The following is a 72,089-nucleotide window of genomic DNA, read 5'->3' on the forward strand; positions in this document are numbered from 1 at the left end:
TTCAAGGGGCTGAGATAAAGGTTCCATTGTAATACTGACCGCGGCCAAATGACACAATGGGATCTTTATCTCACTTTCACGAGATCGAGAACATGAGATTCTTACCAACGGGAGAGCAGAGCAAAGCGAAGCATGATTCCCCATCGTTTCCCAGCTTAGACACTCTGTCCCCGGCTGTTTGTGTCCCTCACTGCATTACAGTTTAAAGATGTAAATTTCTCCCAGTCTTAGCCTGTAAGTCCATTTTCTTGCCATAAGATTTAAGATCAGACAGAATTGTAGAGCATTTTCTAATTCAGTCAGCCTCAATTTGGAAGGTGTTTTTTCTACGGTTCTTAAAAAGAGCAGGCTTCCAAATTGTTAAGGTTGAGTTCCAAGAATTATTCACAAACCTTAAATTATAAAGACAAAATGGGCTTACTACAAGGAATTTTAGCAATTAGCTGCTTTGTTTCACCCACAAAATAAAGAGACTCTTGAAGACGTGATAAGGCGCTATATCAAATGCAAGGATTATTATTATTATAACCAATGACTCAAAATCCTTTGAAGGTGTTGCAGGCATCTGTCAATATTGGTTTCACAGATGGGTTTCTCCTCTGTGCCAATGATGATGAAAGCTTTTAAATGACTTACCTCACAGAGATAAGAAGAAAATCTGCAGAAAGTGAAATGGGTCATAAACACATGAAATATGGGAAAGCCACAACAGAACTTGCCAGGGAAAGGCTAAGTCCAGGTTTTGAGTAGCAGTTCACTTTACGAAGCTTAAAAGCTTAAAAGATAGCTGTGGTGAGAGGATGGTGGGCTGCGTATTCTGGATGGAGATCAAACAGGATGAAGGGAACTTCCTTCTTCTTCCTCACCGATCTTGTGATCTTTGTGATCCTGTGAAGAGTCACATCTGAAAAGCTAACCTAATGTTCTCTTTCAGATGCTGATTAACCCTTTGTTCCTAATCCCCTTAATGGTTTGTAGAGACACCAAGAACACTTCACAGAGGTGATTTATTATTCTGTTACAATAGCCCAGCAAACAAAAGCGGTGGCTGTAATCCTGTCCAGCTTCAGTATTTCTTTAATCTAGTTTTCAATGACAATGCCCTTCAATAAGTGATGGCGCTGCTGAAAACTTAATAAAGCAATGTTGGTGGGGACTGAACTCGTGTTCGCCTGGTTAGTCGGCAAAACTTTAGAGCCTCGCGTGCTGTCTGCCATTTGGTCACAGTTTTTGGAAACACTATCTTGTAAACCAAAACCAGACATTCAATTACTGTTCTGGACCCACTGTGGAAAATAATCTCCTCTGATCAATGCTTTGGATTCTTATGGGACTGCGCAAGCACATTTTGTTTGAAACTGTTTATAAATGTGTTAAGCAAATATTACTCCACTTTGAGTTGAGATTCCAATATAATAATAGTCCTTGCATTTCATATTGCGCCTTATCACTTCATTGAGATGACTAAAAGAACTTCACAGAATATACTGTAAAGTGAATTGACTATGTATTTTATATAGGCAAAACAGGGCAGCCAATTGCCCACAGCAGTGTCCCACAAACAGTCATGGATTGAGTGACCAAATTATTAACATTATTTATTTATTTTGAATGAATTATTACTCCCGGAAAAGTGATTTGCCAATCAACTCACAACCAGGTTCCTACCTACTACTAGCTAAACAGAGATGTATGGAGTAAGGAAACATGCTCAATGTTTTGCCCTGCCCGGGAATCAAAACCCAGGTCCTCTCGCTTGCGAGGTGAGTGCTCTAACCATTAAGCTCCAGAACTCTATTGCACACAGCAAGGTTCCTAGATCAGCAATGGAGTGAATGACCTATTTTAACTGAGGGATTGTTGGCCAGGATACCAGGGAGAAACCTCCCCGTCTCTGTTTAACTAGGTCCACAAGATCTTTAACATCCAGCTAAACAGGGCAGATGGGAACTCGGGCCTGTAGCTCACCCTATAACTCCGGTCTTTAGATCAGGCTGGTAGTTCAGCCTCAGTGGCAGCTGCTTAGCTTGCACTTGCTGTTGCTTTGAAAGACAAAGTGAAGGGCTGTCCGAAGAGGAGAAAGAGGGAGGAAGGAAGTACGGAACCATCTGTAGAGACGACCACACAGCACTGAGTTCAGTTCCCAGCACTGCGTCTTACCATCAGGCCTGCTGTCAGAGACAGAGCTCACAGTAAATAAATAGGGCACACGTAGCACAGAACCAAGAAAACAGAAAAAACAAGTGTTAAAATCTGCTGATTAGTGATGGAAACAAACCAGCAAATATTATCATTCTTCATGGCTGGGCAATTTTCAGTTTCTGAAAGCCATGATACAATGACGCAGGAATGACTAAGCAATTTTCAAGGTATTTGAGTGTAAAGGAACTGAATGGGTTGATTAGCCATGGGGCAGACACTCCGATTAAAGGACTTTGGAGCTGTAGTGAGCAGCAGGAAATATTTTGTTCAGAGATTTGTGCCAGCGATGCAGTTTGCTTTGTTTACTCTGTGTTGAAAGGGGAGCCAACACGGCTCGTATTTTGAGATAGTCCACATTTCGCAACGTATGTCTGTCGGGAGCCAGACTGGTTCTCTGTTTTCAAGAAGCAATAAGTTGCTGAAGATGCAAAGCAATATAGTGGGCAAAGTATGTCTGTCATGCATCAGTCTTGATGGTGAGAGTTATCAGGCTTTGTTAGAAAGGGGCAAAGGTTCTCACCTTAATCTTCATTTTCATCTTCAAATTCTTCCATAGTCTCATCCCCACAATACCTCTGAGACCCTCTTACACCCCACCAAGTCCTGCCCTTTCATTTCCCCCTTTTGTTTGTGTCTTCCAAATACTAACCTGCAATTTATGGCCACTTTATGTTAACTGGCACCCAGGATTCTGAGAGGCTTCACATACGAGCGAGAAAGGCTCCTCAACCTTTTCTCTGGATATTTGGACTTTCCTTTATTTATAACCCAAGTGAAGGGATATGGCCCAAAGTTAAAGAGATAGGAGAGAAAGGATGCATTAAATCAAGAAGTGGTTGACACCAAAGCCTTTAAGAGGCGCAGGGAGGAGGGATGGTTATTCATGTGGCTTATTGTGTGTGGAGTCCTGTAATAATAATAATAATAATCCTTGCATTTGATATAGCGCTTTTCACGTCGGGAGGACGTCCCAAAGCACTTCACAGAACACACTGTAAAGTGAATTGACTGTATATTTGTGGGCGAACGCGGCAGCCAATTGCGCACAGCAATGTCCCACAAACAGTCGTAGATTGAAAATGACCAATTTATTATTGTTTTTTGTTTTTTGGAGGGATTATTATTAGGCTCTGTGTGGAGTAAGGAAACTTGCCCAAGGTTTCGCCCTCTGCCTGGAAATGAACTCAGGTCTCTCGCTTGCAAAGCGAGTGCTCTAACCACTGAGCTACAGGACTCCACAGTCCTGTAGTGTAGTTAGAGCACTCACCTCACAAGCGAGAGGACCTGGGTTTGAGTCCTGGCAGGGCGAAACATTAGGCAAGTTTCCTTACTCCACACTCCTTTGTTGGCAGTAAATAGGAACCCGGTTGTTCATTGATTGGTGGATCGTAATAATCCCTTCAAAAAAATATGGTCACTCAATCCACGACCGTTTGTGGGACCGTTTACGCAATTGGTGTGTTTCGTCCACTAAATTCACAGTCAATTCACTTTACAATATATTCTGTGAAGAATTTTGAGATGTCTCAACGATGTGATAAGGCACTATATCAAATGCAGGATTATTATATTATTATTTTAGCAATATGGTGATCGGCAAATGTTGCGATAAAACGAAAGCACAAAATGGATGTGGTGACAGACAGTCCTGAGTACCTGTTGCTATGGTTTTCTCTGTTTATTGCTCAGGTGGGAAGTTGACAGGTTTCTCAGCTTGGTGTTTGCTCTCTCTGCACCACTCCTGCAGTTCAGCTCACCAGATGAGGCAAGTGTTTACACAGCTCCCTCTAAAGGACAATGTGACTAAGTTCACCATCAAATTGAACTGGGGCTGCTTTCACTAAGGCAATAACTTATTGACGTCAAACTGGGTGGTGGAAACGTTTGTTACAAAGCATTTAATCCAGAATCTTGCTTTCAGCTTTGGGCACCTCACTGATGTCGCTATGGTCACTGTGTGCTTCTGGACAGTGGCTTATGGTCACTTGAAAGCAACAGTGCTTTTCTCTGAGAAACCTGTCCCCAATCCTTCTCTCATTAGAGTCTAAATCCTGGGTTACTTGCATTGACAGGAAGTAAGGATTTTATTTAGAGTAGGGCTTAGGGCTGTCTGGCATTGCATGCTTGTGGGGGAAAATCCTCATGGTGGCCAGCATTGCCAAAGGTGATTGCATAACATTCAACAGAAGTTTTACCTACGGCTGCGTAGTCACAGCATGTCTGCATTGGCTTATTGCTTGTGCCATCTTCACCAGCTAACGGCAATTCATCTAATTCCAATCCCCTGCTCCCTGCCCCATTCCCGTTTATACTGTTCCTCATCAATCCATTTGTTTCAGTGATCTCAGCCTTGATAAGCTGCCTCACCAGGTGTTGGGCAACACTGCCACCTTTATTTTGAGCGTTCCAACCTTCAGACCCCAAATCCTACCTTGTTGTATTTAATGTAATTTATTTTAATTTTAATGTATCCCCACACCCAGTTTTGCAGGCTATCAAGCCTTTTTTGTCTTCAAAATGTTAAGTTTTAACCAGAATTTTCGGTTTCGGCGGATTTCTGGGCAATCATAAAATTGAAGACCACCACAACAACTTGCATTTACATAGCGCCCCTCACTCAGGGCAGTGCTCCAGAGTGCTTAACAATGGCGGAGCACTACACCAAACCTGGGGGAGGGGGGGAAGTGGCCTTAAGCACAGTTGAAGATGTATGCCTCAAGACAAGCCTTGAGTGGGACGAGGTGGGGAGCGAGGGAGTCGGGGGGACTCTGGGATGGACTTTCTGTTCTATGCTTCTCTGTCATGATTTTCCAGGGCACTGAACCTACTGGAGCAGTGGTGGCCAATCATTTTGGTCAGCCAACAAAATAAACGTTTTGGTTGAATATTTCTTGATTTGTGCCATAAATCAAGGAATATTCAATCAAGGAAAACTTGGAAACACTACCGATCAAACACGAGCTTACCTAGAGCAGTGCCAAATATTCCGGGGGGATGGGGAGGGGGACAAGCGGGAGAGGGGAGGGGGGGAGTGGCGCCTCTTGACGGCTTTGCGGACCGGAAGTGGGCCACAGGCCAGGGTTTGACTGTCACTCTCCTAGATCCATTACTGAATCTAATTAAAGAAAGGATGGCTCCAGGGCTGTTTGAAGGCTAATGACTTGCAGGCCAGGTAAACACTCCTCTGTTTCTAGGTGCAGGTCAGTCTCCTGACTTTGGTCTGTGTTATATCAATTCTAATGCAGGTCACCTTGATTCTGGGTCATTGGGTCAATTGCTACCAAAACGCATTGTTGGAGTCCAAGATGATCTACTGGTCACACTGAATGCAATAACATCAGCAGAGATAACGACAACTTCCTGTTATGCAGCATTTCAGGAGAACGTCTCAAAGCAATTCGCAATGTGAGGGGGAAGGGAGCTCACTGTGGGGGGAGCTGAAAATCGCCTGATCAGGCTCTCTCCTCATTTTTATAATTAATAATAATAATCTACACAGCTGCCTGGTCTGGAAGAAAGATACTAGAGTGGGGAAAAAGCGCATCATTGCTTAATTAATGTGACACCGGCATTAATGAAGGAATTTAAATTTGAGATCATAGCTACATAATCCTGCGCATTTCAAATGAGTTACATTTGGTAGGTCACTAAAGAATGCAATTTGAAGAAGTATAATTTTCAGATCCATCCTTTTCATTAAGTCTACAGCGTGCATTGTTCTGTCTCTATTGCTCACCAATCTGCAGAACACTGTGCTTTTAAGGCTTTGCTGCTTCCCTAACCTTGAGTGTCCTTCCACCAGCTGTGGCAATCCTGAATCAAGCCACACGGCTCCCTGTTACAGGCTGATTGACGTGTGGTCGGATGGCACTCGAGGCAGGTGGCACTTGTGTCTGGCAGCGCACACAGGGGTGTAAGGAGCAAAGGGAGCTTGTAGCCTCACCTCATCAAAGCCAGCCTGAAAAGCAATTGGATGGCAAAGAGGCATCGTTGGGAACACTGATATCTTTTAATAAGACATTACTGTGCGCATCCTTATTCACTAACAATAATAATAATAATCCTTGCATTTGATATACCACCTTATCACATCTTCAAGACATCTCAAAGCTCTTCACAGAATATACTGTAACGTGATTTGACTGCATATTTTGTGGGCGAAACACAGCAGCCAATTGCACACAATAGTGTCCCACAAACAGTCATAGATTGAGTGACTAAATTATTATTTATTTCTTTTTTGCAGGGATTATTAGCCTCAGAAAGTGATCTGTTAATCGACTAACAGCCAGGTTCCTATTTACTGCTAGGTAAACAGAGGCATGTGGAGTAAGGAAACCTGCCTAAGGTTTTGCCCTGCCCGGAATCAGGTCCTTTCGCTTATGAGGCGAGCACTCTAACCACTATGCTACAGGACTCCACAATATCAGATGTATATAGTAAAAACCCTGATAAACTCGTCAATCTGAGGGAAAGGGCTCAATGATGAGTTATGCAGAGCGGCGAGTTAGGCATATGTATTAAAAAATGTAGCCGGGATATTGACAGCGTGATGACTTAAGTGATAGTAATGAGCTAAGCCAGGGTCGAGTTATCAGGAGTTTCCTGTAGTTGTAGAGTTCTGTAGCTCAGTGGTTAGAGCGCTCGCCTTGCAAGAAAGAGACCTGGGTTCAATTCCCGTCACAGCAAAATGTTGGGCAATTTTCCTTACCTAGCTTACTTAACTTTACTAACCTATGCCTGTGTTTAACTAGCAGTAAGTAGGAACCTGGTTGTTAGTCGATTGACAGAGTGTTTTTCGGGGGTAATAATAACTTACAAAATAATGATAAATAATAAATTGATCACTCAATCCACCACTGTTAGTGGGACATGTGTGTAATTGGTTGCCACGTTTTGCCCACAAAATATACAGGCAATTCGCTTTACAGTATATTCTGTGAAGCGCTTTGAGATGTCTCGAAAACATGATAAGGTGCAATATCAAATGCAAGGATTATTATTATTGAAAGCAATGGATTTACGAAGCAAGCCAGTACATCTCTTCACTGGAACAGAGAAGGTTAGCAGAGGATCTAACAGAAGCCTGGAAGAGTTCAAGAAATTAAATAGTGAAAGATTATTGCTGCTGATTGCTAAATCAGCGATTAAGGGGCATAAACTCAGGAGGGTCGCTGGATGTTAACAGAAACACTTTCACATAGAGGAACGTTAGGACTTGGAAGATCTGAAATTCCACCTCGCCTCAGCCCACGAAACACGAGATGACAGGATTGAAGTTAGGGACATAGTGACTGAAGGCATGGCCACCAATGATGGCACGGAGGGGCTGGGGGACATTGAGCAAAGTCTAGTATCTGTGTGTGATGAGGTGCAGTTGTTTATTTTAGATGACAAGTGACCCATGACTGATGGGGAATGATTCCTTTGAGTGGATATCAGGAGAACCAATGTGAAAGTTGGCATTTGCCGTCTGCTGCTCAACCTAGACTGATGACATTCGTTCAAGCACTTGCAGTTTATTATTTTATTCCTTGTCAGGTTCAGGACATTAACTTGCAGTGGTCTTTGTGTGATCGGAACACTTGGATAATACAGAACCATTTGGATGCGGGGGAAGGGTGGAAAGGCATTCACATTAACCCTTTGAGTATTTAAACTGCAAGATCTTTTCATCTTTCAAAGTATATCAGTCGTTCCCCTTACACAGCAAGTGTAAGAGGATTCCTTTAAAAGGCACAGGCTGTACCTGCTCCCTCGCTGTGTTGGTGTTTCATGGTAAGTTTGCTTTTGGTTGCATGATTTCACTGTGTCATAGTTATTCACACTTACATGATGTTTTGTGGTTTAATCGTGTACAATATTGTGCCAAGCAACACGAGTTGAGACATCCCCACCCCCACCACCCCGACACACTGGTCTCAATGGAAAATTATGAGATTTTAACTGGTTAAACTCCCAGCAGTGACCACAACACAGACTCAAAGCCTTGTCACTTGCCAACCTAGGCCTAAGACTCTCTTAGGTAAGTGGGATATGCCAGTCCCTCCAGGACTGAATGCTCATTCTATTCCTGCACAGGAATCCCCATGTGTAGATTGGATAATAATAATAAATAATAATCCTTGCATTTGATAAAGCACTTTTCACGTCTTCTAGACATCTCAAAGCACTTCACAGAATATACTGTAAAGTGAATTGATTGTATATTTGTGGGTGAAATTTGTGGGATGAGTGGGATCAGTTAGGTTTGGATATTCTTAAGCACGGTGTTGGGTTTCTGCACGTTTCAGACACCCAGCAGACCAAAGCAATATTAATGACATTCAATCTTATAGTCTTCTTCTTAAGCGGTCGTGTGAACCCTAATTTAAAATATTTTGACAATTAATTGTCGTCTTAAAATGGCTCAACCAACTGTCTTTAAGTGTGTTACATGGAAGTTACACAGGGAAATTGTCTGTCTGTGATTTCTCCAACAAAAGAAAAGGGTCTCATTGTCAATCAGTAAAATCATGGTAATTGAAACGTTGGACTGACTGACAGTAGAGCTGGGATGTGTTACAATGTGTACCTGTCTCTTGGCGGTGCAAATAAAATGGGTTTGAGGAGAGCTGACCCAGGAGGAGAGCACTGAACGTCACGATCTAACAAGCGTTCTTTAACAGGAGTAACATCCTCCAGGCCTGTTCACTGCATCTCATACAAGGTTTTATAGCTGACCTTCACCTGCTTCCTGCAGCCTTGGGTTTAACACAGCAAAAGGAAAAGGAATATAAGGTCTGCTCTACAGTGTCTGAAAGACAGCACCTTCCAATACAGCACTGGAGTATCAGCCTGGGTTACAACTCTAAGCACTGACGAGTGGGCCTGATCCCACAAGCTTCTGATCCAAGGGCAAGAGTGCTACTCTACCAACTGCGGCATATTGACATCAGAAAATGGGGTTCTGCCTTTATTATAATAACCCTTGCATTTGATATAGCACTTTTCATTTTTCGAGATGTCTCAAAGCGCTTCACAGAATATACTGTAAAGTGAATTGACTGTACAGTTTGTGGGCGAAACGCGACAGCCAATTGCGCACAGCAGTGTCCCACAAACGGTCGTGAATTGAGTGACCAATTTAAAAAAGTAAATTTAAGGAATTATTACCCCCGGAAAAGCAATCCATAACTGCGTTCCTACTTACTGCTAGGCAAGTAGAGGCGTGTGGAGTAAGGAAACTTGCACAATGTTTTGCCGTGCCAGGAATTGAACCCAGGTCTCTCATTTGTGAGGCGAACGCTCTAACCACTGAGCTACAGGACTCCACTCTTCAAATATACCATATGCTGATCCAAAGCAGCCATCAAACACTGCCCAAATACTTGCATGTAGTCCCATGGCATAGTGGTTGGTGCACTCTCCTTGCAAGCGAGATGACCTGGGTTTGATTCCTGGGCGGGCCGAAACCTTAGGCAAATTTCCTTACTTCACATGGCTGCGTTTATCTAGCAATATGTTTACTTAGGTTGTTAGTCGATTAGCAGATCGCTTTCTGGGGGTAATAATCCCTTCCCCCAAAAATAATAATAATTTGGTCACTAAATCCATGACTGATTATGGGACACTGCTGTGTGCATTTGGTTGCTGCGTTTCATCCACAAAATATACAGTCAATTCACTTTAGAATATATTCTGTGAAGCGCTTTGAGACATCTCAATGACTGATAAGGCGCTATATCAAATGCAATGATTATTATTATTGTCAAATGATGCCTCGCTCGTGGTTTAAGGGTTGAAAGGTTTTGTTTCAATACAAAAATGTCTTCTGACTGCATTAAGTGCCGCCAAAGCAAATTGATTGCAGAGGAGGTGCTGAAAGATTGCCAAAGATTTGCCAAAGGATTCTGAAACAAGAGGCTAATCTGGAAGCCACCTCCCTGAGTGACCCCCGCATGCACAGGAGGTGTAGTGTGCAGCTTGTTTTCACAGCTGTACAGATCTAAGAGTGAACAGTGATACTCAATGTTGTAATCCAGCTAACGCTGTGAGCCAACAGTACAATCAGAAAACTACGGCCTCCCTCATGCCCAGAAACAGCAGTAGGTTCACCCTGTCCGCAAAGTCAAGTTGTAGAGTTTAATGTCGTAAATTCCTGATAACTTGTCACCCCAAGGGGGAAAGGGCTCAGTAACAAGTTATCTGGAGTGGCCAGTGAGGCAAATGTATAAATATATAAATAAACACACCTGGAATATTGACAGCGTGATGATTTAAGTGGCACTGACAAGTTAAGCCAGGGTTGAGTTATCAGGGGTTTATTGTATATCGATCAATATTATCATAATATTATAATAATATTAGCTGAGCCACTGAAGAACACTGCAGAACCTTACGTGTTGCCTAGGAACTAGGAACAAAGGAATATACTAATGGGGAGGAAAACAATAATGCTAAAATTAAAAATTTTAAAAAGTGCCATTTGTACACACAGTGGCAGAAACTCAATGGAAATGAATCACATTTGGCTCATTTGGGGATAGTTGTGAGCTCCCAGGTGGTCGATTGAAACCTACCAGGATCGATCAATGATCAAAAGGGATTTGCATGTTTATCAAAGGAAAAGTTAATCCTTACCGTGATGACATTTACCTTGTCGTTTCCTCAGCTTTTAACCACATTCCCTAGCTTTTCATAGACTCCTACAGAACAGAAGTGCCTGTACCGACTCTTTGAAAGAGATACCCTCTTCTGGGCCATTGCTGTGTGCAATTGTGCTGCCGCGTTTGCCTGCAAATATTAATAATAGTATAATCTTGCATTTGATATAGTACCCTATCACGCCATTGAGACATCTGAAAGCACTTCACAGAATATATTATAAAGTGAATTGATTGCGTAATTGCACACAGTAGTGTCCCGCAATCAATTGTGGATTGAGTGACCAAATTATTATATTTTAACAAATACACAGTCACTCCATTTCACAGCAAATTCTGTAAAGTGCTGTGAGATGTTCTGCTGACATGAAAGGCACTGTATCAAGTGCAAGGATTATTATTAATCATTTATTTATTTCCCTTTATTATTTTAAAAGAAAACAGACCACATTAGGTCCCCTCTCCACAAAAAAAAAGTAATCTTTCCAAAGAAAACTGACTAAACATCCTTGCCTCATCTCATAGCACTTAATCCAGATCCTGGAATGAACTTTGAGCCCTTCATTGAACCCTTTCCTCTGTCCTTCTCTATGAATACCAAATCTGGACTCCTGTGGTTTAGCAACGCTATACACCCTCGTGAGATTATCTCTTCTTCGAATTTATACACAGTTCTTCAAGTTTGATTTGTTATTCCCACTCCTGGCTAATAAACATTCCCACCTCTCTCCTCACCAAAATCTTGCTGTTAGATCTTTATCCCGATTTATTCATAGATTCATAGAATGTTATGGCACAGAAGGAGGCCATTCGGCCCATCGAGTCTGTGCCGGCTCTTTGACAGAGCAAATCACTTTCACTAACCCCAATCCAATCACCAGCTTTCTTCCCATAACTCTACAAACCCGTCTTCCCCAGATACCTATCCAGTTCTCTCTTAAAAGCTGTTATCGAATCGGACTTCACTACCCTTTCAGGCAGATCATTCCAAATTCAAACAACTCGCTGAGTGAAAACATTTCTTCTAACCTCTCTGCTTCTTTTGGTAGATATCTTAAGGCTGTGACCACGGGTCACAGACACACCTACCAGCGGAAACAGCTTCTCCCTATCTCGCCTGTCGAAACCTTTCATGATGTTGAAGACCTCTATCAGGTCCCCGCGTAACTTTCTCTGCTCTAATGGGAAAAGTCCTAACTTCTCCAGCCTGTCCTCATAGCTAAGGTTCCCCATTCCTGGTATCATTCTCGTGAATCTCCTCTGCACCCTTTCCAGTGCCTTTATGTCCTTCCTGAAGTAAGGTGCCCAGAACTGGACACAGTACTCCAGCTGAGGCCTAACCAGTGTTTTGTATAGATTAACCATAACCACCCTACTCTTATTTATTTATACATTCTATTTATACGTTCAAAGGAGTGAGCACCGGGATTTACTGGGAATCAACGCCTAACAAAATACTTCACCATCCAGCAGCTAATCTTGAAAATGTAGAGCACACATTACCCCCAAACTGGAGGCTCAGAATAAACCGTAAAGTGGATTGACTGTGCATTTTGTGGGCAAAATGCGGCAGCCAATTGTGTACAGCAATGTCCCACTAAAGTCATGGGTTGAGTGACAAAATTAATATATTTTAACAAATACACAGTCACTTCACAGTAAATCCTTCAATTCACTCTATGTATTTATAAAACAACTGTAACCTTCAGATATCTTTTTGGTTACACATAAACAAAGCTGCCTTTTCCTGGACAGCACTCAATGATGTCTCAAAGCACTTCACAGGATTTATTGTAAAGTGGAGTGACTGCGTATTTTGTAGGCGAAACACAGCAGCACAGCAATGTCACACAAACAGCCATGAAGTGAGTGATCAATTTTATTTGGTGGATTGTTGGCGAAGACACCGTGAGAGAGAAACTCCCTCTCTTTTCAAATAGCACCATGGGATCTTTAACATCCACCTGAACAGGCAGACAGGACCTCGGTTCAACGTCTCATCTGAAGGTTGGCACCTTTGACAATGCAACGCACCCCCAGCACTGCATTGGAGTGTCAGATTAAATTGTGTGATTCCTGTTAAGCGCTCTGAGACACTACCTTGAGTGGAGAGTGCTATATAAGTGCAAGTTGTTATTGTTTCCAAGTCCTGAAGTGGGACTTGAACCAACTCACAACGTTCTGACTCAGAGATCAATATGTAGTTATTAACTACAACAAATCCAGGTCTTCACACAGAGGCAGCGGCAAACCTCTCACTTTGACAGACAGTGAGAGATGGCGACACAGAGACAGGAGATGAGGATTTCTCTGTTATTCCGTCCACACTTTAGTGTTTGATCTTTAAGAGTTATGTAAGTGTGGCGTCCTGTACCACAGTGGTTAGAGCACCCAACTTGCAAGCTCATCTCAACAACCATGGTCAACAAATGAGGTAAATGCAGCATCAAACTAAAAGAAAAGACTGACAAGAGGTGCAAAAAGGGAATATGACAAAAACTTGGAAGGGATATCAAGGGCAACAGTAAAGTTTTATAAATATATTAAGATCTGTTAAAAAACGTACGGGTTACTAGGCTTTATAAATAGGGGCATAGAATACAAAATTCAGGAAGTTATGATGAACCTTTATAAAACACTAGTTTTGCCTCAGCGAGAGACTGTGTTCAGGTCTGGGTACCACACTTTAGGAAGGATGTCAAGGCATTGGAGAGGGTGCAAAGGAGATTTTCCAGGATGATACCAGGAATGAGGGACTTCAGTTATCAGGAGAGGGTAGAGAAGCTCGGATTGTTCTCCTTGGAGCAGAGAAGGTTAAGAGGAGACTCAAGAGAAGTTTTCAAAATTATGAGGAGATTTGATAGGGTGAACAAGGAGAAACTATTTCCACTGGCGGGTGGGTCGGTAGCCCGAGGACACAGATTTAAGATAGTTGTTAAAAGAAACAGAGGGGAGGTGAGGAGAAATGTTTTCACACAGTGAGTTGTTGGGATCTGGAATGCACTGCTTGAAAGGGTGGTGGAAGCCGATTTGATAACAGCTTTTAAGAGAGAAGTAGATCATTATTTGGGGAGGACAAGTTTGCAGGACTATTGGGAGAGAGCAGGGGAGTGGGATTGATTTGGATAGCTCTGTTCAAAGAGCCGGCACAGACTTGATGGCGCTTAACAGGAATCACACAATTTGATCTGACACTCTACTTGATGGCAGACTCCTTCTGTGCTGCGTAATTCTATGATTCTAAGAGAAAGAGAGTGGGAAAGGGAAATGTGGGCCCATTAAAGATTGTAAGGTGATACTATAATGGACAATAAAGAAATGTTAGGCTTGTTGAACAAATACTTTGCTTCCATTTTCACAGTAGGGAAAGAGGACAAAATACCAGCAGTGCAAGGGAACCTAAAAATAAGCCAAAGAGAAGTACTAAGTGGATTTAACATAAATAGAAAACATGGTAATGTTGAAAATAAGGGGACTAAAGATGGACAAATCTCCAGGACCTGATAGATTCCACCCCAGGGTATTAAAAGAAGTGTGGGAGGAAATTGCACCTGTGGTAGTCATAATTTACCTAAGCTCTCTATATTCAGGAAATGTGCCCATGGATTGGAGAATTGCAAATGGACCACATTATTTAAGAAGTGAGGGAGGGAGAAACCAGGTAACTACTGACCTGTCAGCTTAACTTCAGTTGTGGGGAAGTTACTGGAACCTCTTAGCAGGGACAGAGTGACTGAGCTCTTGGACAAATATGAGCTAATCAAAGAGAGTCAGTGTGGATTTGTGAAGGGTAGCTCATGTCTGACAAATCAAATTTTTTGAGGAAGTCACTAACATGGCAGATAAGAGAGTGTCTATGGATGTTGTCTACATGGAGTTCCAGAAGGCATTTGATAAGGTTCCACGGACAAGGTTATTAGCAAAAATAAAAGCACATGAAATCTGAGGTAACCTTGCAATGTGGCTCAGTAATTGGTTGGGAGGAGCAGGAAACAGAGTAGGAGTGGGGGAACGTTCTCTGATTGGCAGGATGTGACAAGTGGTTTCCCCAGGGGTCTGTACTGGGGCCTCAGCTTTTCACCATATATATATATGCATGACTTGGATGAAGGAATAGAGAGTTTTATATCTAAATTTGCAGATGACACAAAGTTAGGGGGCACAATAAATTGTGTAGATGGAAGGGACTTAGATTAAGTGAATGGGCAAAACTTTGGCAGATGGAATTCAACGTGGGGATGTGTGAGGTCATTCATTATGGATCCAAAAATAGCAAAACAGAATATTTTCTAATGGGAAGAAACTAAGAACTGTGGAGGAGCAAAGGGATTTGGGTATCCACATACACAAATCACTAAAAACAAGTTCACGGTTGCAAAAAGTTATCAAAAAAGGCTAATGGGATGTTGGCCTTCATCTCAAGGAAGGGCTGGAAAATAAAGGAGAAGAAATGATGCTTCAACTATATAGAGCCTTGATCAGACCCCATCTGGACTACTGCGATCTGTTTTGGGCACCGCACCTCACAAAGGATATATTGGCTTTGGAGGGGGTACAAAGCAGATTCACCAAAATCATACCAGGGCTAAAAGGGTTAAATTATGAGGACAGATTGCAGAAACTTGGTCTCGATTCCCTAGAGTTCAGAAGGTTGAGGGGTGATCTGATTGAGGTTTTTAAAATAATGAAGGGATTTGATAGGATAGATACAGAGAACTATTTCCTCTGGTGGGGGTGGGACAGGCAGGGGGGAAAGCACAGTAATCTTAAAATTAGAGCTAGGCCATTTAAGAGTGAAATTAGGAGGCAGTTTTTTACCCAAAGGATAGTGGAAATCTGGAATTCTCTCCCCTAAAAGGCTGTGGATCTATTCACATTTTCAAGATGGAGGCACTTTTGCCCACAAACGCTTTCAGGAGTTGTATGCCAAAACCAGTTTCATCTTTTTTTGCTCCTTGGAACCGCACTCGTTTCAAGATCGTTACTCTAACTCTCAGCTGCCTGGTGATACTTTTTGAGAAAGACATGCGTGTGTTAATTTCAGGACTAAAGCACCTGCCCTTTCTTGTTCTTGCTTCAATTAAAAAGAAAAAGTCACACACACTCATTAATTTCCAAACAATAACTCCTTTTTAAACAACTAATTAACTTTTATGGCCCCTCTGTAAGTAAAAAACTGATTGGATTTGATCATCTGCCTGACTCTTTGTCTTCTAGTTCCTGAGCCTCTTCAGTACGTGTCTGGCGAGGCACCGGTTATTAGAGTTGCCGCGGCAACCGTGACGGACAGTGCGGAATATTAATGCAATATGTGGCTGGAATAAACCCCACGGCTTACTCACAAAAAGTGTGTCGCATATAAATGGGCATTTAATGTGAGATGTAATTCAGTCTTAAGAGAAAACTTTTACTTGGGCTGGATCTCATCGCTTCAATTGTTTGATTATCATTAACTGGATTCAAATGAAATGGTCCACATTAAATATCATGAGCTACGTGTTTGTAAAAATGTGGGCTCAGATCTCTTTTCTCTGTATGGGGTTTTTAACCAGGATATTCCTCCCTCCCCTGTCCCCCAACCCCGTGAGAGAATGTGTCACTTCCACAACTGTTTGTGAGACATGTTTGTGTGCAAAATGGCTGCTACAGTTGCCAACAAGTACACAGTCACTACCCTTTCTGTAAACCCGATAAAGCCCTTTGAGACACCCAACAATCCACCAGATTAAATTGGTCACTTGCTTGTTGGCTGTTCGTGTGACGTTGCTGTGTCAAATTGGCTGCCCCGTTTGCCTATGAATGCACACACTTTGCAATTGATTGTGTGATGCGCTTTGAGACTTTTCATCAACAATATAAGGTGATGTATCAAATCCAAGGATTATCATTAATATTGCAGGAGGACCAAAAAGTCGTAAAGCCATTATAATGTCTAATAAGTCTTAAAGAAATTATGATTTTTTAAAAGATAATAACAACACGATTACATTTGAATAGCGCCTTTCATGTCAAGAGGACGTCCCAAGGCGCTGGGCAGAGTACAGCATTTCAGACCCGAGCTGGAGTCAGGGAGGGAGAAGGGAGGGGAAGGGAAGGGGGGTGGCCGATGGCCTGGTCGAAGAGGAGGGTTTTGAGGCGGGACTTGAAGGAGGCTAAGGAGGGGGCAAAGCGGAGTGACTGGGGGATGGAGTTCCAGAGGTTGGGGGCAGAGTGGCTGAAGAATCATCTGCCTGTCTCTTTGTCTTCTAGTTCCTGAGCCAATGGTGAGGCGGGTGGGTCGGGGGATGTGGAGCAGGCCGGAGACGGCTGAGCGGAGGGAATGGGCGGGTTGGTAACTGGTTAGGAGGTCACAGAGGTAGGGTGGGGCGAGGCCATGGAAGGCTTTGTAGGTTAGAACCAGGATCTTGAACTGGATCCTCTGAAGGATAAGGAGCCAGTGGAGTCGGGCGAGAGTGGGGGAGATGGGGTCACGGAGTTTGGTGCGGGAGAGGACACGGGCTGCAGAGTTCTGGATTATCTGCAGCCTGCGGAGGGAGGAGTTGGGAAAGCCGACCAGCAGGGAGTTTGCATAGTCGAGCCTGGAGGTGATGAAGGCATGAACAAGAGTTTCAGTGGCCTGAGGGATGAGGTAGTATTATTATATTATTATTATAACAATAATATTATATTATAGTAACAATAATAGGGTAGATATCATGATTTATTGGTCACCCTGTATTATTATTAATATTATTCTGCTGGCTGATTTGTTGCTCAGGTTTAATACTGTAACATGTGCTAACATAAGCTTCACCTTTAAAGGACAGTACTAGCCTGTGCTGCTGCTATACTGACTTGCTTCTGGTTGCAGTGTTGTCTGATTTTCATCTCGCCTGAAGGTGCTGACTTATAGAGGTAGAATTCCACTGGCTGCCCTAAAGTAACTCTCCTAAGTGGCTATCCTTCATATGTCATTCCAGACTGCAAATATCAGCAGGTTGTTTGAGCAACGAGGACATTGCTATGCACCACAGCAGAGTCTAATCCTCTGTGTTTATACACACTTATCAGCAAATCATTCGATGCAGAAAGGATCTTGACTCATTTACTCCTCACCAGCCCAGAAGGGGTTATTGTAACTCCTTTACCATTACCTTAGTAGATGGGTTAAGTCAGCACAAACAAAATCAAACCTATGCCTTTCCTACTCTTGCTTCAACTCCACACAAAGTGGTGACTTTACTAACCCTGCCAACGTACACTCTACTAAGCAAATTTTTAAATGTACATTTTGCGCTGTCCAATTTTACAGTCTCCTTGACTATAAAATTGGATAATATGAATGAATAATCCTTCCATTTCATATCACCTCCCCATCGCATAGTCGAAACATCTCAAAGTGCTTCATATGATTTTACCATAAAGTGCAATGACTGTATTTTGTAGGTGAGCTCAGCAGACATTTGCACAAAATCGACTAACAACCAGGTTCCTACTAACTGCTAGATAAACAGAGGCATGTGGAGTAATGAAACTTGCCTAAGGTTTCGCCCTGCCCGGGAATGAAACCCTAGTCCTCTTGTTTTCAATTTGAGTGCTCTAACCATAAGGCTACAGGACTCAAAATAAATTTGGCTTAGCCATTGGGGGAAGCTTGATCTCACTCGCCTTTCAGGCCTGTTGATTTTGTATGCCAGGAAAGATTAATGTAAAAGTACTGCAAATCCTTCAGCTTTAGAGAATTTTGTTTCTAAATAGGGTAAAACCATCATGGAATTGCTCTAAGTAACAATAATCTTTAACACAGAACTAATAACATAGAAAGTTGTCTTAACAAAACTCTGCTTTTGCTTTTCATTTAAAGCTTTTCACACAAGATGTAAAACACAAAATGTGAGACATTGTAATACCTGACCCCTTTTATTCTACTGTGTGCAGCTCAGTGGTTAGAGCACTCGCTTTGCAAGTGAGAGACCTGAGTTCAATTCCAGGCAGAGGGCGAAACCTTGGGCAAGTTTCCTTACTCCACACAGAGCCTAATAATAATCCCTCCAAAACAAAAAACAATAATAAATTGGTCATTTTCGATTTACGACTGTTTGTGGGACATTGCTGTGCGCAATTGGCTGCCGCGTTCGCCCACAAATATACAGTCAATTCACTTTACAGTGTGTTCTGTGAAGCGCTTTGGGACGTCCTCCCGACGTGAAAAGCGCTATATCAAATGCAAGGATTATTATTATTATTATGATTTACAGGTAAACAGCAGACAATTTGCACACAGCAAAGTCCCAGAAACAGCTATGAAGTGAATTACTTTTTTTTAACTGGGGGGATTGTCGGCCAGAATTCTGTGGTAGAAACTCCCTAGTCTTTTTGAATAATAGGCATTTCCCCTAGTACTGCATTGCAGCATCAGTCTAGATTATACGACCTCAAAATCCTAAAGTAAAGCTTGAACCCATAACCTTCTGACTGAGATGTAGGAGTTTTACCAACTGAGCCAGGCTGGCCTAATACTAGGAACATAAGGATGAGTCCTTCTAGATTGATGACACACAATGTTTATTTAGATGATTTATTTGGATGAGGTCCTGGACTGTGTTCCATAACTCAGCCAGGGCTATCAGAATAGGGGGGTAGAGACCTGGAGAAGGAATAATGAAAACTATAAACTCAGTCAAGTATTGAGTAAAACAGTACAGACAGCTTTGTATGCTTTGTGTGTAGGAGAGTGCATTGTTAGTTAGCAACGTAGTAGTATCAAATCACAATATCATCCCGAATAACACATTAAGCAGCAGAAACACACAGTCGATAAACAATGTTCAGATCCTTTATTACAACCTTTCCTCGTTCCCCACAACTTAATTAAATCGCTTAAATCAAGGAATAGTACTGGCGCTGTTTACCTCGTTCCATTTTGTGCTTTACAACATATTCAGACTGATAAAGTATTTGAGACAGTGATTAACTGTTCTACCAGATTGCTGGCTTGATCTGCTACAACTGCATTTTATTTTGTGAACTACTGGAACTCTCTCCAAAACTCTCTTTGTCTTGCGCTTTCTCTCCCTGACTTCCAAACCCTCTTAATAACAATCCTTACAATTGACAAAGTTGTTAGTGCAATGTCTATTGTTCCAATAAATGGAGTCCTGTAGCAAAGTGATTAGAGCACTCAACAACAACAACAATTTGCAATTATATAGCGCCCTCCACACAGGATAACGTCTCGGAGTTCTTAACAGTGGCAGAGCCTGACTCCGAACCAGGGAGAGGGGGGAGGTGGCCAGAAGCACGGCCGAAGAGGAAAGTTTTCAGGCGGAACTTAAAAGAGGGGAGAGAGGGGACAAGGCGGAGGGATTGAGGGAGAGTATTCCAGAGTTTTGGGATATAGCAGCTGAAAGCGAGTCCTCTGATGGTGCTCTCACACACAAGATGACCTGGGTTTGATTCCAGAACAGGGCAATACCTTAGGCAAGTTTCCTTACTCCACACGCCTTTGTTTATCTAGCAATAAGTAGGAACCCGGTTGTTCGTCAATCGGCGGATCACTTTTCGGGGATACTAATCCCTTAAAAAAAGTCACTCAATCCACGACTGCTGTGCACAATTGGCTGCCGCAATTCCGCCACAAAATATAGTCAATTCACTTTACAGCATATTCTGTGAATTGCTTTGAGACATCTCGAAGAGGTGAGAAGGTGCTATATCAAATGCAAGTATTATTATTATAAATGGTAACAATAACATTTTATGTCAGGACACCTCAAAATGATTCACATTTTTTCTGTAACGTGAAGGGACTGTGTGTTTTATAGGTGATGTCACACAAAGAGCCATGAAGAAAATGATTAATTTTATCTGGTCAAAAGTTGGTTCAGACTCTGATCCACGATCAGAACCATAAACCTGTAATATCTGTTCAGAAAAATGAAACTGGAGTTGTGACTCAGGCACTCAGTTGGGGGACAGAAGGTTGTTGTTTTGAGATGTCCACCCAATGTGAAAAGGGTTGTATCGAATGTAAGAATTATTTTTATTATCTGCTCACGATCTCTCTCTCTCTCTCTCTCAACAGCACAGCTGGAAATAATAGCTCACCGTGCAGGAAATCACAGCCTAAGGGCTAACAACAACAACAACAAGATTCCATTCTAAGGCACCAATGCACTGCACAACAAGCCACTCATGTGCCTCAGCGTGAATCAGCAGTTTCAGGCAGGGCAACAGAGAGAATCAGGGAGAATTGTTTTTAACGAAAGAGACAAAGGCCCTGTGTTCACACACAGCCTCCAATAATGCACATAACGCACCATTTGAGTGATGCAGTCTTAATTGACCACTGTAGCTGTGATATTAGCATTTCAGTCTGTCAGGCTCGAACATAGTGTTCATAGCAGGTACTGCCTCATCCAGACGTCCATTCAATAATGGATGGGTTTGTAAAGCTGTTGCAATAAGCAGCTAGTAACTGGCTCTTTAATCCCACGCCTAGAGGTTGTCTGGACACCGAAGTGTGGCCTGCCAACTATTCGATTGGTAAATACACACTTCATAAAAACCTGAGAACTTGCTGGTCGCTGACTTCAGGTGCTCATTCACTAATGTTGCTTTTTTTTTTGCAACACTCGCTGGCCAGCACTGGAGATTGGGTATTTCTTTACTCAGTGTGAATAGAGGCAATCTACTGTCCGCGTCACTCTTTCTATCAGATTTTCTTGACCTGTTATGGGGCGCATTGGTTATTGAGCTACTTGTGCCACTCATTTTGTATGATACTTTGTATGTATCTCTGTGACTCTCTGGAACGTGAGGGGCGCTACATAAATGCAAGTTGTTGTTGTATGGCTCAGTTGGTGACCTGCATATAGGCTTGGAATTTGACCGTTTCGGTCTATGGGTTTAGCTCATCTCAGTCTGTGGAAATAGCCACTATGCACCGAAGCTTTGGAACTCCCTGTCGCCATCCTGCTCATTCTTTGCCCATCTTCAGACCGCACCTGAAGAAATTCTTCTTCAACTACGCCTATGGCCACTTCCCCTTTCTCCCCGTCTCAGTGTCAAACGATACCATTCTAAAATGCTCTGAAACGGTACCCCAAGTTACCTTGCTGTGTAATGTTGTATTAGGGATGCTACAATTGATTCGAGTTCCCTGGGTAAACTTCACCTTCAAAGCCCTCTGTGGCCTTGCTCTCCCCTACCTCTGCAAACTTCTAACCTCCTGCCAAACCTACCCGCTCCCTCTGCTCAGTGGGCTCCGGCCTGCTTCATGTCCGCCACCTCGCCTGCCCCACTATTGGCGGGCAGGTCTTCAGCCATTCTGCCCCCGGCCTCTGGAACTCCATCCCAGTCCCTCCATCTCGCCCCTCCCTTGCCTCCTTCAAGACTTGTCTCAAGACCCTCCTCTTTGACCGTGCCTTCAGTCATCCTCCTTCCCCCCGTTCTCCAAACTCCCCAATCCCGACCCCCAGCTCGGGTCCAAGACACTGATTGTCCAGAACCTTGGGACGTCCTCCTGATGGGAAAGGCACTATACAAATGTAATTTTGCTGTTCTTGGGTAAGGAGGCAATTAAAAAAATTGCACCTGTGCACATATTGTCTGAATTGTCACCCACAAATACACAGTCACTACACTATACATTGTAACAATTAAAAAACAGATACTTTGAATACGTTTTGTGTCATTGGGGACTGGGATTCTTCCAACTCAGCTCAACAACAACAAATTACATTTGTATAGCTCCTTTCATGTCAGGAGGATCCATTAACTATGTAAGCAAAAGCCCAAGGCACACTTTGGGGTCCCCAAGCATTGACTCTACGCTTATAATTTTCAGAATTAGGTAAGTAGGATCCCTCTGGGCAAAGTTTCCATGTGTAGGTGGCATAAATATATAGAACGCTCTGTCTGATTTGGATAGTCTCAAACAAGGCAATGGCAAGTGCCAGACACCCGGTAAACCACAAAAAAAATCTTAAGTCGTATTATGTGCATGATCATAGTTGTATTTATTTTTCAACACTTTAGCATTTGTTTCAGTTGCTTTCCCAGGTATGTGGTTCGAGCAAATGAAACAAGATCACAGATGGTTCAATGCGGTGATAACTAAAGTGAATCTGCTGCCACCAAGTGGACACGTTAGTGAATGTTTGGGCTGATTCAGGGAGCCTGACTCTCGGGCCTCTTATAAATGCAATCAGAAGCAACTATGCCAACTCCGCTCACAGCACAGTACATCAAATGTGTTTTATTGATTCAGTGGGACTCTTAACATCGCAGAGGGAAACTGAAACCTTTCAGAAAATGATCACAGGCGCCACATCAGTGAACGTTTTAGACAAGCAACGTCCCAACTCAGCAATTAAATGAAACCAATCTCCACAGGAGCCGACAGGCTATTCAAACTCCCCCCCACTTTCCTCCTCCCACCTCCTTACTTTGGTGATAATCTTTTTGAACAGGATGAAACTGATTATTTCGAGAAGAAAAAAGAGCAAGAAAAATTGTTGCTGGTTTGCAATTGAAACCAGAACAGCATGAATTCTATTCAAGAGGCAAACAAAGCTAAATGCAATTGGTGCTGCATTATATTGTACGCCTGGGGTTCTGGGTGCAGTTAACCCAGTTCACTGTCCTTTAGCTGTTTTCTTGTCACATCAAAAAGTCAATTGTCTGAAAACCACACTGACCTCTTTTCCTTGGGGGTGGGGGGGGTGATAAGCTTTTGTGTTTTGACCTGCATTCGCTGCCAAACCAACTAAACTTAATCATAATAAATTCTTACAAAGAAACATGCTGTACTGTTCCAACACAAATCTAATAATAATCCTTTCATTTGATATAGCGCCTTATCACGTCTTCCAGACCTCTCAAAGTGCTTCACAGAATATAGTGTAAATTGAATTGACTGTATATTTTGTGGACGAAACAAGGCAGCCAATTGTGCACAGCAGCGTCTCACAAACAGTCATTGATTGAGTGACAAAATTGTTATTTTTTTTAAGAAATTATTACCCCCAGAGAGGCAATCTGCCAATCAACTAACAACTAGATTCCTGCTTAATGCAAGTTGTACAGAGGTGTGCAGAGTAAGGAAACCTGCCCAACATTTCGTTTCCCCCTGCCCAGGAATCGAACCCAGGTCCTCTTGCTTGCGAGGTGAGCGCGCTAACCACTAAGCTACAGTACACCCAAGGGTTAATCATCAGAGTTCTGACAACCTTCATTTTTTTGTTAAGCTTCTTGAATTCGAACAGGTTATCCATTTTGGGAGGCACGGAGGAGGTATCCAGAATGAAAAGTTTCAGATGTCCTCCTCCTCCTCCCCTTGCAGGTACTTGAGAGGCAATGAAGATCATCGGATCATCATCTCCAAGCGTTGGATTACTAGGAATCGGCGGATAGTGATCAGGCCTAGGAATGAAAGGTAATTTGGGGTGGCGGAATTGCTAGCTATCCTCTCATTATTTCACAATGCAATTCAATGTTATTATTGTTGTTTAATAGGATCAAATGTCTCTCTCGCCATATTGCCAAATAGCAATTTCTGAAATGCTAAAATCCTTTTTGATTTTTTTAAAATCTGCCTTGAAATGCTCTAATTTTGGGTGACCCAAATTTGATATTCACGAGAGTGAGAAGAGACAAGATTAAGGTTTGAACAAAAATGCGTGCAGTAGGCAAAAATGTGTACATTGTTCCAAAATATAAACCAAAGTACGTTTTCAAAATTAAATTAGCTATTTGGTTAGTTAACAAGTAGTAAAACTGAGTCATAATCAATCTTCGATGAGTGGTCTCAAAATCTGTCCAAAATCAGTTTAGAAGTTTTTAACTTCCAATACAGTGTAGAATTTTAAAGACCACTACAAACTCGCATTGATTTAGGGCCTTCACACAGGATAGCATTGCAGTGCTCCCTTTAGCGGGTGGTGACTCCCATATCGAGTGCAAACACTGGATACATAAAACCTCTCAAAAAGGAATTGTTGTGATTTTGCCTCATGAGAAAGGCTGAAGTGGAGGGCAAAATGACCCTCTGGGCAACAAAATTCAGCACCAATCTTTGAAGGCGACTGAAGAGGATGACAATAGAATAATCGTTGCATTTGGTGCAGCGCCTTTCACATCAGGGGGTCATCTCAAAGCGCTTCACGGTATTGACCGTCTCCTCAGCCCTCAGCCTTGTCTGCTCCCTCTGCTCCAGGACTCGTGCACTTCCCCCACAATTGGTGTTCAGAGGGCATTCAGCATCTGCTCCACACTCTGGAGCTATCCCGCAGTCCCTCGGGGTCACCCCCTCTGCTGCATCGTTCCAAGTCCCGTCTGAAGACCTTCCTCTTTGATCGGATGTGAGGGGCGCAATCCGAGTGTCACTTGTTGTTGTTGGTTTACCCGCTGTGTCCGAGGGCACTAATATAAATACAAGTTGTTGGTTCAGAAACATAACCTTTTACAGCTCAGCCCAATCAGCCCATTTTGGTATATTTTCCTCTTAACGTGTTTCCTTCGGCAAATACATGTCCAGAAATGTCTCCCTTTTAAAGAAGGGCTGTGTTTCCCGGGAGGAGGGGCGGAACCTCCCGGCGCCGCCCCAGTGCCGCTCCGCCCCACTCGGGCACGGACTGCACCGGGGCTGACAGGTCGGAGGGCGCGTGCGCACTCTGGGAGTTGTAGTCGGATCCGGGCGCGACAGCGACCCAGAAACTACAACTCCCAGAGGCCCGCGCGCTCGCTTCCGGTTTTGTCTCCCTTGTTGCTACGCCGTCAACGGAAGGTTCGTCGAGGATCAGAAGCTTTTATCGTTTTATATATAACTTACACACACATTTATATATATAAACCCGGGCTTTCTTGTTTCTCCCAACCGCCATGGCCAAGAGCCTGCCGCCCGGAGACCCCAAGCTGGTCGCCATGATCGTGGATCATCTGAAGAGCCGCGGCCTGTTCGACGAGTTCCGCAGAGACTGTCTGGCTGATGTGGACACCAAGGTGACCGGGGCCTACACCCCCATCTCCCCCCACCCCACCCCCACCCGCTCCATAATTATTATGTTCAATTTTCATCAATGAACGGTGCAAATTCTTTTAATACAGCAGAGAACAGAGACGTCACTCAATCCTCTCTGTAACCCGGTACGAGCAACACGCACAACATTTTCCCATGTGGTTATTAAAATATAAAGGATAAAATCTCTTGTTACTTATTGTATGTAATAGTGTCGATGTCTGTGTGTGTGTTTAATTTCAGGGCCACTGCACATGTACACATGCTCGGCTGACGATTAGCTCTGTCGTATCTGAGGCCAGATATCGAGTTTAGTACCTGGTATCAGCTATGTGGAGAGAAGATACTTCATGGCTGTTAATGAATCACTACAAAGTAATCAAATCAAGAGGGTTTCATAAAGTAAACTTGAGTGCAGAGCTCAAACAAGTTGTATGTCAGCTGACCTTTACGTGCTATATTAAAATGCAAGGATGATTATTATTACCAGTGGATTACCATCTGCAATTCGTTGTATTGTTTGTATTCCTAAACTTCTACTTAATGTGCTGCACATAATTCATTCCTTCCACTGTAACTGGTCTGAATTCAAGTGAATTTGAGGAGTGCAGATAATGCTCAAGTTTGGTTTAAAACAATACAGGGCCATCCCCTCCCTCAAGAATGTTTTTGCAATTGACAGGGACCTCTTACCCACTTCTACACTGGGAACATGTGCAATTTATCATAGAAAGTGTTCCCCACTGCATTCTGAAGCTATTGACTGCTGCTGAGTTACAGTTTCATAGGGTCCAGGGATCTCATTCTTCATGTGTGAGCCTGAACAACAACAGTTAAGGCTGTCAAGCATGTAACCAATACTACCCTCCCCAAACATTAACACATCAGCAGGGGCACTAGATCAGTGGCTCTCCCTCCCAAGCCTAAAGCCAATTGGAGCACCTCTGCTCTTATTGGTGCGACCAGTTCACCTGTATATACCAGGGATCAAACCTGTCACTTGAGACTGCTGACTCGGGGTATGAAGTCCAGTGCTTAGTATATTATAACTCAAGTTGCTGCACTGGCTGTCATTAGCTTTTATCCTTCACTCCCCAATCCAACACCAAGCACCTCCACTCGACTGGCACCGGCCTCCTGCTTGACCCTCGTGCCCTCTGCTTCACCATTGGAGGCTGCACATTCAGCCACTAAGCCCCGAAATTCTGGAACAATCCGCTTTGCCCCCTCTCCCCCTTTTCAAGTCTTGCCTGAAAATCTTCCTTTTCGACCATGCTTACAGTCACCTCCCCCCACCCCCTGGCTCGGAGTCAGGCTGCGCCACTGTTAAGCCCTCTGAGACGCTACCCTGCGTGAAGGGAGCTATATAAGTGTAAGTTGTTGTCTGTGCAGCACAATTGTTTACACTGCTTGGGTATTAGAAGGTCATGGATGTTAATGGTTTTGATTTGTCTTTAAACTGTGCAGCCGGCCTACCAGAATCTGAGACAACGAGTGGATAATTTTGTGTCCAACCATTTGGCCAATCACGAGTGGAATCCAAGCCTGAATAAAAACCAGCTGCGGAATGGTCTCCGGCACCGGGTGTATCAGTAAGTGAATATCCGCCACCATCCGTACCTCATAACCAAAACAGCCGAAACCCTCTTCCACGCATTTGTCACTTCCCAGCTGGACTATTCCAATGCCCTCCTCGCTGGTCCCCAGCTCCACCATATGCGAAGTACAATTAATTAAAAATTCCACTGCCCGGATATGCACCTGCATAAAACTCCGTATCCCCATCACACCAATCCTTGCCAGGCTCCACTGGCTCCCCATTACCGAATGGATCAATTTCAAGATCCTCTCATCATTTCCAAATCCCTTCATGCCCTTGCACCTCCCTATCTATCTGACTTGCTTATCTCCCACTCCACCGCCCTGCTGCCTTCACTCGGCTGGCTCCAGCCTCCTGTTTGTCCCTCGTCCTCTCCGCTCCACCATTGGTGGAGCCTTTGGTTATGAGGTACGCCTTCAGTTCCAAAACTCTGGAACACCCTCCCTCAGTCCCTCAGCCTTGCCACCTCCCTCCTCACTCTTTTTGACCGTGCTGATGGTCACCTCCCACTCTCCCTGGTTTGGAGTCAGACCCTGCCACTGTCAAGTGCTCCAGCACTCTACCCTGGGTGAAGGGTAAAGATGTTGTTGTTATAATCGTTGGTTGCAGTTATCATAGAATCCCACAGCTCAGAAAGAGGCCATTCGGCCCATCGTGCCTGTGAAAGAGATATCCAATTAGTCCCACTCACCTGCTCTTACCTCATAGCCCTGCAAATGTTTCCTTTTCAAGTACATCTCAAATTCCCTTTTGGAAACTACTATCAAATCTGCTTCCACCACCCTTTCAGATAGTGCATTCCAGCTTGTAACCCCTCACTAGGTAAAACAATTTCTCAAGTTCTTTTGCCAATTGTGGAAACCTGTAGATTAGTGATTAGAGCACTCGCCTCACAAGTGAGAGAACCTGAGTTTGATTCCCAGGCAGGGCGACACTGTAGGCAAGTTTCCATACTCCACACATCTCTGTTTACGTAGCAGTAAGTAGGAACCCGGTTCCTAAATCACTGGGCACATTGAGGTCTATCTAATATGTGGCGATACCTTAATGAGGTAAAGTAGAGACTCCTTCAGGCAACCAGAAGTATGTCAGTCACACAGTGCACTTCTGAAAGGCAATCACGAGTAGATTTTCTGCACATCCATATGATGTAAATCCAGTTTCCTTATTAGGGAATTGCTACATATTAAATAGTTTCCAACCTTCTCTTCAACTGTGCCTTCAGCTCCCCTCTCGACTCTCTACCCCCTACTCGCTCCCTCCCTTCCCTCCCCTCACCCTGACCATTTCCCCCCTGTTCGGGTCCCGACCCAACTGTCCAGCGCCTTGGAACGTTTTCCCGACGTGAAAGGCACTCTATAAATGCAATCTTGTTGTTGTTGTTAAGAAGACCCCGCACTAGATTTAACTGTTGAAACCGCTTCAGATAGTTTAGAACTAAGCCACAGCATGTTTTAGTGTACCACCTTTTGACCTTTAAAGCAGTAATCCTTCCAAAAAAAAACACAATACGCAGAATTCTAAACATGAACCTTTCCAATATCTTTCTCAAAGCATTGAGAAAGATATTGGAAAGGTTCATGTTTAGAATTCTGAAAGCCTTGAGAAAGATTGCTCAATTTTAAACCAATTCATATGTCATACAGACATGTCCACTTGCTTAAACTAAGAAGTCAGCAGCCTGGATGCTGATCTGAGGCAGATAAGGTAGCACCCTGCAATGTTGTACGTTTTTGGTAATTAAAGGGTTGAAGCTTAAATGCTTATTTTTGCATAGAAAATCAAAATAGAACTCTAATTTTAAAGCTATAAATGGATGGGTTTTAAATTATAAGAATATTATGTATATACATGTATACTTACAGTCCAAGATTATAACATCTAAGGTTATATTTCTGTGGATATATTTGTGTATATTTATCATTGAGACTGGGAGCATTCATAAGATTGGAAGCCACTATTTCAGCTTGGAGCCTGACCTGAAGAAAAGGAATTCTCCACTTTTCTTTAAACCCACTGAGCAAATATTTTGGAAATTGTGTGACTGAGTAGAAAGAAGTAAATAAATATCCCATGTAGCGATTTTGCCATAATAATAATATAATTTTAACTACAGAGCTTGACAAGCAAACTGTGTCCAGAAATTATATAAAATGCAGACTCTAGGAATACAACTTTTAATGTACCTGAATGAATTGAGTCATTGACTTGAGTTCCTATTTTAAACACACTAATGGGAGCTCCTTTGATGGTTCAGTGCGTTGCCTGGTGAGGTATCAACTATTCCAACCAGGAAGAACTTGCCTTCCTTCTGTTTCTCTGCTGATTTAAGCTAATTTTTGAGTGTTGGGTTCAGGTCGAACATAGCTCCTACTCATGATCACCATGACGTGGTCTTTGTTGCAGAATGTACTTGTGTGCGGACAGTGGCTGAAAACAAAATCAGACTCGACTGTGAATATGAGTTTGTGTTATAGGCTGAAGTTCTAGTGCAGTCCTAGGGGTATGTCAGAGGTATGATCCTTCAGATGATTTATAGATTTATAATGATAATAATCCTTGGCTTTGATATAGCACCTTATCACGTCATCAAGATATCCGAAAGTGCTTCACAGAGTATACTGTAAAGTGAATTGACTGCATATTTTGTGGGCAAAACATAGACTTACTTGTACATATGTTGAGCATAACATAGATAAAGATTTCTACATTTACTGTGCAGCACAGAAACGGGCTATTCAGCCCAACCAATCCGTGACGGTGTTTATATTCCACATGAAGCATAAACCAAGATCCCATCTGGCTCTTCAGGTGCCTGGTAAAAATCCTGTGAAACTGCTGGCCAACAACCCTCAGGGTTAATGAGTCATTCACCATATGTGCTTCTTTGTGGGACCTTGCAGATGCAAATTGCTGCTCATTTGCCGACAGTCAGCCTTCTTGACAGTAATTACCTAGGAAGCAGATCACAATGTTTCAGTGGCAAGCTAAATAACTGGTGTGTTTCTAGATCCGGCATGCTGGAATCGGGTGTAGACAGAATAATCTCTCAGGTCGTGGATCCGAAACTACATCACATATTCAAACCGCAGATCGAGAAAGCAGTTCATGAATTTGTGGCCTCGGAAATGAAGGAGGAAACTGTGTCAAATCCACTCCCAGAACCTGAGAAGGCGGAGCCGTCTGTTCCAGCTTCAGGTACTCCATGAGGTCTTGTATCATATTTTTATTTTTCTACTCATCGGTCTTGTTTTGTTTTGGTAAATAAGGAACACTTTCCCTTTCACACAAGATAATATTTGACTTTCTTAGAATTTTACAGCACAGACATGCGCAATTGGCTGCGCGTTCGCCCACAAATATACTGTCAATTCACTTTACAGTATATTCTGTGAAGCGCTTTGGGACGTCTAGAAGCCGTAAAAAGCGCTATATCAAATGCAAGGATTATTATTATTATAGCCATTCAGTCCACGATGGGTGGATCTAAAGATTATGGGGTAAACTTGCAACATTTCCATAAAATATACAGTCAATTCACTTTACAATACATTCTGTGAAGCACTTTTAACACGTCTCTGAAATGTTATATCGAATATATATTATATCAAATTCAAGGATTATTATTATTATTCATAACAGAGATTCGATGTATTTATCACATCAAATACATATTAAATATTGCAAATTTCACACCTTTGTTCAATTATGAGCAGTAGAGTTATCTTTTCCCTTCCTGCTTATCCTGTCACTTTACATGCTATAGAGGGAGCTCAAGGATCCCTGGCCACTGTATTATGCAATTGGTTAGTACGCTAATTGAAAGTGGTTCTAGTCAGCATATTGCAACAAAGGCACCCCGGGATTAAATTCTAACCTTCAGCCACGCAAGCTTTGCATGTTTTATTTTATTGCATCAATTGTTTAATATCTATGTGTCGGGAAACGCATTGTTGTAAAAATGATAAAGGTGGTTTTCATGCCAGGAAGCAAAAAGGTTATAACCTGGGCCAATAGAAAAGTGCGGACATTTTTGCAAAAAATTGCGAGCGCTTTGCGGCCCATGCAGGAAATTGCGGAGGTCTTTCTTATATTTTGTGGGTAGTTGGTTGGTGCTATTGAGATACGTTTTACTGCCACATTTTTTTACTTTTGATAAAAAACTAAACATAAGGAAATAACACATATTAGATTGTTGCAAAAAAAATATTAATTGCTTCTTTTATCAAAAACTGGATGGCCATTTTTTTGGGGGGGTTGGGGGCACCAGCAAGGCTACAAGTGCTCACTACCTCCTGCCTCTCAGGGCTGGCTCCGCACACCGACATAGGGACCCAGAGGGAGACAGACACACACACTTAAGAGACCCAGAGAGACACACAAACACTCACAGACACAACAACTAACTACACTTGTATAACGTCCTCCACGTCGGAAAGTCACTGGTTTTGGACCCGAGCTGGGAGTTGGGGTCAGAAGAGGAGAGTAGTGGGAGTGGGGATGGGAGGGTGGTCAAAAGCATGATCAAAGAGGAAGGTCTTCAGACAGGAATTGAAGGAGAGAGAGGGGTGGGGGGGGACACGGGGAGGGGCGCACTGCTTCTCTCACACACTCAATTAATGTCTGACTCCACTTCTCACACCCTCTCACACTCTTCCCTCTCACACTCCACCTCCCCTTCTCTCCCACACACACTCTTTCTATCCCCTCTCAAACTCTCTCTCAATCATGCTCTCTCAATCTCTCTCTGTTTCTTTCTCTTCCCCTTTCCCTCACATTCACTCCTTTCCCCGTCACGCTTTCTTGCACACTCACTCAAACACTCTCTCACGCAGTTTCTCTCTCACTCCCCCTCTCTTACCTTTCTGTCACAAGCGTACTCTCTACTCTCTCTTCCCTCCTCTCTCCCGTTCATCTCTCTCTCTTCCTTCCTCTCCCTCCTCTCTCTCCACCCTCTCTCTCTTCCCCCTCTCTACCCCCCCCACTCTCTACCCCCCCCTCTCTCCCCCCTCTTTCTCCCCCTCCTCTCTCTCCCCCCCACTCTCCCCTGCTCTCCCCCTCTTGCTTCTCCCCTTCCCCTCTCCCCTCTCTCTCCTCCCCTCTCCCCTCTCTCTCCTCCCCTCTCTCCATCCCCTCTCTTTCCCCCTCTCAATCCCTCTCGCCCAGTCAGCCGCGTGGGTCATTATCTGCATCGGCAGAAGTTGGCGGTAAGGTTGCAGTTGGTAAGAGACGCACTTGCCTTCCTGACAGACTGCAGTAATCAGCCGGTATTATTTCCATTCTCCGCACTGCATCCTCCCAACCACTGGCTCCTGCCGCTGCCCTGGGAAGATGTTCACCAGGGAGGGAAGGAGCGGAAGTTGGAATTGATCTTGGGCCAGATACAATTACCTACCGGGCCGGATGCCGCCCATGGGCCGCCTGTTGGACCACAATGTTAGATTATTGAACAGTATGAATTTTTTACAAGTAGCAACCTTGAACTCCACAACCACAACTATAATTTTGGGGTGTGGATGGGAGATGAGGAGTGGGGTTATTTCTCAGGGTAGAACACCTGTGACTTCAGTTGGTGTGATCCCCTCTCCTTCAAGGAAGTCCACTCTTAGATAGACTCAACCAGTCAGTCACCCGAAATAGTAGTTATTTACATTAAATCCACCTGTTACTCCTTAGTCCATCTGCTTAATTCATCCAATTGGTGTTAAATACTGTGCTGGTCCCTTATTTGTCATTTAACCTCACAGTTTGGTCCCATCAGCTCATTTTTATAACATTACCAGAAATCTTCCCTTCCAATTCCTATATAAATTATTATACTGTTAAGAGTATATATTTTATTTTGTATTTTTGGGGAATGCAGAATAGGAACTTGACTACTGCAAGACCTGTCTCAAGACACTCCTCTACGACTGCGCCTTTGGTCACTCTCCTACCCCTACTCTCCCTGCTCTCCTGATACCTTGACTGTCCAACACCTTGGGGCGTCTTCCCGATGTGAAAGGGGCTGTACAAGTGTAATTATAGTGTATTCATTTTGCTTCTGTTACAGGAAATACGTCAAGCGCCCAGGTAGCACCAGCATAAGCAGCAGCTCCTTCCTACCTTCATCAGTGTTTCGGCAAGTCACAAGCAGCTTGTGAATCAAAAAGCAATGAGCCATGTTATAGAAGAACAAGGCTTATCTGGAACAATTGCATGGAGAGCTGACTGCTGTTCACAGTAGCACTACTGCATGATCATATTAAATGGAAGGCATGACAGCAGATAAGACTGAAAAGTATTGGAAGAAATTGTAATCAGTTTATCTGAATTATGCACAGAATTAAGCGTGGGACTTTTGGAAATACAATCTGAGCAGAGACTGCGTGCGGTGCCTTGGGCAATGTTTCAAACTTTGTTTCAGAGGCAAGAACCTGTAAATGAGGACAAAATGGTTATAACTGGACATATTGTTTCTTCATAAATGTATAAACTGAAGGGATGGAATCTGAGCTTTTTTTTCATGTTCTTTTTTAAAATTGAACAATTTTACACAAAAGATAATTCCTTCCTAATGAGCATTGTTTTATTGCACTGTTTAATCTTTTAAGGAACGATCGTAGCTTTTTTTTCTTATTGCAGCCAAATAAATCCATTAAAAATAAATTGTTCAGTCATTCAGAGATTCCTGTAAATTCGAACGAGTCCTATTCCACGCACCTACTGTCATCTTTAAAGCAACCTTCATTTAAATTGTGCATAACACTAGTTTCTCAGACCACGTCCATCAGTAATTCAGTTCAGTTGAGTGCAGAAAAGGTTAAATGATACATTTTGCATGAAGTCTTTACATTCAAAGATTCCATTTGTACTCACGAGCAGGGCGAATTATGTTATTCCCTAATGGCCCAAAACTGGAGTCTTGCATTTTATTGTTTTAACTGTGGACAGTTTGGCAACCTTTTAAATTTCTTCCTTTGCCTCACGATTTTGCCTCAGTGACTTGAGAAATGCGCAAATTTACATCAATTTAAGGGTGCAATCAAGTCTTAAGTATTGCATGGTTCCCTTTAGAAAACTGAATGAAATTTAGAATCTAGACTTTTGGTTGTACTCAGAAGTAAGGTACTTATGGTTACCTCCCCCCAGTTCAGAGTCAGGCTCCGCCACTGTTAAGTGCTCTGAGACACTACCCTGCATGGAGGGCGCTATATAAGCGCAAGTTGTTGTTGTCCTCACTATTTTGATGGGTTTGCACCAATTTGTATCCTCCAAAATGGGGGAAACAGCCTTGACCCCCGTGTGGGATTTGTTTCGCTGGTTTGTCCCCTGAGGACTATCAAAGTGTCTTATTCTTAAATTGCTGTGGTTGATAATCCATATTTAATCCCAGGGATAATCCTGAGTTTGTTAGATGTCTCAAAGGCTAATCACATTGACGACTTGTTCATCACTTTACCTAGTTTCGAAAGTTGAAGGTAGTTTTGATTTTGAAACTGTTTTCGCTTGCTAATATAATGCCAAATGATTCCTGGATCTTGTTCTATCCCCTATTCGTATAATATAAAGCCATTTATTGTAATTTACTGGAAGATTAAATCTATCCAGTGCTTAGCTGTTGTTGCATTATAAAAGCTACTAAATGATCGCTTACGTAAAAGCTGGCAGAATGAGAGCAAGGCGCACATTGCTTCCCATAGCTCGGTCCTGGGAAAACCTATTTCTCGTGAGAAAAGTGAGGGTTCTCTGCTGTTTAAATTCGATGGAAACGACTCATTGTTGATTTAAACAGTCCTGTGGGAATGCGGTTTCAGGGATTAGTGTTCAAAGTTCGGTTTTAGTTTGGGGGATTCTAGTAATTTCAATATAATTCAGATGATCTGAAGCCAAACCTTGGATCATGAGAAACCAGTAAAAACTTCAGCCTTGACCTTTAATAGAGTCCTGTAACATATTGGTTAGAACACTCGCTTCACAAGCAAGAGGATCCAGGTTTGATTCCCGGGCAGGGCGAAATATTAGACAAGTTTCTCCACACGGAAGTAAGTAGGAACCTGGTCGTTAGTCAATTGGCGAGTCGCTTTCTGGGGGTAACAATTGCTTTTTGGGGGTAACAATTGGTTTCTTGGAGTAACAATTGCTTTAAAATAATAATTTGGTCAATCAATCCATGGTTGGTTGTGGGACACTACTGTGCGCAATTGGCTGCCGGGTTTTGCCTACAAAATACACAGTCAATTCACTTTACAATATATTCTGTGAAGCGCTTTGAGACGTCTCAACAGCGTGAGGAAGGGCTATATCAAATGCAAGGATTATTATAGAAGTCGGCAACCTGACCATTCATCCCCAGCAGTTCCAAATAGGAGATGTTTGTAGCTCAGGTTGGAACAGTATGCATCTGAGCTATCAGCCAGGGTTTGGGGAGAACACAGATATTTTTAATTGCTTCCTTAATGTACTTAATTATTGAGAACTCCACATATACGAAAAGCTTGTCATTTTGCAGTACAAGGGCTTCAAACAACAAGAAGATTACATTTGTATAGCGCCTTTCACGTCGGGAGTTGTCTGTCCCTGATCCCTTATGACACAGCAAAACTGAGAATTGGAAAAACTCTACCATGCCCAGGGCTTTACCTCTTAAGTCTGCTTGTGTTGTGGAGCCTCGTAGATCGTTTTGAGAAGTCAGTTTGCTTTAGGAAGAGCTTCGGTTTCATGGAGTAAGCCAGTAAAATGGAAGTGAATCGATTGCTTTTGAAGAATTGCAGGTTGTCAGTTGATGTGAATTGAAAGCTTTTGTGCCTCTTCTATTTTCTAATGTTTTTCCATCAGGTAGTCAGGAACATATTGGGTTACCTTTTCAGAGACTTATTTTGTGCAGATCAGCTTTATAATATCGGGATCCATTTGTGACAACAGTATGGTTAGTTACAAACTGCAAACTGTGCAAAACTACTGGTTCTGTGAACTGATTACTGGCTCGATAATACTAGGCTCACTCAAATGCAAGATTACAGATTTTAGAGATTTAGAGAGGCTCACAGAAGCTCCCATTGTTCTGGTTTCAGTAACAGTGGGTTAGACCTGATTGACCGATGCAGGACTTGCCTTTGTAATAACTTTTAGTTATGACATGGCCAAAATTTACATGTTGGTTCTCTTTTCTATGGTTTTAATTCTTTTTATTTCAGCATTTTGTGTTATGCTCTTAAAACCCTGGGTAAAATTAATCCTGGTGATTGTCAATATTCAAGCAAAACACAGTTTTAAATTCCTCTTAAGAGCAACCAATGCCCTCCCAACGCTCAACTAAGCACAGTGTTTCATAGTTTAATGATTTTGGTAGTTGTGAATAAACGAGTTTACAGTACAAAAACTATGCCTTTTTTCATGCAACCTTAACATTTTTATTCTTGTGCTTGGATGTTAAAACGTGTGCCATTAATGAAATGGAAACCATGTGAAAATGTAGCATTGCTCATAAAATGCAACCACTACTCCCAGAATTCTCACTGCTGTGTTTTGTATTAGACATGAATAATGTGAAGCTGGATTGGAGGAAACTAATCCATAAACTCTGGGTGGGGGTGGAGGGGGGCAATTGCCTTTTTGTTATTTATAGTAAAATTGTGCATTGTTTTAATTTCCCCTTCAAAATACAGTTGTTTGCACTTGTATCCTTCAAGCTATGGAATGGTTTTTCTTTTTAATCGAAAAGTCCCATGGAATAGTGGTTAGTCAGCTCGCAAGCGAGAAGACCGGGGTTTGATTCCCAGGAGGGACAAAACCTTAGGCAAGTTTCCATACTCTACACCCCTCTGTTTATCTCACAGTAAGTAGGAAGCTGGTTGTTAGTTGATTGGCAGGGGTAATAATCCCTCCCCCCCAAAAAAAATCTGGTCATCAATCCATAATTGTTTGTGGGACATTGCTGTGCACAATTGGCTACCGTGGTTTGCCCACAAAATATACAGTCAATCCACTTTACAGTATATTCTGTGAAGCGCTTTGAGACAATTTAACAACATAATAAAACGGTATATCAAATACAAAAGTAAAGTTGTGATTTGTAATTTTGAAGCAGTTTTTCAGTCACTGAAGCTAGTAGGGTGCCCACTGCTCCACTGGAGACCACAGTGTCACCCACCTTACATCTATGATCTCCTGAGACAACTCCTGCCCACTGTTTTCTTTTCAATCACAAAGTGAAATTGTGATTTGCTCATTCTGTTTCTCATATACCTGCCCGATCGGTCCCACCATCAGTGGGCAGACTTCTAGCTATCTTGCTCCCACTCTCTGGAACGCCATCCCAGATCTCTTCTTCGCCCCCTTCCTCCCCATCTTCAAAGACCATCTTAAGACCTATCCAACCTTTCTCTGCCCCCAATCGGTTTTGCAGTCAGCTGTGAAGCACTTTGAGACATCCTCTGAATAAATATAAATTGTAGCAAAGGGAGACACCTTTTCTTCTGCGGAGAGGGAAAAGAGGGGTGTGGGAGAGGACGTTAGGAGGGGCGGAGACTCTTGTTGACTAAAAACACCTACATGGACGAGTTAGCCAAGTTTCTGTGCTGTAATTCTGCATATAATCTGGGAAGTGTACTCATCAGACATCTGGTGAGGAACATCCCTCTTTCACATCACTAATGAGGAAAAGCCACTTGCACAAGTTATACTCCGGTGCCTTTGGATCCATTCCACAGCAAACTCCGGGAGAGGAGTAGGTGGCTGGACAAAACAAAACAAAAGTGTATTGAAAAGGAGTCCAGTGCTTTGTACAGACGAAGTCTTGCTAATTTCAGAAATACTGTAACATCAAACCTGGGCCAATGGAACTGGAGTGTCCTGACTTTGAGGCCTGTTAAGGGAGTTGAGCCAAATTTTATTTGGTTTCTATGGCAAGAAAAAAAAGTAACATAACTGAAAGCAGCAGCATGTTGGCTTCCACACAGTACAGCTGATTTGTTGGCAGATTCAGTATGTTAAAATAAACCAATTTAAACTGGGTAGTGTGATGCGGAGAATAATGGAAGTGATTAAAGGGGAGTAAGCTAATTGGAGGGGGAGGGAGGGAGAGAAGAATCAAATGCTGGCATAAGCAAAGAGAAACCCTAAGAAGTTTATCATTGCAGTGAATGCTGCAATTAAATTAGCCTTTGGTATCTTGTTTGGGTAACATATCGCTTCAGTTGCATTTCTGGTTTCTACACCCAGAATTCTACACCCATAGCAACTGTGAGAGCGTTCACATAGAGGATTAACATTTATAATTGCCGCAGATTTATCAGGCAATAATCCTCTGCTAATTGCTGGAAAAAACCTAGGTCCATAAAGTGTGCTTTATAAAACATTAAAAAACTACAATTATGCACGTCAGGACACAAAATAGAGGATAGTTTTTTAATGAATTCTTGCACCAAGCATCCAGCTACAATCTGTTCCAGTGGGAGCTCTTAAACAAACATTCATTCTTGCTCCCCCTTCCCCCACCACTCTTAAGTGAAGTGTCCTTGACATTAGATGGAATTTCTGGCATCTACTGTGATCCAATTCACCTACCTCTGTTGCAGGCTTTTCAGAATCCCAGGAGCAGGTTGTCATTGAAGTCCCTCACAATGCAGACTTTTGTCTGGAAGAAGGGAAACTACGCAAGAGGAAGAAGCCTTTTAAAAATTATGATAAGGAAAAAGTTGAGGTAGGACACTTTGGCTTCCAAACTAAAGAAGGTCCTTCGGATGAAACATTAAACCGAGGTTCCATCTGCCTGCTCAGATGGATTTTAAAGATGCCATGGCATTATTTGAAAACAGAAGGGAATTTCTCTCTCCCAGTGTCCTGGCCAACAATCCCCCAAAATAAAATTGGTCACTCACTCCTTGGCTATTTGTGGGACCTTGCTGTGCGCAATTAGCTGCCACATTTCGCCCACAAAACAGAGTGAACCCACTTTACAGTATATCCTGTGAAGTGCTTTGAAATTAATCAATTACTTGATAAGGTACCATATCAAATGTAAGGATTATTATAATTAGGCACAGGAGAAAGGAAAGGGAAGGAGGAAAATGAATGACAAATATGGTTTTGTCTGTTTGCGCCAAACTATCTCAATCATCCATCTACAATCTGTTGCTCCAAACTATCACAAGACCCAATAACTGTAGTTTTGGATACAGTAGTTAATGGATATAGAATATTAATTTACATGTTAGAACCTTGACATCAGATAAAACATTCCTCCTGGCATTTGCTGTTGAATATTGATGTTGGAAGTTACATTGATATGATTTATACACAAAAAATATTGGCTATTGCAATCAGTTACCATCGTAGGTTTTGTTGAATTATACAAAACACCATCCTTCGGTGGAGACCTGCAGCTCAGTGGTTAGATCATTCACCTCGCAAGCGAGAGACCTGGGTTTGATTCCCGACAGGGCGAAACATTGAGCAAGTTTTCTTACTCCACACCCTGCCTCTGTTTACAGAGCAGTAAGTAGGAACCTGGTTGTTAGTCGATTGGTGGATAGCTTTTCCGGAGGTAACAATTCCTTTTAAAAAAAATTGGTCACTGAATCCACGACTGTTTGTGGGACACCGCTGTACGCAATTAGCTGCTGCGTTTCGCCCACAAAATATACAGTCAATTTATTTTACAGTATATTCTGTGAAGCTTTTTGAGACATCTTGAAAATGTGATAAGGCGCTATATCAAATGCAAAGATTATTATTGTTATTTTTATTATAATACACTACTCCATAGGACAATACATCTGAACTCTGAACTCAGTGGAACCTTTAAAACCAGTGAGAAAACATTCCTCCCAGGTCAGAATTTCCTCTATTCATGTAGTATTCATGTTTAATTTTATTCCTCTCCCTGGAGTCTTCAAATATAATTCAATTATACTTTGGAAACCACAAGATAGGAATAATTTACTCATCAATACAAATGGATTATGTGGCTCCATAGTATTTTGGTCTGCTGTGAATTTGCGATCGGGGCAATATGTTGGGTCTGATTATAGTGCACAGTTTCCAAAGAATTAGGTGCATAACATTTTAAATGGAATTAAAAATTATGAATTATGGGGTAAGAGCGGGGGAGTGGGACTAGTTTGATAGCTTTTTCAAAGAGCTGGCATGATGGGCCGAATGGCCTCCTTCTGTGCTGTAAGATTCTATGATTCTGTAAAGAAAAAATAAATCCAGGATAGTACTTTAGGATGCACTAATACAGTAGAACAAGAGGACAATGGGTTTAGAAGTGCAAAGGACAATTTCAGAACAGACACTTGGAGGTTTATCTTTACCAAGAAGGTAATTAATGACTGGAATAGTTGCCAGGAAAGGTGGTTCAAGTCAGGGACACTGGGCTCATTTAAAAAGCAGCTTGATGCTGTGATGGGGGGATGGTAAGGTGGGTGTTCTGAAAGGATGAGATCAGGTGGGCCAAAGGTCCTTCTTCATCCAAACCAATCTTGTGAATTACGACAATCCTCCTTGGGGGGGGGGCGGTAAGTGGGGTCTCCCCGGAGCTGAACTGACATGGTTGGCAACAGAATGGTTGTGACAGCACAACGGGAGGACCTGGAAGGACAGACCAGTCACTGGGGGCAGGGAATCATCCTCCTCAGCTTCTGCAGGGTGATGACCCTATAAGCCAAAGCCCTAATGGGTAGAGTGGTCCTAGCTGAAGAAGCAGTGGGATAACTTGCCGGACAGCAATGTCAATGACAAGCTAAGCGGTTTTAGCTTCAGCTGAATTATACTTGATCATCACACACAGCAGCCTTGGAGCTTGAAACTGCTGTCCCATGACAGGCATCTTCCTGACGTGGAAGCGCTATATCATATCTAAGGATTATTATTACATCAATCAAGTTTGACCTCAGTTATTCAGCCCAAGGGGTATTTTCAAATATTAGGATGGGAATGGAATTTTCTCCCTTACACATCATGAATGAGAGTAAAATTCAGTTCACTCTCTTTACAAAAACACAATGGTTTTCTCTCACTGCATCTTTCCATCACAAACTTCTAATTTAAACAACAGCACTTTACATTTACATTACCACTTTTCATGTGGGGAGGACATCTCAAAGCGCTTGACACAAAATTATGAGCTGGGTGGGGGGTGGGGGGCAGAGGTGTGGGGAAGGATAGCCCAAAGCATGGTTGATGAGAAAGGTTTGCTTTTTCTTTCATTACAGGAATATAGTTCCATTGTTGATCACATCTGTGCTAACTACAGCGATTAAATCTGTTGTTCTGAGGGTTTTGTATTGTTTGTGATGTAATTCATCATCTGTTTATGTCTTGGTATTGCTCCAGGTCCTACACTTTTATATTAGTGTTTGTTCCTTTCGTATTTCATTATAAAGTCAGCTGGTAGCTAGCAACGTATCTATAAGCCACAGATTATGTGTGTGGGTGTATGCGTGGGTGGATGTGTGTGTGGGGAAGTTTGCATGTTTTAAAGTTGCAGTGCCTTTCAGTTCATCAGCAGTATTTACTTGGATTACTAAAAAATTATTTTGCTTTTCTTATTTCAGCATTGATCTCCTTCCCCGCCCCCACCCCTCTAAATAAAAATATCCCACCATCCAACTATAAGAAAGAGCCCTGCATTGCAGTTAGCACTCTCGTCTCTGAGTCAGAAGGTTGTGGGTTCAAGCCCCAAGGCTGACACTCTTGTCCAGTGATGGGGAAGAACCGCATTATAGGAAGTGCATTCCTTCAACTTGACGTTAAACTGATGTCCCATCTGCCCGCTCGGGTGGATGTTAAAGATTCTGTGGCACAATTCAAAAAGAGAAGCTACTTTCTCTCTCCTGATGTCCTGGCCAACAATCTCCCAGATAAAATTGATCATTCACTCCATGGCTGTTTGTGGCACATTGCTATCCACAAACGGGTATTATTATTATTGGCGCACCATATCTGGCACCAAACACAACATGTTATTGCATGAACACAAAGAAACTCGATGATAATCCTTTAATTCTCTGCATAAGAGTCTATAATACTTCTATAATAATAGATTTTATAACATGTTCTATAGCCACCAGGTTAGAGAATATAATAATAATCCTTGCATTTGATAAAGCAGCATATCAAGTCTTCGAGACATCTCTAAGTCCTTCACTGTAAAGTGAATTGATTGTATATTTTGTGGGCGAAGCACGGCAGCCAATTGCGCACAGCAGTGTCCCATGAACAGTAGTGGATTGAGTGACCAAATTCTTCTTATTTTTTTTAAGGGGTTACTACTCCCGGAAAAGCAATCCGGCAATCAACTAACAACCGGATTCCTACTTATTGCTGGGTGAAGAGAGACGTATGGAGAGAGGAAACTTGCCCAATGATTTGCCCTGCCCAGTAATCAAATGCTGGCCTTCTTGTTTGTGACGCGAGCGCTTTAACCACTAAATTACAGGACTCCATATCTCAATTCCCAATCTAAGGCAACTCAGAATTGTATATTTGAATGACTTTTAACACATTCAGCATCTGTTTGGAAAGTAGCGAATGACTCACAAAATGTCTATTGTAGCACCTTCTGTCGCAAGTAATCCATTGATTTAGTTTGCCTGTGTTATTGGGATTATAATTTGTCCCAAGCAGTCATTTTGTTTGCATAGTGCTTACGAAAATGAACTGGACCCCTTACTGGCCTACATATTTCTCAACTTTTCTCCAGTGGATGGTGTTTACATGACCTTGGCGTGCAAATCAATTTGTTTATCAATGTGTTTGTTGAAGTTTGTGTGGAGTGGGCCACAGGGTTAGTAAATTCGAACAATTTCTGAAGCACGTGGTGAAAAGCTTACACAACTGGAGCAATAACAGGGAGGTCGGGGTGGGGAGCTGATGGGATGAACCTGATGCTGTCAACTATAGGGTGAGGCTGATGGTGTCAATGTCAGCTCCCAGAATCATGAACATTGTGTATTACCTTCATCAGCTGATGTGCTAACCTAACCCAGGGGGAGGGTAGGGGGGGTGCAAAGAAGCTGATAGGGTTCCTGCTCCCGTTTGGTATCTTGTGACCCCCTACGGTATCAGTGTTTTGGTCAGGGATTGTGCTCAATTGTGATGTCTGTCCACACTTCTATAGACCTTCCTCTTCGACTGTGCTTACAGTCTCACACACACACAAACACACACACCACAACTGGTTCGGTGTCAGACTCCGCCCACCGAAGGCATCCTGAAACGCTATCTTACATGAATGGCAATATATAAATACAAATTGTTATTGTTCTATAACATGCTGCCTCTCAACATCTCAGATCACAACTTGGGAAACGGCCATTTGGGGAAGGATAGCCTCCGTGCACGTGGAACTATAGACAAGTGTGAGGCAGCACCTTCAAGACTGGACAGGAAAAGGATGGGCGGTAATATTAATACTAATAGGGTGGGGCCGTTTGTTTAGAAAAATGGCATCCATCAGTTTGAACTTAGTGAAAAAAGGAAAAATGGTAAATATCAAATGTTCCAATCCACAAAGTCAGCAGTGATGTCCTTCAAACAGGTTCAAAAAAGGTCTTATGCCATCATTCGTTGCTCCCTATTTTTTTAAACCAGTGATGGACATTCTAGGCCATTCATGTGACATCGGTGAATAATTCTAATGTCTTATGTGTGATGTTGCAGGATCATTGTCCTATTTTTTCATTTGAATGTGTCAGATGTATCACATGTGTAAAGTGCTTCAACACGTTCATCTCCGTGTGCAAACGCTTTCTTTGTTGTTGCCATTTACTAAAACATCCTTCTCTTTAGTACCCAATAATAACGTGTTAAATGTGAGTGAGGGTTTCATATTTAAATATTGAATGTTTCTGTACAATGTTAATGATGTGCAATGCAGAGCACAGGCCAATACACCTGCTGGTACCCAGAAACAATCTAGGATTCCTTGACTGGTATTCTGTCAATGCGTGTACAAATTGCAATACAATACCAATTTACATTTATATAGATAGCACCTTTCACCTCGGGAGCTATATGTCATAGTTGGCATAGTTATTATCTGTAACCTCTGAATAGGATTACATTAAAGTTGTTTTCTACACTTTACTTGCATTCACAATAATTTAAGTCCTGGCTGAGGGCAAATTTCCTCCAGTTGAATGTGAACAAGACTGAGGCCCTCCTGATTGGCTCGCACCAGCGCCTCTGCACCTCGGGTTCTGTCAGCATCAACCTCCATGGTTGCACACTTCAACTCACCAGCCAGTCAGGAACCCTAGGTGTCTTGTTCGAACCTCAACTGTCTTTTCTTCTCCACATCCAAGCCATGACCCACTCTGCCTTCCCTCACCTCCGTAACATCACCCGACTCTGCCACTACCTCACCCCTCAGGCCGCTGAAACTCTTGTTCATGCCTTCATCACCTCCAGGTTAGACTATGCAAACGCCCTGCTGGTCGGCCTTCCCAACTCCTCCCTCCACAGGCTGCAGATAATCCAGAACTCTGCAGCCCGTGTCCTCTCCCGCACCAAACTCAAATAGAAACAAACGGGTATGATCTGGTAGCCATCACCGAGACATGGTTACAGGAGATCAAGGGTGGGAGCTAAATATTCCAGGGTACGTGGTGTATAGGAAAGATAGGCAATGTGGTAAACGAGGAGGGGGGTGGCCCTGCTAATAAAGGATGGGATAAAAACAGTAGAGAGGAAAGATTTTAAATCAGAAAAGCAGGAAGTAGAGTCGGTATGGGTAGAGGTACGTAACAACAAGGGGCAGAAAACTCTAGTGGGAGTAGTTTATAGACCCCAAACAGCAGTCACAGTATTTCTCAAGGTATAAATCAGGAAATTAGCGGAGCATGTAGCAAAGGAAAAACATTAATTGTGGGTGATTTTAATCTGCACATAGATTGGGACAACCAAATTGGGAAAAATAAGTAAAGGAAGAGTTTATAGAATGTATTAGGGATAATTATCTAGATCAGTATGCCGAGGAGCCAGCCAGGGAACAGGCCATATTAGATCTTATTTGTGCAATGAAGCAGGGCTGATCAGCAAACTGGAAATTAAGGCTCCTCGAGGGCAAAGTGATCATAATACGATGGAATTTAGCATTAACTTAGAGAGAGAAATAGTTAAGTCCGAAGCAAAGGTTTTAAATTTAAGTAGAGCCAATTTTGCTGGTATGAGAGAGGATTTAGCCAAAATAAACTGGGAAATTAGACTTATAGACCAGCAATGGCAGACGTTTAAGCAAAATTCCCAGCGAGCACGTATTCCTTTGAGGAATAAGAATGCCATGCGAAAGATAGCCCAACCGTGGCTAACAAGAGCAGGTTAGGGAAAGTATAAAGTTAAAGGAAGAAGCCTATAAAACAGCTAAAATGAGTAGTAAACCCGAGGATTGGGAGAACTTTAGGGATCAACAAAGGAGAACCAAAAAAGTGATTAAGAGGGAGAAAATGGAATATGAGGGCAAACTAGCGAAGAACATAAAGACAGACTGCAAGAGTTTTTATAAATTACATCCTAGGGTTTTAAAAGAGGTGGCTACTGAGATAGTGGATGGCTTGTCTTTGATCTTCCAAAATTCTCTGGATTCCGGAACGGTTCCCATTGATTGGAAGATTGCAAATGTAACACCACTATTTAAGAAGGGTGGGAGAGAAAAGATGGGAACTATAGACCAGTTAGTCTGACTTCAGTGGTTGGGAAAATTCTTGAGTCCTTAATTAAAGATGTCGTTATGGGATTCCTGGAAAACCATAACAAGATTAGGCAGAGTCAACATGGCTTTACAAAAGGCTTTTACAACATGGCTTTATCAAACATGCTTAACTAATCTTTTAGAGTTTTTTGAAGATGTATCTAACAGGTGAGATAGGGGGGAACCAGTAGATGTAGTATATTTAGATTTTAAAAAGGCATTTGACAAAGTGCCACACCAAAGGCTATTGCACAAGGTTAAGGCCCACGGGATTAATGGGAACATATTAGCATGGATTGAAGAGTGGCTAACGGGTAGAAAACAGAGAGTAGGGATAAATGGGTCATTCTCGAATTGGCAGGATGTGACTAGTGGAGTGCCACAAGGATCAGTGCTTGGGCCTCAGCTATTTACAATTTACATCAATGATCTAGACGAGGACATTGAATGTAACGTATCTAAATTCGCGGATGACACTGAACTAGGTGGGAGGGTCAGCTCTGAGGATGATGCAAAAAGATTGCAACAGGATATAGATAGGCTTGGGGAGTGGGCGAGTAGGTGGCAGATGGAATTTAATGTGGGGAAGTGTGAAGTTATTCACCTAGGTAGAAAAAATAGAAAAACAGATTATTTTCTAGAGGGGAGAGATTAGATAGTGTTAGTGTTCAGAGGGATTTGGGTGTCCTTGTATACCAGTCTCAAAAAGTTAGTTTGCAAGTGCAGCAGCAACTAAGAAGGCGAACGGCATGTTAGCGTTCATTGCAAAAGGTTTAGAGTACAAGAGTAGGGAAGTCTTGCTGCAACTGTATAGGGCCTTGGTGAGACCGCACCTAGAGTATTGTGTGCAGTTTTGGTCTTCTTATTTAAAAAAGGACATACTTGCCCGAGAGGGGGTGCAGCGTAGATTCAAGCGGTTAGTTCCTGGGATGAGGGGACTGACCTATGAGGATAGGCTGAATAAACTAGGGCTATATTCTCTAGAGTACAGAAGAATTAGGGGAGATTTTATTGAAACATATAAGATTCTTAAAGGGCTGATAAAGTAGACACTGAGGGACTGTTTCCCCTGGTAGGAGAATCTATAACCAGGGGTCACAGTCTTAAAATTAAGGGTCAGCCTTTTAGAACAGAGTTAAGGAAACATTTCTTCACTCAGAGGGTGGTGAATTTATGGAATTCACTACCCCAGAAGGCTGTAGATGCTCGGTCCTTGAACATCTTCAAGGCTGAGACTGATAGATTTTTAAAAAACAGAGGGATTAGGGGATATGGGGATAGAGCAGGTAATTAGAGTTAGGTCTGAAGATCAGCCATGATCTTATCAAATGGCGGGGCAGGTTCGAGGGGCTGAATGGCCTACTCCTGCTCCTAATTCTTATGTTCTTATGTTCTAAACTCCATGACCCCATCTCCCCCACTCTCGCCCGACTCCATTGGCTCCCTGTCAGAGGATCCAGTATAAGATCCTGGTCCTCACCTACAAAGCCCTCCATGGCCTTGTCCTACTCTACCTCTGCGATCTCCTAACCCCTACCAACCCGCCCACTCCCTCCACTCACCTGGCTCCGGCCTGCTCCACGTCCCCTGACCCACCCGCCCCACCATTGGCGGGAGAGCCTTCAGCCCCAACCTCTGGAATTCCATCTCCCAATTATTTCGCCTTGCCCCCTCCTAAGCCTCCTTCAAGTCCCACCTCAAAACCCTCCTCTTTGACCATGCCATTAGTCACCCCCCTTCCCCTCCCTGACCCCAGCTCGGGTCTGAAATGCTGTACACTGTTCAGCGCCTTGGGACGTCCTCCCAACGTGAAAGGCGCTATACAAATGTAATCTTGTTGTTGTTTAAGAAAAAGAACTTGGGTTCAATTCCCAGACGGGGCGAAACCTTAGGCAAGTTTACGCCGCAGAAGTAACTATGAACCAATTTGTTAAGTCAATTTTCTGGGGTTAATAATCCCTTAAAATAAAAAAAATTGGTCACTCAATCCACGACTGTTTGTGGGACACTGCTGTGCGCAATTGGCAGCTGCATTTCACTCACAAAATATACAGTCAATTCACTTTACAATATAGTCTGTGAAGCACTTTGAGACATCTCAACGATGTGATAAGGGTCTATATCAAATGCAAGGATTGTTATTATAATGTAGGACCAAAAGTAGTGTTCTGCCTGTTTGATCTGACAGATAATAACAGAGGCTGCTCTATTTCACAGTTATTTTCGTTAGTCGGTTGCCGGTTTACGAACTGCATAAATATATATCATTTACTTTGCATGCCAGCATTGCCCAGCCATGTCTACTTACTTTGCAAATATCTTACTTTCCAAATCACAGCTGTTTGCAGCTTTGATGTAATTTTAAAATACCTTTAAAAAAGCTATTTCATTCTTGCGAGCTATGCAGTTTCACATTTTGGCCATCAGGGGTCACTAAGAGGCATTTTGTGCAATTTTCAGTTCTCTTCACAAAGCTGATGTACTGTACTTGCAACAAATCTCTCTCCCTGTGTGTATTTTAGACCCTTTTCCAGACTATTTTTAATGGGGCGAAGGGGGAATTGGGGGATGCAATTGTTTTTGTTGCCTTGTTTGCTCCGTGTTCACTTGAAGGTTCATATTGAACACAAATTATGTGAAATATTTAACATCCCGAAATTATTAATATAATAAAATTTCTTGCATTAGATATAGTGCCTTATCACGTCATTGAGATGTCTCAAAGAGCCTCACAGAATGTGCTGTAGAATGAATTGACCATGTATTTTTATTGGGCGAAAGGCTTTTTTTAAAAATATATATATATTTATAAATATATTTGGTACAACAGAAATCCAAAACAAACATAACATCTTCTCTTACAATTTTTCCCTTTTCTACCGATGCAAAAACACTCGGTTGTTTAAGTTACGTTACTTCACCGCACACAAGTTGTGCACATGATTTTTGGAATGCTCCCTTTAAAACAGTCAGGAGTCACCCCAGTGTACACCACATCCACAAATATACAGTCAATTCACTTTACAGTCTATTCTGTGAAGCGCTTTGAGACGTCGAGAAGACGTGAAAAGCGCTATATCAAATGCAGGGATTATTATTATTATTATTATATCCATGTGTGTGCACACACCCTGATAAGTTGCACTTACTACTTTCGGAAGACGCCCCGATGAGCACCGTATGCGCACATGTTCTGGACCTTCTTTGGTTACCTCCAGCCTCCTTCTGTACCCTTACCTTTATTTCAGTCAGTTTTGTGGGTGAAATGCAGGGAACTGATAACTGTCAACTATTGGTGATCTGATCCATGATCAGTTCAAGGCAATATGCCTATCTTGGAATGATAGCCACCTCTCATCTTACATGAATCCTGCTTAAGATATCTCTTTTTTTCTCTCTCTCTGTGAAACTGAGATAATGTCACACAAACCCTCTTATCATGGTAGATTGCAGTTCCCTCTCAGGAAAGATTAGAGGGATTTAAAAGACGTCAGATCATTTAGAATGAAGAATCAGTCCACTTCCTCTATGCGATAGATAGATTTTGTCACCCGGCTTCGCTTTCCCTAATATTTTTAGCTGTGGTTCTTGAGGTTTGTCGGTATGTACGAAAAGCTCACAAGCAATGGAAATACTGTAATCTGAGTCCACCCATATGCATGCAAAAGCACAATTTGCAGAGAGACAATCTCTCTCCAATACACAGCTCCTAAACCAAGCTTCTAGGATTTTGTTCCCAGCAAATAGCAAAGACCAGGAGGTAAGAGGTGTACAGCCGCAATGTGTATGATAAACATTTTGTGGAGTCCTGTAGCATAATGGTTAGCACGCTTGCCTCGCAAGTGAGTTGACCCAGTTTGATTCCTTGGCGGGGCAAAACCTTAGGTGAGTTTCCTTAACTCCATCCACCTCCATGTTTACCTAACAGTAAGTAAGAACCCGGTTGTTAGTCGATTGGCCGGTCACTTTCCGGGGGGTAATAAAATCCACGACTGTTTGTGGGACACTGTTGTGTGCAATTGGCTGCCGCATTTCGGCCACAAAATATACAGTCAATTCACTTTATGATATTTTTATGAAGTGCTTTGAAACGTCTCAATGATGTGATAAGGCTTTATATCAAATTTAACAATTATTATTATTATTCAGGCCAGGAGGAGCTCATTCCATGGTTGGTCTGTTTTCAGTGAGTCTCCACATGTTCGCCTCTGTGCCAGCCCTGGCAGAGGTACAGGCAGCCACAATGTACACACGGTGAGGAGCCACGCAGGTCACTAAATCACCAAGTACAATCGGCAGAAAGATAAGTGAAGCGTTTCCCAGCAGCTCAGAATAGAGAAGGCAACTCATCCTCAGTCTCTGGGCAATTCAGGTAAATTCATATTATAATCTGAGGCTCAGTGGACTGAGTTACAATGGTTTCACAAGTCTGGGAACGCAAACCTCTGTCTAAGATAACAATGATCCTTCATTATCCTGGCATTTGACATAACACATTTTGGACATCTCAAAGTGCTGCACAGCATTTATTGTAAAGTGCAGTGACTCAGTATTTTGTAGGTGAACATGGCAGCCAACTTGCACACAGCAATTTCCCACAAACGGCTGTGGAATGTTCGACCAATTTTATCTGGGAGGATTGTTGGCCAGGACACCAGTAGAGAGAAACTCCCTTCTCTTTTCAAATAGAACTGTACGGATCTTTAACGTTCACCTGAACAAGCAGACGGGAACTTGGCTTAACGTATCCCCCGAAGGCCGGCACCTCTGCCAATGCACGCCTCATACCTCCCAGTGGTCCGCCCACTGTCCCTTTAACTTGTTGCAGGGCACGGTATTCTCGTTATTAACATAGAAAGTGAGTGTCCTACAATTAATAGGGTTCAATGGTTCGTAGTTCAATACTTGAAATTCCTCCCTAAAGTGTTCTGAAGGTCCACTTGTCTCAGATTGTGATTTCATCCTCTCTTTATATGCTCCATAAAGCAGCGATGGAATGTTGTTTTCAAATCCATTGATGTGTGAAGGGTATTGTGTTTCTGCCGAGATTACACAAACTATTACATCCTGCTGCTTAGTTGTTTATGTCCTATGACATGAGAATCCCATTTGTAACAAAGATCTTTAAAGTGTATTGTAAACTGTTTCTCGTGGTTTTAATGTTCGCAGGCCAACTCCAACCAGGTAACCCCAATAAATGGAAAGTATCCAATGAAGAGTTTATTCTGCTCATATACACAGGTGACTATTTATTCTAAGCAGCTTTTGCATTGTAAATACCATTTATTCTGGCTCATGCTTTATAGAGATTCCAGGCTGAGGATCATGAAGTAACAATCATTTTTGGCTTGTGGTATTTTAGCCATCAAATCACCAAAAAGAGACACAAGATGGTATTTATTGGTGTGTGAGTTCACATGATATGCGGCCTCTCCATCTCACTGTCTGTCTGTCTGTCTGTCTGTCAATGCAACCAAAGGAAACACAAGCAAAGTATTCCAAAGGTCTGCCGTGCAATGTGCCTGCAATTGTAGGGTGGGTCCAATAAAATGGACCACGTGGAATTTTAACGTGCTATCATATTGAGCTCTGGCACACCTTCACTGTGACCTGAGGTTTATGCACACATACAGACTTACATACACACTCACGCACACTCAAAAAATAAGTCAGCACTGAGTTACTGTTTGTTTCTCATAGCCGTGTAACAGTGATGTGATAAAAGCAAAACCTTGCACTGTAACTCTAGTCTTAGAAATTTTCCTAATCTCTTGCTTAAATGACTGACTTCTTCAGGATAGTTTGTAAATCAAAGCCCAAGACTTTTCCCAGCTTTTCCAAGGAGCTTGATAATAATAATAATAATATTAATCCTTACATTTGATACAGCGCCTTATCACGTCTTTGCGATGTCCTAAAGCGCTTCAAAGAATATACTGTAAAATGAATTGACTGTGAATTTCGTGGCAAAATCATTTTCAACAAACGTACCTCCTCGAAACGTGTGTTCGAACCGATTGCTGCAGCGTACAAACAAAACGCCTGCAAATTGCGGGTGACGTTCATATAAATACAAGGGGATTGCATAGGTACTTAAAAAGGAAATATTTGCAGGGTTATGGGGTAAGAGCGGGGGAGTGAGACTAGTTGGATAACTCTTTTCAAAGAGCCGGCACAGGCACGATGAGCTGAATGGCCTCCTTCTGTGCTGTAAGATTCTATGATTCAGATAGGCTTTTAAAAAAAAAGTGTATCATAGTTATAGCATGGTGCAGGCTATAAATACATTATATCACTGCGTGGGCACTGAGCATCTCTACCAGCATCCCTAGCATCTTCAGCTTCATTTTTTGTGCAGGTGGCTCATCATAAATCTCAGTACCTTCCTATATTAAATTCGTGACAGCCAACATTTACTAGATTTTATAGTTATATGACTAGGTAATAGCAATGTTGAATTAATGATAGTATATAATAATCCTTGCATTTGATATAGTGCCTTATTAAGTCTTCGAACGTCTTAAAGTGCTTCACAGAATATACTGTCAAGTGAATTGACTGTATTTATCTGGGTGAAATGCACCCATTGCGCACAGCAATGTCCCACAAACAGTCGTTGATTGAGTGATCGAACAATTTTTACAATTTTACTTTTTTTTAAGGGATTATTACAACAACAACTTGCATTTATATAGCGCCCTTCACATGGGGTATCATCTTGGAGCGCTATTAACCCTGGAAATGCAATCCACCAATTGACTAACAACCTGGGTTCGACTTACTGCTAGGTAAACAGAGGCGTGTGGAGTAAGAAGACTTGCCTAATGTTTCGCCCTGCCTGGGAATCAAACCCAGATCCCTTTGCTTGCGAGGCGAGTGCTCTATCTCTAATTTAAAAATGAGCGAGAGAGAGGAATAAAGCTTCGAAATGTTAAGATTTTGCGAAACCCTTGCAAAAATTTCTTGCCAGACTGTGGCATAGTTACTGCACACGAATATGCGTGCCACAGTCAAGTTCATATGAAAGTGTCAGTAAGAATCCTAACTAGGAGCCAATCTGTACATTCCTGTGGTAGCATTGTGGCAGATAGTTTGCGAGAGACTTCTTAACAACCTCTAGGCCAGAAATTCCGTGGCACCCTATGATTTGCATTATGCACATGATTAAATCCTTGTGAGATTACAATTTTGTTGCAAAAAAAAAGGGGAAAAAAAGACAGTGGTAGGGGGGGAGCGAAATTCTCAAGCTCGCGGTTTTACAGTCAAATTCAATCAATTTCAAATGCGTCGACAGAGAACTTTAAGCACAAAAGCCTCATTTTTGTTTCAAAGACTTGGAATTCCACAGGATTTTTTTGGAGGGGGATTTCTCTCCCCCTCCACTCTCATACCTCCTCTCCCGCAACTTTCCCTTGCAGAGTTTTGTGGCTGTGACATATTTTCAGGAAGGGACAGGAGAACGTTCTAGGATTGGAATGGAGAACAGAATGTTATTCACCATAAGTTGGGATGCATTCCATTGCAAATCTGTGCCATCCTCTCTCCCACACACATTTACAGTATCAAATATTTCTGCAACTCGAAGGTGTGTGAAAATGCATTGTGTCTGTGACTGTGCCCCAAGAGAGCATCAGGAGAGCAATGAATCGCAATGTCCAAATGCTGGCAATAATAGGATATTACCTGAACTCAGCACATTCACTGCCATCTCATATCTGAGTTCAGGTACAATGCTAAGTTAACATTCTTGGTTCCTTCAAAATTCTTGCATGGATCAATCAAGATTGGTCTGGTTGAAGAAGGCCCTTCAATCCATCTGATCTCATCCCTCCAAAACACCCATCCTACTGTCTCCCCCATCATAGGATAAAGATGCTGTTCACACCATAATAATCTGAACACAACCTATCTATCTGATGCGATCTAAGAGAATCTATGGCATCGATTCCCATGGTAAAATATTTAGCGATTCCTCCAGAGTGCATGAGTATTGAACTCACATGGGACACAACAACAACAACAACAAGATTATATTTGTATAGCGCCTTTCACGTTGGGAGGAAGTCCCAAGCCGCTGGATAGTGTACAGCATTTCAGACCCGAGCTGGGGTCAGGGAGGAGAAGGGAGGGGAGGGGAAGGGGTGTCACCAATGGCATGGTCGAAGAGGAGGGTTTTGAGGTGGGACTTAAAGGAGGCTAAGGAGAGGGTGAGGCGAAGTGATTGGGGGATGGAGTTCCAGAGGTTGGGGGCAGAGTGGCTGAAGGCTCTCCCGCAAATGGTGGGGCAGGTGGGTCGGGGGACGTGGAGCAGGCCGGAGCCAGCTGAGCGGAGGGAGCAGGAGGTCACAGAGGTAGGGTGGGGCAAGACCACTGAGGGCTTTGTAGGTGAGGACCAGGATCTTGAACTGGATCCTCTGAAGGATAAGGAGCCAGTGGAGTTGGGCGAGAGTGGGGGAGATGGGGTCACGGAGTTTGGTGTGGGAGAGGACACGGGCTGCAGAGTTCTGGATTATCTGCAGCCTGTGGAGGGAGGAGTTGGGAAAGCTGACAAGCAGGACGTTTGCATAGTCGAGCCTGGAGGTGATGAAGGCATGAACAAGAGTTTCAGCGGCCTGAGGGGTGAGGCAGTGGCGGAGTCAGGCAATGTTACAAGGTGAGGGAAGGCAGAGCGGGTCATGGCTTGGATGTGGGGAAGAAAAGACAGTTGAGGGTTCCTGACTGGCTGGTGAGTTGAAGTTTGCAACCATGGAGGTTGATGGTGCCAGAGCCTGAGGTGCAGAGACGCTGGCGCGAGCCAATCAGGAGGGCCTCAGGCTTAGGGTTGCAAAGGGTTAGGATTGCAAAGGGCAATTTAAGGATAGACACCAGGAAGTATTTCTTTACACAGAGAGTAATTAACGATGTGAACGGATTCCACAAAGGGTGGTTGAGACCAGGAGTCTGGAAAACATTTAAAAAAATGATGCTTTGAAGGGAGGTTGGTGGTGGGTGGAGGGACGAGATCAAATGGGACAAAGGATCTTCTTCTGAATGCCCCCTTGTGATCTTGTGGTATTCCAGGCGGTCTTAGATTTTCCACATCAGTTGAATGATGCAAACATCCTGCCATAGCCTTGTGAAGAAGATCTACATTGTTCTCTTTAGGGCAACTATGAGGGGTTTTGATAAATAAGGAGAAATGGTTTTCACTGGCAGGGATAAGTGGGTAACCAGAGGACACAGATTAAGATAATTGGCAAAAAAACGAGGGGAGATGAGGAATGTTTTTTTATCCAGTGAATTATACGATCTGGAATGCACTGCCTGATAGGATTGGTGGAAGCAGAGTCAGTAATAAATTTCAAAAGGGAATTGAATATATACTTGAAAAGGAACATTTTGCAAGGCTGTGAGGAAAGAGCAGGGGAGTGGGACTAATTGGATAGCTCTTTCAAAGAGCCAGCACAGGCACGATGGGCCCAATGGCCTCCTTCTGTGCTGTAAGATTCTATGAAAGATACATAACCCTTTCACGCGGAGGGCTAAATCTTAAAATTTCTATTGTCATCCTGACAGACCTCTGACCAGTTGTAAATTTATTTTAGGATGTGAAAATTGCCTATTTATGCATTTTACCAAAGCCAAGTTTATACTTTCCTCTGGGCGTCCGATGGAAGCATTAAATCTGTTCATCAGTCTCACTCTGAGATTTCAGCCCTCATTTGAGGGCCAATTACAATCGATACTCCACTACAGTTTAACACATAATAGTTTATAGCCCAATATTAACCTGCGTCACTGTGCTATAAAACTGCTGACAGCAGAATTAGATTCAGAGAATTGCTAGATTATATTTGAACTTGATTTATAAAATCCCTGGGCCTCAGAAATTGCCCCCTCCTTCTCATCGTCAGGTCGCACCTGAAGACCTTCCTCTTTGACTGGTCACCTCCCCACTCCCCCCGATTCGGTGTCGTGCTCCAAAACTGTCAAGCGCTTTGAGACATTACCCTGTGTGAGGAAGTTACTGGTGTCAGGCATTGTTACACTTGACTCAGCTGCAACAGAAAATAAATAATTCAGTGCAAGAAAAAAAAGGGGGCTCATGGACTTTGTGAACACCCTGTATATTGGCTGCAATTTGTGCCACTGGTGAGTCTAGTTCATTCCCCAGTTTGGTGTATCTAATTCAGATTCTGTATATCTGCTCGGTATAATTGCTAACATACAGGTAAGTGTCTAGTTTTGTCTTGCACTTATGACAAATACTTTTCATTACATTTGCTTCTCGGTTGTTTCCTATTCAATTATGTGCTCAATTATTTACCTGGCTTGTCACAATTCAGTTGTTCCTACTGATAAATGATGTAGTCAAGGACTTATAATTCCAGCAAAATGCTTAACCTCGGGAATAGTTTCAATATTTCACAAATGGGAGCAAAGCAGGGAAAATAATGAAATAACCCTTGCCTTTGATATAGAACCTTTCACATTGAAAGGATGCGATGCATTTTGACAATGTGATAACAATAATGACAGTGGAGTCCTGTAGTGTAGTGGTTAATGAGTTTGCTTTGCGAGCGAGAGGACCCAAGTTCGATTCTCGGGCAGGGCGAAACCTTAGGCAAGTTTCCTTACTCTGGACTCTGTTTACGTAGCAGTAAGTAAGAACCCGGTTGTTAGTCGATTGTCTGATCACTTTCCGGAAGTAATAATACCTCAAAAAAAAATTGTTCACTCAATCCACGACTGTTTGTGGGACACTGATGTGATGCATTTGGCTGCCACGTTTCCATAAAATACACGGTCAATCTACTTTACAGTATATTCTGTGAAGCGTCTCAAAGACGTGATAAGGCTCTATGTCAAATGCAAGGACTATTATTTTATATATAATTTTACCACCCCAGTCCTTAACAAAGGTTATTAACAAATTAAAGAGTTTGTTAATGTTCTTCAGAGTCATATACATGTATAACACACTCCAGTTGGGTTCTGTCCAGTGCCCATGTTTCTTGAGCGATACACATTGTTTGAGTTATCTGAACAAAATATTTTTTGATGCGATGCTATTATTAAATACCACAGATTTTGTTGATTGGTCTTAAAATTAACATGTGCATAACTCTCATTCTGAGACTTTGCACTTGCATAGTGAGCCCTGATGGAGCCAGTAAGGATAAGCTTTTCTGAACAACTGCGAAGGCTAAAGTCTGAAACTCCAACCTACAGTTGCTCCAGTCAGTCCATCTGCCCGGCTATCATATTTCATCACGAGGACAAAACTATGTGACAAAAACATTTGAGACCACATCAGGCAGGAGGCACAGCTATCAAAACGTATTGCTGATGCACTCCCATTCACTTCAGCGACGGAAATACGATCCTTTAATATTAAAGTTTGAGAATTTACAGCTGTCCAGCGCATAAACTCTGTGAGCAGAGATCTCAGATTCTCATTTATTTCGTAGAATAGATCATTAAAGCTCTCAGGCGTTTAGCCCCTTTCATGGCAGGATCGCTTGATCCTTATTAAACATGGTGTGACAGTGTGGGAACATAGGAATACAGGAATGTACATGACTGGAAAGACTATTAAGGTCCTATTGACCAGTCCTATTTTCTAAATACCATTGCTCGCTATCGTTCATACTCCCCAATCCCCACCGCTATAATATACCTATCTAATTTCCTCTTGAAATTGTCAACACCATTCTCCTCCACTACCTCTCTGCTCTGCAGATTCGCCACCCTGAGAGAGATAACTATTCTCAATGTGATATGCATGCAGTGTGCTGTTAATGTCATGGCACTTCCAATTATTAAACTACGACTTTGTACAAGGGTGAACCAAACAAAAACCTATTCCTCTCTAAAACACAGAGAAATATGTTTCCATATTTGTGTCTGCCAAGATTTTTTCCCATTAATTCCATTTGTATTTATTGTTATCAACTGCCCCAAATTTCTCAATATTTCTTCAGGATTTTTTTTCTCTCTCACTCTGTCAAACAGATGTTAAGAATTTAGTGCAAAGCAGTGATTTATATTTGTAGAAAAATGGAGCAAATAATGGGAGTGCATCCAGGATTAAGGAATTGAGCAAAATATAAATAAAGAAGTCCACAGTGTATCCTTTTAATGAAGAATAAATTCCAAGAATTCTGAGATCTAAGAATTCAACCCTTTCTTTGGTTTATTAATTCTGGCAGAACTCGGATGGATTTCCAGAGGGTGGCGGCAAAGTGGCAGAAGGCTTGCCCATAGTGGGTTGGGCGAGGTGGGGGACGTGAAGTGGGCTAGAGAACGCTGACCGGAGGGAGCGGGCAGGATGGTAGGGGTTTAGGAGGTCGCAGAGGTAGGACAGGGGCAAGGCCATGGAGGACTTTGAAGGTGAGGACCAGGATCTTGAACTGTATCCTCTGAGTGATGGAAAGCTAGTGGAGTCAGGCGAGGATGGGGGTGATAGGGTCACGGAGCCTGTGTGGGAGAGGACACAGGCTGCAGAGTTCTGGATGACCTTGCAGCCTATGGAGGGAGGAGTTGGAGAGGCCAACAAGCAATGAGTTTGCATCGTCAAGCCTTGATGTAATAAAAGCGTGTATGAGGGTTTCGGTGGCCTGCAGTGTGAGACAGTGGTGGAGCCGGGCGATGTTGCGGAGGTGGGGAAAAGCAGAGCAGATCATGACACAGATCTAGGGTAGAAAGGATAGTTGAGGGTGAAACAAGACACCAAGATTCCGGACTGGCTTAGCAAGGTGGAGTGTGCAACCATAGATGGTGATGCTGTCAGCGCCTGAGGTGAGGAGGCGCTGACTGGAGCCAATCAGGAGAGCCTCGGTCTTGTTATCATTCACCTAAAGAAAGCTAGCTCTCATCCCGGACTTGATGTCTGACAGACATTCTGTCAGGGCAGCAGTGGTCCTGGAGTCAAGGGTGGAAGCAGAGAGATAGAGTTGGGTGTCATCCGCATACATGTGGAAGTTGACCCCATGTCTACAGATGATGTCACCAAGAAGGAGCATATAGGTGTTGAAGAGGAGAGGACGAAGGACAGAGCCCTGAGGTTTGCCACACGAGATGGTGCGGGACTAGAGGAGAAGCCATTTGTGGAGATGAAGTGGAGAAGTATGATCTGAACCAGTCAAGGACAGAACCGTGAAGGTTGAGGTGAGAGGAGAGGCGGTGGATGAGGATAGAGTGGTCAACAGTATCGAAGGCAGCAGAGAGGTCAAGGAGGACGAGGAGGCAGAGGGAGTCCTGGTTGAAGATGGACAGAATGTCATTTGTCACTTTGACCAGGGCTGACTTTATATTGACTTTATGACTTCATATTCTGTGAAGCACTTTGAGGCGTCTCAAAGATATGATCAGGAACGGTATCAAATGCAAGGACTGTTATTGTTATCAGAATCTCAACAGAAGATCCCGCTTGGTAGGACAGAGGACTGGCTAAGTAAGTAGACATCAGGAAGAAGTTAAGAACAATTAAAAGCACTGAACTGAAGAATGCAAGAAAAGCAAAGCATAGACATGAGTCAAGCTTGTAAGAGAGGAATGTTTCTCTTCAACCATGCCTTCAGCTCCCCTCTCGACTCTCCACCCCATCCTCGCTCCCTCCCTTCCTTCCCTTCACACTGACCATTTCCCCCCTGCTCGGGTCCTGACCCCTGACTGTCCAGTGCCTTGGAACGTTCTCCCGACGTGAAAGGCGCTCTATAAATGCAATCTTGGTGTTGTTGTTGTTCAAGCAGATGGGGAGGGGAGAGTGGGGTTTGATTAAGCGGCTCATGTGAGGAAAATCGGCAATGTAGATTTGATGGGCCAATGGCGTGTTTCTGTGCTGTAACATTCTAGTCAATATCATGGGCTCGATATTATACGGCAAACAATAATCATTGAACCATACTCCAGGACCAGTCAGCTGCTCTAGGAGTGAGGGAGCAATGTACAAAAATAAGTCAGAGGAAGAATTTGTCATAATGGCTTCTCGTAACATCACAAAATGCTTCACATATAATTACAGTCAAGCTGTTTTCACTGTAGCGACTGTTTTCACAGGCAAGCTTGGCAGCCACTTGCCCTAGCTAGGTCACACAAACAGTCACAAGGTTCTGTCCTTGACTAGTTCAGGTCCTACGTTTTACACCGCCTCCACTTCGTCGCAGCAAACGGCTTCTCCTCCAGCCTCCGCACCGTCTTGTGTGGTGTTCCTCAAGGCTCTATCCTCGGTCCCCTCCTCTTCACCCTCTACATGCTCCCCCTTGACGACACCATCCGCAGACATGGGGTAAATTTCCACATGTATGCGGATGACACCCAACTCTATCTCTCTGCCTCCACCCTCAACTCCAGGACTACTGGCGTCCTGACCGACTGCCTGTCCGACATCAATTCCTGGATGAGGGACAACTTACTCCAACTCAATGTCAGGAAGATCGAGGCCCTCCCGATTGGCTCGCGCCAGCGCCTCTGCACCTCGGGCGCTGGCAGCATCAGCCTCCACACCTGATAACATCCGCGCCATGACCGGCACTGCCTACCACCACCTCCGCAACATTGTCAGACTCCGCCACTGCCTCACCCCTCAGGCTGCCAAAAGCCTCACCCACACATTTATCACATCAAGGCTCGATTACGGAAACTCCCTCCTCATCGGCTTTCCAAACTCTTCCCTTCACAAGCTGCAGATCATCCAAAACTCTGCAGCTCGTGTACTCTCGCCCACCAGGCTCCAGAACCCCATCACTCCCGCCTTCGCCCAACTCCACTGGCTCCCCATCCCTCAGAGGATCAAATTCAAGATCCTCATCCTCACTTTCAAGGCCATCCATGGCCTTGCCCCCTCTTACCTCTCTGACCTGCTGACTCCCTACCAACCTGCCCGCTCCCTCCATTCAGTGGGCTCCGGTCTGCTCCATGTTTCCCACCCAACCTGCCCTACCATCGGTAGCCAGGCTTTCAGCCTCTCTACCCCCACACTCTGGAATTCCATCCCACGGTCCCTTTGCCTCTCTTCCTCCCTTGCCTCCTTCAAGGCCGGTCTCAAGACACTTCTCTTCGATCGTGCCTTTGGTTGCCCTCCCACCTCTTTGTCTTCCCTCATCTCTTCACCACCCCTCCCCCATGCTCGGGTCCCGACCCCTGACTGTTCAGCGCTTTGGGTCATCCTCCTGATGTGAAAGGTGCTCTATAAATGTAATTTTGTTGTTGTTGTTGTGACTATGAAGTGCTCCTTAATGAAAAATGTCTTTATAGTTTATGGATACACGTTGTGCAATAGCCTGTTAAAATAGCACAGGTCTCAAGTGGGTGTGAAAGGCGCTTATCCACATCCTTGTGGACGAAAACACACAATCACTACACTTTGCAGTATATCCTGTGAAGTGCTTTAATACATCCTTTACAAAAAAGACACTCTTTGTTTTTGGAACCCATTTTATTTTTCCTCTAACTCAGCTGGAATTAATGGTTGCTGTCCCTTTAAAAGAATTCTTCAAATAAAATTGGTCGCTCACTCCAAGGCTGATTCTCGGACACTGCTGTGCGAAACCTACTGCTGCATTTTGACCATAAAATATACAATCAATCCACTCTACAGTATATCTATCTTGTGAAGCGCTTTGAGACATCTCAGTGACGTGGTAAATCAAATTCAAGGATTATTATTATTATTATATATTTAATAATTCTTGCATTTGATATAGCGCCTTATCACGTCTTTTAGATGTCTCAAAGCACTTCACAGAATGTACTGTGAAGTGAATTGACGGTATATTTTGTGGGTGAAACGCGGCAGCCAATTGCGCACAACAGTGTCCCAGTCGTGCATTGAGTGACCAAATTAGTTTTTATTTTAATTTTATTTTGTCGGAGGGATTATTAAGCCTGGAAAAGCAATCCGCTAATCGACTAACAACTGGGTTCCTATTTACTGTTATGTAAAAAGAAGCTTGTGGAGTAAGGAAACTTATAATAATAATAATAATCCTTGCATTTGATATAGCGCTTTTCATGTCAGGAGGACGTCCCAAAGCGCTTCACAGAACACACTGTAAAGTGAATTGACTGTATATTTGTGGGCGAACGCGGCAGCCAATTGCGCACAGCAATGTCCCACAAACAGTCGTAGATTGAAAATGACCAATTTATTATTGTTTTTGGTTTCAGAGGGATTATTATTAGGCTCTGTGTGGAGTAAGGAAACTTGCCCAAGGTTTCGCCCTCTGCCTGGAATTGAACTCAGGTCTCTCGCTTGCAAAGCGAGTGCTCTAACCACTGAGCTACAGGACTCCACGACATTTTGCCCTGCACGGGAATCAAACCCAAATCCTCTCGCTTGTGAGGCAAGTGGTCTAACCACTAAGCTACAAGACTCCACTATTATTATCCTCCTGATGTAAAAGGCATGATACCAAATGCAAAGGTGATGATTATTATTTTTATTATTATCCAGGATGATGTAATCCAGTAACATTCTGCTGGGTCACTTCCACTATACTAAGGTGGAAATTAAATATTTGTTGGGAAGCTGTAATTAGTGAGTGTTTCCATGAAGGTGCGGTCATAGTGATTTCCTTTCAGGTTGGGTTCAGTGAGGACCCTTGTCTTACCAGCAGTTGTAAATTTCAAGTGCTCTGGTGCATCATAATTGGATAGACTTGAGGCTGGTAAATGTGTAATTAAACAGGCAAGTCAGCTGAATAGACAATGCGGTGGAAACATTAACGCTGTCTCTGAACCGCAAGCATGCACTGCAGTGTACAATCAGCTTAACCTTATCCTGCAGTACAGCATAAAGGTTTACCACACAGTCCTTTATTCATGAAAATAATATTTGTCATTGATATCTTTGACGATAAAAGTCTATTTGTGTCAGGCTTGGTTCAGTTTATGGCACTCACGCCTCCGAGGTAGTAAGTTGTGAGTTTAAGCCCCAAGTCAGGATCGCCTCTTTCTCATCCTTCAGATGAGATGTTAAAACAAAGGTGCCGTCTGCCTGTTCAGGTGGACATTAAAGATCCCATCGCGCTATTCAAAAAAAGGAGGTTTTTCTCAGGGTCCTGACCAAGAATCACCCAGATAAAGTTGTTCACTCACTTCCCATCTGTTTGTCGGACATCGCTGCATGCAAAATTGGTTGCTGTTTTCGCCTACAATATACACCGTCACTGCACTTTACATTAAATGCTGTGAAGCACTTTGAAATGTCCTCCAGTTGTGAAAGACGCTATATCAAAAGCAAGCGATTTACATCCATCCATTTCAATGAAGATGTGTTATTAGTAAACCACTTTAAAAGTTATTATGACCCAGTGATTTTTATGGAGCGGAATAGAATATTTCTATATTATAATAATGCTTACCTTTAGTATGGTGCCTTTCACATCAGGAAGATGTCCCAAAGTGCTTCACAGGATTTACTCTAAACCACACTTCTTTTCCCTTTACTTTCAGCTTCACAAAAAATACAAAATGTGTAATAATGTCACTTTAGTACATGACAAAGCAGTGAAGGGAAAATGAAAATAACTGCTGATTGTACAGTCAAGCAAAAGATCTGAAACTTAACGCAAACTTTGAACTTTACGCAAACAGAAAGCTCAATTTGTGTATGATGCAAAGTTCTATAAGTCTTTGGAATTTCAAAACATTGGATACCAGTTTCAACACAAAAACATTTACCTGACAGCAGGTATGAGCAAGCACTCAGTATATTTTTAGTGTGCTCTTGTCTCTATTGTTAAAATGCTAATCAATGCAATAAATCTTTATGAGGAGCATGCTAAAACAAATATATTTTTCAGTTCATAATTGCAAAACAGATTAAAACAATTTTATCCCAAGCACACAACATACTATTCTAATAGAACACTTATGTAACAATTTAGAAGCATCTTGGACTATCCTCCTGACTATCGAATTCAAGATCCTCAACCTCACCTACAAGGCCATTCACGGCCTCGCTCCCTCCTACCTCTCTGACCTACTATCCCCCTACTTACCTGCCCGTACCCTCCGTTCCTCTGGCTCCGGTCTGCTCCACATCCCCCGCCCCAACCGCCCTACCATCGGTGGTCGGGCCTTCAGCCTCTCAGCCCCAGGCTCTGGAACTCCATCCCCCAGTGCCTTCGCCGCCTCCTCCCTTTCCTCCTTCAAGGCCGGTCTCAAAACCTTTCTCTTTGACCGTGCCTTCAGCTCCCCTCTCGACTCTCTACCCCTCCTCGCTCCCTCCCTTCCCTCCCCTCACCCTGACCATTTCCCCACTGCTCGGGTCCTGACCCAACTGGGATGCGCCTTGGGATGTCCTCCCGACGTGAAAGGTGCTCTATAAATGGAATCTTGTTGTTGTTGTTGTTGACATGAAAAGTGCTATAGAAATATAATTTGTTGTTGTTGTCCAGAATTTGGAAAATTGGTTTTTTCAACTTTGATGTCACTTTTCTGTGATTCTGAAAAGAAAGAAAAGAGGAACAAACAGCTTCAAAGTTAAGAGTTTGCTCAATTCTGGATGCTGAAATTGTATATAAAAGAGAGTAAATCTACTCATGTGAACTTTCTCCCCATTAGTTCTAATAACATGGTAAGTTCTTTTAAAGAGCTGTAGCAAACCAGTTTCTAATTTTAAACTGTATTGAAGAATTTTCTAAAATTCTGAGTGACCTTGAATTTTAAGACAGGACTTGTTGTAAAGTGTAGTAACTGTGTATTTGTGGCCGAACTCAGCAGCATACAGCAGTGTCCCACAAATAACCGTGGAGTCCTGTAGCTCAGTGGTTAGAGCACTCGCTTTGCAAGCGAGAGACCTGAGTTCAATTCCAGGCAGAGGGCGAAACCTTGGGCAAGTTTCCTTACTCCACACGCCTAATAATAATCCCTCCAAAAAACAAAAACAATAATAAATTGGTTATTTTCAATCTACGACTGTTTGTGGGACATTGCTGTGCGCAATTGGCTGCCGCGTTCGCCCACAAATATACAGTCAATTCACTTTACAGTGTGTTCTGTGAAGCGCTTTGGGACGTCCTCCCGACGTGAAAAGCGCTATATCAAATGCAAGGATTATTATTATTATTATTATTATGAAGTGAATGATCAATTTTATTTGGGGGATTGTTGGCTACGACACCGCGAGAGAGAAACTCTCTTCACTTTTTGAATAGTGCCATGGAATCTTTAACGTCCACCGAAACAAGAAAAGGCAAATAGGACCTTGGTTTAAATGTCTCATCCGAAAGACATCACCCCAAAAAATGCAATCCTCCCACGGCACTGTCCTGGAGTGTCAGCTCTGTGGTTTCTATAAGATCTGGGCTTGGTAAATTCTTCTAGTTGAAAGAAATGGATTTAAAATATCGAATGAGAAGTGGTAAATGTTTAATAAATGCAACTTTGCATAGTCAAACAGCAATGCCCTGCATTATAAGCAGCTGTTTTTCTCATTCAGTTTGCTGTTTGAGATAAGTTAGGATCCCAATGAAATGGAGAAGGCTGGTAATACAGTGTGAGGGGGGTTCTGGGGTCATGAGACACTCAAAACCATAACGGATGCAAGTGCTGAATAGGAGATACACAACTGCCAACATGAGATATGCAGCCACGTATTCCCTCACAAGATAAGCATTGACAGAAGTGTAATTTGCAAACAACAACTTGTACTTGTATGGCAGCTTTCTTTTGGTATAACATCTCAAAGCTCTTTGCAAAGACAATGTGGATCATCATCGGGGAGAGAAGTGGGGAAGAGTGAATTGTGTCAACCAAAGGCACTTCAGAGCGTTACCTTTTGACTACACTTGGTTACATCACCAAAGAATTACCAACATGCAAAAGTTTTCTCAACCTGATGATAGCTAGTCCATCTTCAGGTGAGACGTTAAACCGAGGTCCAGTCTGCCTGTGGACATTAAAGATCCAAAGACGCTATTCAAAAAGAGAAGGGAGTTTCTGTCTCCCGGTGTGCTGGGCAACAATCCCTCCTAAAATAAAATTGGTCACTCGCTCCATGGCTGTTTGTGAGACTTTGCTGTGTGTAATTGGCTGCCGCATTTCACCTACAAAATACACAGTCAATCCACTTCACAGTATAAACTGTATGACATTTGCATTGTGGGGCAAAGCATTTTATAGAGAGATAAGGACATTTATCTATTGTTACTTTAGATGCTGCACTTATCAGCCCAATATTGAATCCCTTTGATAAGAAAGATGATAAGATAAGGGTCATAAATGGAAAAGACATAAGCAAGTATTTTCACAGGAAAACTAAAGATCAGGGCTTTCCTTTCTATTCATGTGCATAAATAGAAAATATTCTTTTAATTTTTTTTAAAAACTGCTTTATCTGTGAGTCAAGAATTGGGTAAAAGTAGATAACAAGTGATTGATAGTTTCTCTTTAATTGAAACATGCAGGTAATGTAATATGTGATATGATGATTATCACTGCTGATAATTATCCCATCACATACAACCTTATTTCCCCCATCCCATAATTTGTGGAAGAAAAGGAAATCAGAAATACTTAATAATAATAATTCTTGCATTTGATATAGTGCCTTATCACATCGTTGAGATGTCTCAAAGCATTTAAAAGAATATACTGTGAAGTGGATTGACTGTTCACTTGTCGCTGTTCACTGTTCATTCCCTGCTTGTCGGCCTTACCAACTCTTCTCTCCACAAGCTGCAGATCATCCACAACTCTGCAGCTCGTGTCCTCTCACGCACCAGGCTCCGTGACCTTATCACCCCTACCCTCGCCCGACTCCACTGGTTCCCCATCACCCAGAGGATAGAGTTCAAAATCCTCGCTCCTTCGTAGGAAGGACCTCCGACCTGCTGTGATCTGCTGACATCATATCAACCTGTCCACTCCCTCCACTCAGCAGGTTGTTACCTGCTTCATATCTCCCCATCCCAGCCCGCCCCACCATTGGCGGTCGGACCTTAAGCCTCTCTGCCCCCTCTCTCTGGAACTGCATCCCACATTCCCTTCGCCTCACTCCCTCCCTTGCCTGCTTCAAGGCACATCTCAATACCCACCAGTTCGACTGCCACCCCCTTCCCTCCCTGCCCTCAACGCTTCCTGATCCCCCCCTTTCTCTTCGGGTCCAAATCCCTGACTGTCCAGCGCCTTGGGACGTCCTCCCAACTTGAAGGGCACTATACAAATGTAATCTTGTATGTATATTTTGTGGTCTTAAACAGTGAAAATAATGAAATGCTTTAGTATGTATATAACTATTCTTGTAAACAGTACTTTAAAAATAGTCACTACACTTTACACAGTCACTACACTTCACTGCAAAATCCTGGGAAGCACTTTGAGACGTTTCAACACTATGATATATCAAATGCAAGGATTATTATTAAATAGCAATGAGATCTCATTACTGGAACCTCAGAGTGCCACCCACAGTACATTTTAACATTTTCAGAGCTGTTAACAAAATGTAGCAAATCCATTGCCAAATATCATTCAATCACAGGAGCAGATCTTAGAAACAAATAGTCAGTCAGTGTTCAGAGTTTCAGATTGAATGGCTGAGTGGATGATAAAATACATTTCCAATCTAGCCTCTTTTATCTGGAGTTTATTTAGTGTTTATTCAATTCCTAATCCAAGTGAATAATAGCTTGGCAACTAGCGCTGCATTCATCAAGATTAAATTCCAGTGGAGTTAAACAGTGTTTACATGTTTGGTTTTAAGTGCTCAAGCTTATTGAGCACAAATTACTGAATTATGTTCTTTCCTCTTTTCGTGAGATAAATAATAATTTTATATAATAATCCTTGCATTTGATATTGCGCCTTATCAAGTCGTTGAGACGTTCTCAAAGCGCTTCACAGAACGTATTGTAAAGTGAATTGACTGTGGATTACACAGCAGACAACCGGACACTTGGGGCAGCGTCTCAGAATGCTTAACAGTGGTGAAGCCTTACACTGAGGTGGGGGGTGGGGAAGGAGATCACCGTAAGTACGGTCAAAGAGAAAGGTCTTCCTCTTGTAATAAAATTGATCAAATAAAGAGTATATCATCAGGAGGACATCTTAAAGTGCTTCACAGGATATACTCTAAAGTTGATTGACTATGTATTTTATAGTCCAACAAAGCAGCCAATTTGGACACAGTAAAGTCTCACAAACAGCCATGAAGTGAATGACCAATTCTTTTTGGGTCTTTGTAGGGTCCTTGGTTTAACATTTCATTCCAAGGACAGCACTTCCAACAATACGTTGGAAGTGTCAGCCTAGTCCATATGAGTTCCAAGTCCCAACCTTCATACTCAGAGGCAAGACACTGAGCCAGGCTGACAAACAGGTACAATGCAGTTGCAAATATAATATTCATGACATGGATGAACTGAATAGTGACACCAAATCACAATTAATTTGAAAGGGCATCTCACACGGACCTCCAAGAACTCTTGTTCCAACTCAGTCTGCTTCCTCTTTGAATACCTGAAGATTGTTCCTTGAGATAATTGACCACAGTCTCACCACCAACACTGGCAAACGGGACCTTGGATTACTTCATATTAAGCCTTTGTCCCTGAACACAAAGATATTTCTGTGGTATAATGAATTTGCATTCATGGAAAAACAGTCCCTCTTTAAGTTATAGTCCCTAACCTATGCAACATCAAAGAAGAGCCACAAATACGTTGCAATGTAACAGTATTGTGAGTAAGATGCTCTCACCTATCAGATGCCTTTTTCCTGTCCAAATCAAACACTGTTGGTGACTTAAGAATCTGATTTGTTTTTTTATTATTAATTTGTGAAGGTAGGATAACACAGGAATTCATTAAACTACAACTTAAAAATGAGCTAGAGGATCCACGTTCATTTCCTGGGCAGGAAGGAAACTTGTCTATTTCTCCATAGGCAAGTTTCCTTCTCCACATGACTGTTTATCTAGCAGAAGTAGGAACCCGGTTATGAGTCGTTTGGAGGATCGCTTTCTGTAGGAAATAATTCCATCAAAAAAAAATTATTATAATTTGGTCACTCAATCCATGACTGTTTGTGAAACACTGCTGTGTCCAATTCACTATCGCGTTTCACCCACAAAATACAGTCACTGCACTTTACAATATGTTCCGTGAAGCTCTGATAAGGCTATATCAAATGCAAAGATTATTATTAAAAGGGTTTATAATAATAATTATAATAATAATCCTTGCATTTGATATAGAGCTTTAATACATGGTTGAGATGTCTCAAAGAGCTTCACAGAATATACTGTAAAGTGAATTCACTATATTTTGTGGGTGAAACCAAGACAATGGAAAGAAATAACATTTGGAGTGTAGTACTTCAAAAGTGCAGAATGAATCCTTAAAATAACACAATTTACACTCTAATAGCACTTGAAGGACAAAAAAAATGCATTTCCTGCCAAACATCTGGTTGCTCAAAAAATCGCAAACTTTATTGGAGAGATGATTGCTCTTGACTTGCAATAAATGCTTGAAAAATGTTTTATAACATTCATTCTCAACATAAATTAACCCATTATGCTGCCACCAAAACATACCCAGTTCTCCAACATCCAATTTATGTTCAGACTTGAAGCCAGAAACTCTGTGTTATAGCTTGATGTACTCCAGTTAGTGAAATTGCTTTATTTATACTGCACCATGAACAGACCTCGCTATCTCAATCTTCTGACTAAACAAACTGTGATACTCCATGTATTGGTGACTGAGTGTAACATAGATGTCATCTTAACCCACATTCAATGGTATTTGGTAGGACTACTAATCAGCGCAATGAAGTTGACCAAAATCTAAACACTCATGTGGCTCAACCTCAGTCAACTCTTCCTATGCCCCATATTTTCCCAGTTGCTCATGGAGTTCAGTGCCGTGGGACGTCCTTCCAACATGAAAGGCACTACATAAATGTAATTTTATTGTTGTTGAGTTCTCACATGAGCCAAGGCAACCATGATCCAATCTTTGGCAAAAAAGTGCAGCACAGTTTCAAATGGGTGGAAGGACATTCTTCGTTCAGACTAATCTAGTGATCTTGTGAACCATGTCTTCAGAGACAAAATATATGACTAAAATCTAGTTCTTGATCTCTTATCTTCTAAGTTGCTGATTTTGAGGGTTACTGTCGTGGGTGATTGGGGTCACCACAGACCAGCTCGATCAGATGACAATGAGAGGAGATTAGCCCTCCCTTCCCCCCACGCCCTTTCTCTCTGGCTTTTTGGCATGACAAGAGGGTTTGGTGCATTAATTATTTGTGGAAAGTGCAGATGACAACAATGCCAGTGGGACTGCTCCAACAGCTGATGGTGACATCTGGCTACAAGGGAATCTTATTAACAGCCTAATGTCAGTTACTGCCATGATCTCACTGGAGATTGCAGCCATCTGTTACCTATGGGAGCATAAGGAAGCCCACATGATTGGTTCCCAGGTTCTCTGGGAGATGAAGGCTTTGGTATGGACACCACATGGTGGGACGGTTGTCAGATACCCTCAGATCTCCTCCAATTGAAGAGAAATAGTCACATAAAAAAAATACATTTAGTTCAAATAATGAAATAATATGTTGCAATCCTTTTGCGTTTGAGGTGTTTCCTTTCTATTTCTATTTCCTCTCCTGCATTACTAATATCTGTTCTCAACCATTATCTGTTCTTAACCATTCTTACAATACATGCTTTGGTTGCACCTGGTTGAGAATTGGCCTCCAAATGGTAAGACTCACATAATCATAGAATCTTACAACAACAACAACAAAATTACATTTATAGAGCACCTTTCATGTCAGGAGGATGTCCCAAAATGCTGAACAATCAGATGTCGGGGCCCGAGCATGGGGGAGGGGTGGTGTAGGGGTGAGGGAAGGCAGAGAGGTGAGAGGGAGACCAAAGGCAAGATCAAAGAGAAGGGTCTTGAGACCGGCCTTGAAGGATGCAAGGGAGGAAGCGAGGTGAAGGGACCATGGGATGGAGTTCCAGAATGTGGAGGCAGAGAGTCTGAAAGCCCAGCCACCGATGGTAGGGCAGTTCGGGTGGGAGACATGGAGCAGACTGGAGCCTGATGAGCGGAGGGAGCGGGCAGGTTGGTAGGGAATCAGCAGGTCAGAGAGGAAGGAGGGGGCAAGGCAATGGATGGCCTTAAAGGTGAGGACGAGGATCTTGAACTTAATCCTCTGGGGGATGGGGAGCCAGTGGAGTCGGGCGAGGGTGGGAGTGATGGGGTCGCGGAGCCTGGTGCACGAGAGTACATGAGCTGCAGAGTTTTGGATGATCTGCAGCTTGTGAAGGGAAGAGTTTGGAAGACCGATGAGGAGGGAGTTCCCGTAATCAAGCCTTGAGGTGACAAATGCGTGGGTGAGGGTTTCGGCAGCCTGAGGGGTGAGGTAGTGGCGGAGTCTGGCAATGTTGCGGTGGTGGCGGTAGGCAGTGCCGGTCATGGCACGGATGTGGGGGAGAAAGGACAGTTCAGGGTCAAACAAGACACCCAGGTTCCTGACTGGCTTAGTGAGGTTGAGTGTGCAACCACGGAGGCTGATGCTGCCAGAGCCTGAGGTGCGGAGGTGCTGGCACGAGCCAATCTGGAAGGCCTCGGTCTTGCTGACGTTGAGTTGGAGAAAGTTGACCCTCGTCCAGGACTTGATGTCAGACAGGCAGTCAATCAGGACGTCAGTAGTCCTGGAGTTCAGGGTGGAGGCAGAGAGATAGAGTTAGGTGTCATCCGCATACATGTGCAAATTTACCCCATGTCTGCGGATGGTGTCACCAAGGGGGAGCATGTAGAGAGTGAAGAGGAGGGGACCAAGGACAGAGCCCTGAGGAACACCACACGAGACAGTGCAGGGGCTGGATGAGAAACGGTTTGCCACAATGAAGTGGAGTGGAGAGGCCTCGTCACACATGGTCAGGATGTCGTTTGTGACCTTGACCAGAGCAGTTTCCCTGCTGTGGGCAGCACGGAAACCCGATTGGAGGGGTTCATGGAG

General features: G+C 42.9%; 1 protein-coding gene and 1 long non-coding RNA gene across 2 annotated transcripts; both read left to right on the forward strand.

The window, feature by feature from the left end:
• The first annotated feature begins 25,564 nt into the window (after positions 1-25,564).
• On the forward strand, positions 25,565-34,093 carry bod1 (biorientation of chromosomes in cell division 1). The gene is made up of 4 exons (XM_007906653.1): positions 25,565-25,829; positions 27,313-27,437; positions 30,456-30,643; positions 33,498-34,093. The coding sequence occupies exons 1-4, from the start codon at positions 25,710-25,712 to the stop codon at positions 33,530-33,532; spliced, it is 468 nt and encodes a 155-aa protein (XP_007904844.1). The 5' UTR covers positions 25,565-25,709; the 3' UTR covers positions 33,533-34,093.
• LOC121850044 lies at positions 25,840-26,336 on the forward strand. Its single transcript, XR_006085454.1, has 2 exons — positions 25,840-25,973; positions 26,089-26,336. It is a non-coding gene; the product is annotated as an uncharacterized LOC121850044 (long non-coding RNA).
• Positions 34,094-72,089: the final 37,996 nt, after the last annotated feature.

Source organism: Callorhinchus milii, unplaced genomic scaffold (assembly GCF_018977255.1).
Source record: "Callorhinchus milii isolate IMCB2004 unplaced genomic scaffold, IMCB_Cmil_1.0 Scaffold13, whole genome shotgun sequence".
NCBI classification, from domain to species: domain Eukaryota; kingdom Metazoa; phylum Chordata; class Chondrichthyes; order Chimaeriformes; family Callorhinchidae; genus Callorhinchus; species Callorhinchus milii.

Bases quoted from the DNA above. Each gene is read 5' to 3' on its own strand.
- bod1 (XM_007906653.1), top strand. From the start codon at position 25,710: ATGGCCAAGAGCCTGCCGCCCGGAGACCCCAAGCTGGTCGCCATGATC. The intron at 27,438-30,455 runs GTAAGTGAATAT...GTGTGTTTCTAG, and splicing joins CTCCGGCACCGGGTGTATCA to ATCCGGCATGCTGGAATCGG. The intron at 30,644-33,497 runs GTACTCCATGAG...CTTCTGTTACAG, and splicing joins GCCGTCTGTTCCAGCTTCAG to GAAATACGTCAAGCGCCCAG.